The sequence below is a fragment of the Myzus persicae genome, unplaced genomic scaffold, assembly GCF_001856785.1.
Source record: "Myzus persicae strain clone G006 unplaced genomic scaffold, MPER_G0061.0, whole genome shotgun sequence".
Taxonomy (NCBI): domain Eukaryota; kingdom Metazoa; phylum Arthropoda; class Insecta; order Hemiptera; family Aphididae; genus Myzus; species Myzus persicae.
Genome location: NW_019103937.1, coordinates 154893 through 217884, shown reverse-complemented (window position 1 = coordinate 217884; position 62992 = coordinate 154893). Strand labels below are relative to the sequence as shown.

At 31.6% G+C, this 62992-nt stretch overlaps 3 protein-coding genes across 5 annotated transcripts; all 3 read right to left on the bottom strand.

Annotated features, from left to right (window-relative positions):
• Positions 1 to 17: 17 nt before the first annotated feature.
• Positions 18 to 1136, bottom strand: LOC111036655 (the record flags this gene model as incomplete). The annotated part of the gene is made up of 3 exons (XM_022318768.1): positions 936 to 1136; positions 362 to 581; positions 18 to 182 (listed from the first exon to the last, which is right to left on the bottom strand). Coding segments are annotated over exons 1-3 (586 nt in total), but the record flags the coding sequence as incomplete, so codon positions are not given.
• Positions 1137 to 2877: 1741 nt separating this feature from the next.
• LOC111036642 (hillarin) lies at positions 2878 to 42416 on the bottom strand. The gene is made up of 12 exons (XM_022318744.1): positions 42068 to 42416; positions 34494 to 35281; positions 26605 to 26721; positions 26281 to 26477; positions 11035 to 11302; positions 8531 to 8613; positions 8036 to 8179; positions 7516 to 7734; positions 6694 to 6902; positions 5113 to 5243; positions 4376 to 4633; positions 2878 to 3321 (listed from the first exon to the last, which is right to left on the bottom strand). Exons 2-12 carry the CDS (start codon positions 35055 to 35057, stop codon positions 2965 to 2967), a joined length of 2547 nt encoding a protein of 848 aa, XP_022174436.1. The 5' UTR covers positions 35058 to 35281; positions 42068 to 42416; the 3' UTR covers positions 2878 to 2964.
• Positions 42417 to 57178: 14762 nt separating this feature from the next.
• On the bottom strand, positions 57179 to 62015 carry LOC111036652 (polyadenylate-binding protein 2). Of its 3 annotated transcripts, none has more exons than XM_022318764.1 (7): positions 61487 to 62015; positions 60581 to 60743; positions 60377 to 60509; positions 58255 to 58322; positions 57976 to 58170; positions 57762 to 57913; positions 57179 to 57684 (listed from the first exon to the last, which is right to left on the bottom strand). In XM_022318764.1, the coding sequence occupies exons 2-7, from the start codon at positions 60731 to 60733 to the stop codon at positions 57660 to 57662; spliced, it is 726 nt and encodes a 241-aa protein (XP_022174456.1). In that variant the 5' UTR covers positions 60734 to 60743; positions 61487 to 62015; the 3' UTR covers positions 57179 to 57659. The 3 variants fall into 3 exon arrangements, with proteins under 3 accessions (XP_022174456.1, XP_022174454.1, XP_022174455.1); XM_022318762.1 differs by having other exon boundaries at positions 57179 to 57699; positions 61487 to 62001; XM_022318763.1 differs by lacking the exon at positions 61487 to 62015 and adding an exon at positions 61125 to 61388 and having other exon boundaries at positions 57179 to 57699.
• Between the last annotated feature and the right edge of the window lie 977 nt (positions 62016 to 62992).

Here is a 62992-nt window from a genome sequence, read left to right as displayed (position 1 = left end):
TATTTGGAAGTTTTTACTTGGTTTATGAGCACTTGTAGTTGTTGTTAATGGTTCAAAAGTTGAAGGCTCGTAATAATTTTCATTCACAGCTTTAATGTTTAATGGGGGTTCATTATTTTCTTTCTCAGAATTACTGTAAGTGATTGTCTCTACCAACTCTTCAATACATAATTCATTAGCATCTAAAAACAATATAATACTATAGTTGAACATTACTTAACAAAATGTGAAATACATACAATAAAACATGAATTGGTAGGACTTATACAAATAAAAATATATTTAATTCAAAGACTATACTGTGTAATTATTTATGTACGATTGAATATTACTAGAATAAATGAAATATATATAAATTTACCAGTTAACACATCTTTAGTTGTATCATCAAAGTCAAACTCAACCACTGACTCTTCAGAATTAAAGTGACCGCTAACAGATGCTTGGCTAAATAAAGGTAAAATTTCCTTTTGAACTTCATTTAGTTCAATTTCGCATTTTGATCCACCACCTGTACCTCCTATGTGCCTTTTAATAGCTGCCGCTTTAGATTTTGTTATGTTTCTAGTATCTTGCCATGTCTTAATTATTACAATACAATTAATTTAAAGATAACTACTTTTTAAAAATTAAAAAGATTAATTTATAGGCTATTACTCTACTAAAAATGTAATACCTAATCAACTTAAATTAGTTTGGAGTCTCAACTTCAAATAATATTTATTTAAACATGTAAGATAACTCATTAAGAGTTTTTTAAGATAGATAACAACATTTAAGATAGTATGTAGTGGCCCTTAATTTCTTTTAATACAAGATTTAAGTTTGGTTACAGTATTTTTACTCATTTTTAGCAGAGCAGAGATTTTTAGTTCAGAAAAAAATAATTATAAATACTTATAAAATTAATATCTCCACCAAACAAATTAACTTACTTTCTTCCACTTATTCCAACTCTTCTCCGCACCTGGTAATGCATTTAATTGAATAGAGATGCTTTCCCATCTTTGTTGAGCAATTTTATGTGTAAAACTTTTAGTAAACTTGCCCGAACACAATTGTTGATCATTGGCCATTAGATCAACCAAATACCTCATCTGGGTTTGAGTTGGTCTCACTTTAGTGTCTTTAGACATTATAATATTAAAAATGGTAGTATGGTACTTATAACAAAATAAACAAAAAAAAAATATAACAAATACTTAACTGTAAGGTTGTAAAGTTAATCACGGTTTAGACTGTTTAGAGACTAGTCTAGTACTATCTAGTACTATCTAGTACTTCTTATCTAGAACTAGTAAATATTATGTAGAATTCCGGATTATTTGAGGTTAAAATCTAGATTTTGTGTTGTTACCACAGTGGTTCATTCGGAATACTTTATCGCATACGACAAGTGATAAAATCTTATCGATTTAGTTCAAGAATACCAATTTTAAGTCGCATGCGATTAAAATTAGTCACCTTCGATAAAATCTGTGACTTTTATCGCATGTGAGAATTAGTCGCATAATTTCAAGAATTGGCCCCCAGGTCAAACGAATCTATTAATAATGACTTTCTCAATTTATTCGAGCGCTTGCTGACCAAAAAACAGACAAGACCACTTTTTGATTTATTTCAGGATGAGTGATGACCAATGAATAATTATTTTTATTTTTTAAATAATAAACAATCTGTATCCTTAATAGTAGACACAATAAGAATATGTGATAAAAGTTAACATGTCGTGAAGTTTTGTCGAAAGAGGCCACCCATTGATAACACTTTCTGTAAGCTTGATAATAATTTATTTTAATTTAATTTAGTTTAAGAGATGATTATTCAATCATATATTTTCTCAAACATTTGTAATTTATATTATACCAGGTGATTTATAACCAGTACCTACGTTCATTAGTTTGAAAAATGTTAACTTATTTAAAAATATTCTTTTTATATAGATCAATCATTTTAAAACAACATTTCTGAAAAAAAAATATTTTTTTTGTATTTTTTATCGTTATAATTTCATAAGTTTTTACTTTTTTAACGGGACACAGTAAATTTTTTATTTCATATTACGAATAAAATTCAAATTTCGGACGAGTAGTTCTTTAGTTAGGTTTCTTTAGTTGACTCGCTTAAAGTTTGATGAGCGGAATAGAGTGGTTGGTTACCTCTTACCTATACCCCTCAAAATATTGTCCACTGTACTTCATTAATCTAAACTTTAAATACTTAGAACTAATGAACTAGTTGTCTAAAATTTGATTTTGATGGACTAAAACACTCAAAGTTTGTTTCGGAATATGAATACAATTTTGAATAATTAAAAATGTACACTGTGCCATTCAAAAACCTGGTTTAGAAAAATAAAAAAACCTTGCATAGTGGTAGGTACTTGATTTGTTTTTAAACTTGTTATTATTATAACTCAACAATAATCATTAAGTATCTATGTATAATAAATATATATACATATATATATATATTTATATATTTTCAGTATTTAACATTAATACAATTACATAGTTGGCTAGAATCGCATATATTATTATGTTACGTTTTTTTTTATGTCCAGCGTTAAAAATATGTATACGGCATGCATAGGTGTACAATATAAATATAATACATAATATTATAGACAACGTTTTACAACAAACAATTTTAATTTTAAAATTCGTTAAATATATTTTGTACCCTATATGCGTATATATGTATATTATTGTATATCCCATATATATATATATATATTATAATGTACTATATACATAGTTATATGTACATCAAACTGTATCATAAATATATATATATATATATATATATATATGTATGTACATTATATTACTAAATACATATACGAATAAACAATTGTATACTGAAATACATTATCCGTATATACTATTATGCTTATGTATATAGAAACGACGATATTTATATTTATATATATATTATTATGTAGCGTGTTATCAATATGTAATATTAATTTCGTTTCGAGCTGTTTATCAAGTATTTGCAACAGTGGGTGAGCAGGTGTTTTTCGCCGTGGATGCCGTTACCGTTGGCGAGCCGGTGCTGGTGCTGGTGATGGTTGTGGTGGCCGTTCTCGTCCGACTTGTGTGACGATATCTCGCGCGTGTACACGTCCAGACCGTACTGGCCCTCTTCCGGGAACCCGATCAGGAACGTGATGAAATCGTCCACGATCGTGTGCGATATGTACTTGGACAGCCGTTTCTCCTCCACGCCGTTTTTGTGCAACGTGGCCATGAAATCCGTCAGCGGCTTCGACATTCGGAACTGGATTTCCAGCTCCCGGCCGGCGAACACCAGTGGATCCTGGGCAGAGACGGCGATGAGATTATGCATGACACAAATAAACGCATTTTCATAAGACAAGCATAGGAACTATTTTAAAGCAGTTGTGTGTTGATTATTCGAGAAGTCAGTGTAATATATATAGGGCCCGAGTGTTGCTTAGGCAACACCTTAAATATGGCTCGGTGGGTATTGATAGCAGAAAAATAGGACATTTTATAGGTCGGTATAGCAATATTATGAAGGGTAGGTTACCTAAAATTATTTGAGCAACACTTTTTGTAGTATGCGTCTTAAGGGTACAATTTTCAATTATTTAGATTTTTTATACCATTTAAAGAGTACAGAGGAATAACGATACATGTAGCGGCATGTACTTTGTTACAGACTTTTTTGAAAATGTAGATGTATCTAAATTGAAATTCGAAGGTGTCACTTTTAAGTAATTTAACTTCGTGTACTTTCTTATAGGATAATAGGCCCATGATATTACAATAGATATGAGGAGTATAAATTATAATGATACATGAACACCATAGTTAAAACAATAAAAAATTAAGTTTTTAATAGATTTTTAGACGTTTTACATGTTTTAAGAACATCCTATATACTATCTATACAAAACACCTAGATATGTATTGATTTTAAATTTCTTAATTGTAAACAGAACCCTTTTCTGAATGCATGTCGAATATTAGCATTTTGTAAGTAAGCATTTAAATTATCTGTGTACCTATATAGTAGATAGTGAATCAAAAGATTTGCGACGTAGCCATCATTTTATTTCGCTCGTAAAAACCTTAGAATAATACGATGGTTATTATGAAAAAATAATATTTATTCAATATCTGGCATTATATGAAAAGCATTATTATGCTTCTGATTTGGAAATTCAGGAAAAATATAAATACATGGTCGTTTTATAAAATTAGAAAAAAATATACCTATATTAAGCCATAGCACGCCACATAGATAAGCATAATATGCAAATTTACTAAATAATGTATACTTTGTTCCCCTTACCAAACAATTATTTAACTTAAGCATAATATAATTTGGGTGCTGCGCTGCGTACCTGATGTGATATGGGTATAAGGCCAAAGAGTCGCGTGGCTTTTGTAGGACCCCATTCGCCGCTGGCGCAGTCCGGCAACGGCACCATGACGGTTTGCAATTCTTCACAGATGATTTTGAACTTGCAAACGCTCTTAAACTTCATCGGCTCTCCGGTCAGATACTCTTTGGGCGTCACCGAATTGGCGAATATGTCCAACAGGAAAGCGCCGCTGTTGGGAGCGTGCACTCGGAACGACACGATATTGCCCAGGACAGACTAGAACCATACACACACACACACACACACACACACACACACACACAGACGTACGTTAAAATGGATAATAAACGAACAATAATCATTATACTATCATAATATTATGTCGTACGATATATTCTACTCGTTCATTTAAATATCCATATATTTAAGGAAACGAGTATAGGATGCATTTCGCATACCATTAAACAACAGACGTATTTTAGAAATTCACGGTCGTTACATATTGCGAGTCGTGACCTAAATCACCTAATACCTATATTGTAATTACAATAAAATTGCAAGCTCAGATTTTCAAAATAAAAATATAGAACAAAATATATCAACACAATTTTATGCAACAATGTTGAGCCCTCTTGAAGTCTTAAATACAAATAAATTGTTCACTATTTGATATTCATCGTCTTAACTTTTGGTCATCAATTCTTTAAAATATTTAAATTTTTTAAATAATATATATAAAACGTTTTATGTTCTACCTGCATGACGAAACGCTTCAAGCTCACTCCGTCGTACGTGTCCCCTTCGCTTTCGTAGAATTTCAAATTGTAGTGGAATATCAGGTTGGATTGCATGTTGGTCGGTATCGCTATTCTCACCGTAGCGGCTCCTGGAATCGTACATTTATGAATATCGGGTGCACCACGAGCGAAAGTTTTGAATAATATTTTCACGCCCTCCTGGTTTTGCACGGAGGCAAATGTAACGCGATTATAATTATTAAGGACATCGCAATATCGCATACGCCGGAAGAAGTCCGTGCCATCATTACAAAACCGGTGCACCGGATAGAATATCATTATTACTTTACTTAGTTATTAGAACTTGACTCGCCAAATAATTATCTCGATCCTCGGCGCACTAATTGACCACCGCAAGTGCTCGACGATACCAATAACGATATTATTATTAGGTATTATTATTATTATTATTATTATTATTATTATTATTATTAATATAATGCATAAAATAATATATCGTCATATTATAAAATGTGCTTGGTGAGTTTGGGTCCAAATAAATCTGTATATAACACCATGAGATTTTTTTATCTCTTTTATCACATAACACCTTAAAAATATGCGTAATTTGTATTTTAATTTATGGCACGCCAACGTATTGTCGAAAAAAAGGAATTAATTTTAAATCGTCCACACGTGGGTTGTATTGAAAATACAACAAAAATATTTGAAAAGAACCAAATATATTAGACGCGCGAGTTTAGTTGGTTTACAAATTAATGTTTCCGCCTTTCCGGTACATAAATCGATGGAATACTGCAAATCTATGCCACGCAAAAAATACTGTATCGTAGGTATATTATATATATAAGCTGCCGTTATAGAAATCCACTTTTGGTGGTCTTATAATATGTATATATATATTCTTTTGTCGATTTGCCACGCTTTTTATTGTAGAAATCGCTGGATTGACGAAAGTCATTTTATAATTGCGTGGCATTCGACTGGATTTAGTGTAGCGTGTTGCGAGACGACATCGATTTGCATAATTTATAATATTTCAGGTATAGGTCTTATCATAAATACTTTGTTATATAGAATGCACAATGTCATTACACTAAACTACCAATATATAGCTTAAAGTAACCATTTGTCATTAAAGTTATGTTGGGAATTTTATTTCATAACTTTTATTTTACTGTATATTTCCAGATGTTCTAACTAAACGACTCAATGAGTTATTTTTTACTACATAGAAGTTACTCAGGAAAGTCGGTTCCTTTTAAATAAAAAATATTGTCAACATTGTCAAAATTGTTCATAAATATTAATGTAATTTAATATATAATAAAACGCATTTTCTATTATTTGTTTCGTGATCTTACATTGAACATTCAGTAATAATAAATTTTAATTAAATTTTTTCAGCCAATTGAACTTGAGCAAGTAAAGTTACTTTCTCATTAGTTTGTAATTTATTAATTTATAATAAGCAATAGGTATAGTACCCATACATCACCTACATTGTCATTAATTATCATATTCCAAATTATATTCATAAGTAATCAAGTCATAATATATATATATATAATATATTACCTGTTGCGTCCGTATACATGACAGCTTTTGTGTTGGAATCTGGGAAGTAGAGGCCGTATCTAAAGAACAGAGACCGGACGAATGGTAAATCCTCAAAATCTCGTTGAGTGATAGGGTTTTTGAGTAACTGCCATTCGGGTTGCAGTGGGAAAAACTCATAGATGAACTCGCGTGGATCCGTTAGGAAGTAATGGTCGTCGTATTCATACCTACAAAGTACCGTATTGGTATTAAATATTAATCATTAATATATTATATTGTATACAATCGAAAAAATTAAACAAAAATATGTATACTATAAATAATAATAGGCATTTTATTTTTTTTTAAAGTAGGTTTATAGTAAAAAAAGTTTGAATAAATAATAACTACAGTTATGATTTAAATAAAACATTTTACACCTTAATTCAAATATAATAATATCGACATGAATGAGCAGTAATGGTGAGTATGAATCTTCTCAATTTAGGTGTTTTAAAATCATTAATTATAACTTAAAGGTTATAATAAAAATCGTTTTCGCAATACATGTATTATATATGCTCCATATTTAATTTACAGGATTGAAAGCCGGTATAGTACAGTCTACTGACTTGGAAATTATTTCACGGTTCAAGGCTTGAGACGTTAATGCGAGTTAACACGTTAAAACTGTTATGCGAGTTATTACTTATTACTTATTACTTATTAAGTATAGGTAGGTACCAACTCGTATGCCTACTCACACACCGGAAATTGCAATGTCAAACAAGTAACGTTGTTTGTTTGATGAAAACGTAAAAAACCCTAACATAGCTAGTCAAATTAATTTAATTGTCCAACCTTAGACTGTCGGATTTCCCTTTGGCTCCCACTTTGGGCACTTCTTTGGCGTTGACTAGATGCCGTGCACCCCAATTGCATTGCACGAACCGCCATGCGCCGGCTACGTAGACGGCATTCCACGAGTTTCGGAATCGACTGTCTTCGAAATGAACACCTGGTTGGTATCCGGCTGACTTCGAGTAACCCTTGATGACGACGCAGTGTAAACCAGCATAGCTGCGCATTCAATATGTTGTGAATTTTAGGTAGGTTCACGGTTTCAAAGTATATCAACGAGAGCTGATTGGTATTGTAATAGAGCATTATTTATATAGATACGTTACGTCAATTACGTTTAAAGCACAACTACGAAGTAAGATAAACGTTAAATACTGTTGATGCTAAAATATAAAGAGACCCAATAAAATGTTTTGGACGGTCTTCGAAAATAAATTTAACATTCAATAACAGTATCGAACCTAACGTAAGACGTGTAAAGCGTAAAGACCAGAGTGTTATGATCGTCTTGTAAACGTACCTGCATAATCGTTTGAATAGTACGTGGTAACTTTCAGTTCCGTGTTTAATACCTCTGAGTAGGCCCATTGGCGTGTCACCCCTCAGATTGTCATCGAAATTCATTGTATTCAAGTTTTTGACAGTAATCCATCGGAAAATCGTCCTAGAAAACAAAAGTTATGACACAACTTGTAAAATATTATTTGATGTTTAATTTGAATGGTTAATACTGAGTTTGAATACAAATATAGAATAGATACATTTGTGTACAAATCGCATAAATTAGACATATTCTGCAGTATTTAATAAAATACATCGAATCCAGTAATAATATATTATCAAAACCTAAAATTATTCATTATCTATTACAAGACATTATATATATTAAGGACTACCATTGATTAAATATATATAGGTGTATAATTAGTCAATAGTGCTACAACTACTAAATGCTTCTAAATAAATTAACTTTTTTTTCTATTTCGTCAATTTATTGATATTTTATGTTATGTACCTGGCTTTTTCAATGTCCGAACCGCATTTTCCCACCAACATCCTTACTAAATCTGTAAAGGTTTTTTGGTCTTCTTGTGCTACCTGTGAAAATCATGGAGCACAATATAAATATATAATGTATAATATATTACTTACACGTTAAAGTTAAAAAAATTAAATTTATATTGTTGTTTATTACACTTTATATTACATTATTTATTACAATTTATTTTGTTCTATTCTATAAATGCAGATGAGTTTTTAGTTACGCAGTTTATTGATATTCGAATTTATTAAAATTTTATAACACTCATATAAAATTATGTTATTGTGTAGGTGCATATTATGGTCATTCTTCGTATACACGATAGGATATGGGGGGTGGATTCTCCTCATAACCTTTTTTTTAATATATAATATTAGTGCGGGGGTACTACCCTACGATTTATCTGAGACATAATGAATATATTATATATATATCCCCCCTCAATGAAAATTCCTGTCTACGCCACTGTCTGTATATATAGACAATGGATTCACAGTTAGTTTTGACAGCAGATAATCGTTATAACTTATAATATAAAATGATGCTCATAAATCGTAATACCTAGTGGATAAAATACGATTTATAAACACATCAAAACTGCTGTAAAATATGTTCGTTTTAATATTTCCCAAGAAACTTATAAATGTAGCGCTAAACGTTATTGTATGTTTTCTTGTCATTGTAAACTATACCAGAACGAATCGAAAATAAAAACGGTTTTAATAACGGAAACTATATAGTTTGAAAAGGATCATCAAAGTCTATACCTAACCAGTGTTTAGTCACATTTTGCCGTGTTAAATAAGGTCTACCTAGGTTATATTATATCTACTTCAGTCATCGTACCGAGCAAGCTTTTTTTCAAACGAGTTAAAAAAAATCACCATGTAATATTCGAAACGGATAAGCCGTCATCTGTTAAATAGGTATTATTACCTACTTTGCAGGTACCTCGTTGTCATACATTTTTCAATTACTATAGGGTTTATAATAATAATATATCATAGTAAGAGGTACCTATTACAAAAAAAAAAAATGATGACCGTTAAAAAGTATTAGTTATTAGTAGTTACTTTAATATAACGTTACTTTATAGTTTCTTTTTGGAGCTCTTCGACTAACTTAGGTCTTATCACTTCCTATATAACTCTTACTATTACGCTTAGGTGTTAGGTACTGACCTGCGTAACATTATTTTAAAATTGAGTTAATTTAATATGGTTATTGCATAAATTTCGAACAAAGCACTAAATTGTGCAGTATTGTATACATTTTATAGTTCCGACTAACTATGGATTATCTTCTATGGAAGTACGAAGTATGCCTAATAGTATTCAAACATGTTTTAAGCCGTTGACCGACGACAATAGATCGACAGCTGTAATATAATCATTAAAATGGCATGTTCATTGTTCGTACAACAAGTGCTAAAATGATGGTATTCTATATACAGATAGGTAACTGTCAATAGTTAATAGTATATTGTAATTTATAGAGAAAAGATTTTTAGTATTTACAGCATTAACCTTAAAATACTTTTTTTACGTTGATTACAATTACGTGTCGTGATTAATTATCGTGCTGGAAATCATTGGGGTCCAATAGGTCCTTACTTGACGTATACACGATTAAGTACTGTATAATAATATGTATGGGTAGGTATATTAAAGTTCAGAACTACACACAACCTCTACACCTACAGCGATCAAACAAACATACCTTACCAAATAGCAGTTACCATATAAATTATAAATGTATTAATAATTATAGCCTAAGCTATAATATACAAAGGTACATATATTATATTATATATTGTATATACTACCATAGGGATAGCGTGTGTCATAAAAATTCATTTTTAATCCAACAACAAGAAGAATTGATAATATGATATAATTGCAGTAATCGCGTTTAATTAGATTTGTTTTGTTATTATTTTTTTTCTATTGTTCAGCATCTCAGCACAATCATCACCACTAAGCACAATAATATAGGTAGTATAAATGACGATTGCAGTATGAGTGTTGACCGATTAAATATAAACATGTCCGACGGTGATATTTGATTATGATAGCGTACTTGAGTGGCCTATAGCATTAGGAATATAAGATAAACGACCAGTGGTTGACGGGCAAAAAGAGCATGGCTTTTATATATAACTACGACTCGCTAGTATAGACTTACGGGTGGTCGCCCATACGCGCTCTCAAATTTTGTTCGAAACACGGCTGTTTGAAGTTGACTTAACAATCTACAGTGCTGGAAAATATGTATTGGGCTCTTCGACCGGTTCGAACCCAATATCCGTTTATAGTCAATAAAATACCTATACCTACCTACGATGGCCTTGTCTTTGGATTCGCGATGTTTTATTAAGTGTCTGTGCTGACTTTGCCCGTCGCTAAAATATCGCTCGGCAATCGCAGCTTCGATGCACATAATACCTATTTAACATCGATCGTATCTTATTGTCTTACCGAAATGGCGATCTGGTCGATGTGCGCAAACTCCAGCGGGTCCGAGTACAGCTGGAACTTTGCTTGGGCCACGCCGTGCGGCGACGGCGGCAGCGGCGCCTTGCCCGGATACGGTTGCACGTTGTCGTTGAGCGCCTCGGCCGTCTCGTCCGGTATCGTCGAGTCGTCCAGATACAGCGATTCGGCCATCATGTACTCGCTGCGCTTCTCGTTGATCAGCTCCAACATTTCGCTGCTCTGCTTCTCCACCAGAGCCGCGGTGGCAGCCCTGCAAACGACAACGATCAATATAGTTATTAATAGGGCTGGGATTTCGATGCACTTTGCATTGTTTTTCAAAGCTTACTGTGCAATGCTCGACTTGTCACAAATTTGTTTTACGTACATTTGAATGAGAATAAGAAAGTGTATTTTGCATTTTTTGGCATTTTTTGGTTTTTAGGTCATTTTCTTAATTTTTAGGGCATTTAAGAGTTTTTGGAGCATTTTTTGAGTTTTTGGAAACCAAGTGTATATGAATTTGAAATTTTATTTTAAGATTTTAAGATTTTTACACCAATATGGTTTTTAAATAAAAATAACAGATTATAAGTAGATACTCGTAATTCGTATTAAATTATCGGACATCAACTTTTTTTTTTAGATTTATACTAAAACTATGTATTTACAGTTTACATTTGTAATAGATTTTTATAATGCATATTTTTTTAAAACTTTTTATTGTAATTTATACTAAAATTATTAAAAATAAAAAAAATTTGTAGATCATAAAAGCATTTTTTAGGACATTTTTCGGGTTTTTTTAGGGCATTAAAATCCCAGTCTTAGTTATTAATAATTATTATCCGTTTACACTGTATACGTATTATAACAGTGATATTATCGCCATAGTCGGTCCTCCGTTCGTATAGTATTCCAAATTGTATTTTAATCTACACTAAACTGACATCGACTACTAAACTCCAGAGACGCTTTTGATGGAAGGCATCATGGAGGAGGGATATTTTTTGGCTACGCCTTCAACAACTATATTGTTTTGAACTTAGGTTTTCTAGGACTCCATAGCCCCTGTAACCTATTAGATCCTAGTCACACCCACTAGAAGAGAAACCCTGCACAAAGCTGCAGGTGGCCGGTTATAATTGGTAAGATTGTTATGTTTCTTCTTTCTTTAGCAAGCCTTATCAGCTCACCCGAGATTCATCAAGAGACTGCATTTCAGATTAAGCAAACTATACTTGCAGCACGAGTCAGCTAGTATTAATGCGGAGAACACAGTATTATTATTATTATAGACGAGACGTCATATAGCAACAAACGAATGAAAACATTAAATATGCGAGATATGGTTATGGTAAGTGTATGTATATAAGTATAGAGGCTGATACTTCAAAAAGCTCCTAAAAAATAGTTATAAAATGTACCCTGCAGTTGCGACAACGATTCGTCCGAGCAAAGTCGAACTACTTATTATACATTGTTTTGACAAGATGACAAACATATTTGTTGGTATTTCTATTTATTTAAACGTAACCGTGTAATATCGTAATTCTAACTACAGACACTCGTCCTATATATTTATAAATATTTTTAACGCGTAAAGCCGAGGAAATCAATAAGCCATTAAACCTTTTTTTTTTTTTTACTTTTTATCATCAATAATTTATTTTATAAACACCATAAAGTGTAATATTATGGATCGCGCATGCGCGTAAAGGATTTCAAGTGTTCAGAATAAATTATACGTAATGTCACTGTATAGAAGTTAGCCTTACGCCTTTACCCGCGTAGTCCATATTATTGTAGATAAATGGGTTTACTTTCAACAGATAAAATTGTGACATCAGAAATAGCCATCTCGTATACGCGCACTGCAACCAGGCACGCCGTCGGAAATAATACATTAATAATGAGCCGTTAAAACGTGACGAAAACGAACTAAACCCGTTAAAATACACATGCGCAGAGCACACAATATTATATATACGCATATACCCAATAATAATATAATATAATTACACACACGAACGCGCGCTAGATGTCGTTACGTATATGCCTAGGCCGTATCTTAGCAGATCTGTTAGAAAACTAGTTTTTTTTCCTATCTAGTTTCGCTTTATGTCGTTGGCGACCGTCTAGCGAAATATTTTAATCCCCACAGACCGTCAACCCGACGGCGAACCGATTCAACGTAATAGGTTACGTCTATTGTGTAACGACGATGCTGTGGCGATTTATTTCACGTGCGCATCATTGTCACTGCAGTGTCACGCCACATCGAATAAAAATCTATACGCGTATACTATGTCTGTACATAAGCTGTAAATGGCTTTCGATGTGACATGCAGTTAATAGGTAGTGTGCGACGTGAGCAGAGTGATGTGTTAAACTGCGGGCTACACTAATTTTCCAAGTCCATTTTAGTGTTTTTTAAATGTGTTAATATATTATATGATATTGTACCTACGTCACATAGATATGGTCAGAAGTATTTGTAACACTATACATTTTTGACTAAAAATCTAGTTGTCCTACGACTTTTTACTTTGCATTTCGATTGTCGTATCGATCATAAGAGCCGTGTCAAATTAAAAAAAAAAATGGCGACATTTTAATGAACGAATGGTCTGCTATATGTGCCTACCAAATGTAGAATAATTAATATTGACGATTAATGGCGTAATGTTTAAAAATAAATGATTATTTAACAATTAGTTAGAAAGTAAAAAAACAAATTGTATACTAGGAGCGTGGTCTTATTGAGTGTTGATGTGGTCCAGCCCACGCCGCTGTAGGGACGACGATCACAACTGCTCCGTAGTCCGTTAAGTCTTCTGCAGGGGCGTGCTCTGCGCGGGGAGGATGAGGGTCTCATATCAGCCTTTTGCTCATTTGTGTCATGACGAAGCGATGGAAGGATATCTACTGCTATATACTTCAACTGCGCGGTCTGAGAATAGTGCGAAATGCACACCCCGTACCCTTCCGACAAAGCTGATCACGCCACTGTGCGTCTATGCGGACTGCGACAGATGTGGTAGGTAACGGCGTGGTAGTAGAGGAATGGTCGGGAAAAACGTCAGCGGTTCTCTGCGGGCTATGGCGGTTCCGATCGACGCGGAATCACGCGATTACCGGAAACATGCACGGCGAAACGCCGAAAATTCCGCGGAAATATAGTCGCCAAAACTATAGCGACCGGAAGTGAAAAACCGAAGTCCGCCGTTGGTCCTCGCCTGCGACTACGCCCCCAGCCAGGTCTGTTAATCGAACGGTTTGAGGTCGCCGTATATGAATCGGTAGATTAGTATATACCTATTATTGGCTATTGTTGTAATAACGGTGGCGTGTGGTAACGTATACGTAATAACCACAGAATAGATTAAATCTGTTCTGTGCCTAAACCGTTCATATCATACATATAGTAATTATTCGATATAGATTGAGAAATAATATAAATAAATAAATAAATGTAAAATACACAGCTGGTATATTGTAAATAATGCTGCGTAAAATATATCGTTTCAGAGACGAACGAGAAAAATGACTGTATGATAATTAAAAAAAAAAATTGTCACCCCTTCCCGGACAAGTCGTCGGGACAGCACGTACGAGTACAACGATTAACGCTCGGATGATTAGTATATTCATATGATTTTCTTCCTACCCTGCCGATAATTTCTGCTCTAGCGTCATATTATTATGTACCTAGTAATAGTCTTGCGATCGCGGGATCTCCGACATTCCATATCTGCAATATAACAGTCTTCCGACAGCTCCAATGATATCAACACGTTGTTATTAATGAAAAATAAAAAATCACATATAATTGCCGTGTTCTGTCATTATATTTCGATTGCAATCTGTGCCTATAAAATCGTACTACGTGTATATATTCGATGTTAACATTCTAATTCGATTTGAAACCGTAGGTACTGTGTAATACGGCGATGTGACATCGATTAATCAAACAGCGTCCTACCCATAACACAGCTATATGACGTATGTATAACCACATTATTGTAAAGAACTATATAATAGTTACGTCGTACGCACGCGTTGGCCTCCAAAAGCAACAATTGGTTCTAGGCGACTTGCAACCGCGCGCGGGTCGTACCTATATAGGCATAATATCATCGTTTATGTCGATGAATAGCACTACAAAAGTGTACTACATACCTATAAGGCCTACGTATCTATATATATATAATATATTTTATTATTATTATTATTGTTATTAATTATTATTGTTACTAAATTATCGCCTTGCTATTCAATATTCAATATTCACATCATTATAATATTATTGTGTTGGACGCGTATTGTATTATTGTCTATAGGATATTTATCGGATATTATGAGATACTATCATATATTGTAGACACGACTACACCAGTGTATAATATATTATATATAGGTATACACTGCGGTGTTAAATTAATGGCAAAGTATATATATATATATATATATATATATACTATTACTATCGAGATGGAGATACAGATGTCGCCGCACAGGCATTTTTTTTTTTTGACTACACCTATATTATATCCCGTTAAATTTTTTACACGACATTAAATCCTGTATACATACATCGTCCTCCACTATTTTTTATTTACAATAACCGACAACGACACAACGTAAACCAGAGAGTTCAAACTACAGAAACATTAGACATTTAAAACTACACAAACTACTATTATTATTTAAAACATAGAAAACGTATGTTCACTTTGACTCAAGGGCTGTATTGTCCAAGCAGATTTTATATATTATATATAATAAGACTGTATTCTGCATCATCCCACTCCGTTCGGGTCAAAATCAATCTATATCTATCTATCGTTTTTCGTTTTTAAGTTGTATGATATATTATGAGTTCGTGACCTACAATAGCACAGTGAAATTTCCGTCAAAATCGGATCGCCGGTTTTGAAGACTTTCCCGGAAAACAGATAAACAGACAGTCAGACGGTCAGAAAGTCAAACAAACATTTTTTATGTATGCGTGTTTCGTGCTATATCACATTTAATCGTTTAGGTTTAAAAATCCAGGGCATACAATTTGAGGACTCAACATTAATTGTGGTATACAAGATAAATAAGAATAATAATACAAACAAGACTTTAAATAATTGCAAAAGAGTCAGTTTTCCAAAGTCTGTTTTTTCGTCATGTTGTTAGTACGTACACAATTTGTATGTGTGCCTACTAAAGAACAGGCAACAGTGGCGACTTATAATTTAATCATAATAAGTAATAACTATTTTATTGTATTTAACCAATGCCCATTTTAAAATATTTAAACAAAAACATTTTCAATTATTGTGAGCTGGACATGTGTGAGCCAACATTTGGTGGTTGAATTCCGGGATAAAAAGTTACGATTAATTATACTACGAAAAGGTCGAAAAACCTGAAATAACAACTATATGGTAAACAAAGAATTTTCAACAGTTTTAAGAAAACGTCGACGTATAAATTGCAACTATTGAAACAATTGTGTTGAAAATAAGTGATAATACCCGAGTCATTATAAACCACGAATTTAAACATTAATCGCGAATTTGGTACGCTGCAGGATTACATCGATCGAAACAAAAGTATTCGTTCAAAATCCAATAAAACGGGATTTTTTCCCATTTCGATTGAAGTAACAAGACTACGAGCGCTGTTAAGGCGGCCACCCTCGCCGTGTGCAAACTTCAAAAAATTCCTTCAAACATCGATCATAATATCATGCACAGCGTCTGCCTATATATTTACACAGCGCTGATCCTCTGTAACGTGTATATATGTTTCACGGGTTCGCGATACCGTTTATAGTTATTTACGTTATTTATTATATTTAATATTGTATGTGATTCCGTGCATACGTAATATTTGTATTGCGATATATACATACTCGTGTGTATATTATACATATATATATATATAAAAACCTGTTGTATCAATGCGAACCGATATATACGGCCGTTTCCCACGCGTGTTTTTACACACTCTGTGCGCACCGACCGCGATGCGTGTTCGACTATATAAAACGACCAAAACGAGTGTGCTAGGTATTATTGTGTGCTACGAGCAGTTTCGGTTTTAAAAATCTTTTCGTTTTTTTTTTTTGCTATTACTCGATTTCGGAGGATTAAAAAACGATTTTCCACCGCACGAGACTGACCGCGGGGGATTCGCGACGGCGACGAACGCCGCGTACACATACACACGGGTGTAGGTACATAATACGTGTGTGCAGGTACTTCGCGGTGCGCGAAAACAATGACAAAGACGATGATATTATGTGTATTATAATATAATATCGTAATGGGAAAATAAACGATCATCCGACCCGTAGAAAGTGCGCACACGCACGTACGCGGCGGCGTATATATTTAACACAATAATATATATATATATATATATATATATATACAAAGTACGCGTATGTATAAGCGCGGCGGAATGCGCGCGCGCGACTTTAGCCTATTTGCCAAGAGGCGTGACACGCACGCACGCAAGTCGGTCGGTGCCAATACATAATATTATGTTATAAAGTAGATGTACCTGTACCACTATATATATTGCATACACACAGATGTGTATAATATTATCGTCCGATAATGGTGCATTTATCTCCACAGCATCCAAACATATACAATCCGTAGAAAATAATATTAGGTTAAAAGTTTGTACATATTATACGGGACGTGTGTGTGGGTACTTGCACTGCCGCTATAATAGGTAAAACGCAAAATTATGATAGTGTCTGAAGTCTGCAATGCAGGTAATAGCCTCGAAATCGTGAAGTGTTTGAATTTTTGTTCGTTTAAATCTATCGTTCGTTTTCCCGAGACGATATACCTATGCGTATACGTATATGGTTACGATGAGTAGCAATAACTCGTGGGAATGATGGCGAGATTTTATGTTTTTTTCTGCAAATCGTCCGTTCGACTTTGCTCTCTGCGGGTATATGCGTGGACTCAAAGGCCGGAACAGAAACAAGACTATACAAACGCTTCCTGTATTGCTAAAGTATAGTATAGGCGCCTACTTATTGAATATTCCAAAAATCTGAATTTTAATGAAATTAAACGTACCTACATATTGTGATCACGCTCAAAAACTTAACTATATAATAAAAAAACTCTATAATATGTAATATTGTGGTATAAATCACTGCAACAGCGCAGCAAACAATAATGTAATTTAACATATTATTATGACGTTGCGTATTGGGGAGTTGCAGTTATTATAAACGAGTCGCTGTGTGGTCACTAAAAACAACAAAAAAAAAGCTTTTTGCATAACATGTACTAGACTATAATGTCGAAACGAAATCGTCGAACATACAATCGATAAATATTGAAAAACACATATATTTACTTATGTTGTAGTTATAAGTTGTATATATATACTTACACATGGAAGGAGGTTTTATTATATTTGTATGTACCCATGTGTATACTAGCTGTTAATGATCGTATTAGTCGATTGCAAAACTAACGCGACCCGTTTCCGTCTCGTAATAATACAACCCAATAAGTAGTCAATAATTTAATAATATATTTAGTCACATATTATATACACAATAAATACAATGATAATAATTTTGGCATCGACGTCCTGACCGGTAGCATATATTATTTTGGAGACAACTGGTTAGCTCAGGTTTTCGGACGTCAGGGGATACAGCCAATACATAATAACTGATAACATACGCTTTTTAGTGTATTACGTATACCAGCAGTATAGATATCTTTATGCCCAATGATTTCGAATTTACATTAAATGTTTTAAATCGCCAACGCAAAACGTTAATACACAAAGTCGATACATCGTTGGCACATGTAACATTGCAGCAGTTATTCCACTCAATCGGCATGGTTCTTGTCACCGATAAAACTGTGTTTATTTAATATTATTATACGTAAGTATATACGAGTTGATCTCGTCGACCAATACTCCAATGCATCGCACGCATTTCGTATTGTATAATACTATATACCCATCATGGTATCGTGGAATTGTTGTTTTATGGTATTATATATTATGGTCGATGAAGGATCATCGATAGCCAAACTATGTATAATATTATGCATACGTATTGCGTATATGACTAGTGTAAATTGCAGTTAGTATACAGTACGTATTTTGATTAAGTTTTGTCGAAATCGTTAAATGTTTTTTTTTCTGTAAATTATATCTCAATTATCATCTGATCACTTCAACTTCGTCAATACGACAATAAATATGTGATGCATTTAAAGAATGAAGTACCCAAAAATCAAAACTCATCACCGACGATCTTAATAATTTAAAGACATTTACGTAATACTAGAATAGTGATATAATACATACATATAGCTATAATACTAGCTATTTATTGGCTGGGTTCATATACGCGATTGCATCGTTCGTAATGCATTTACGAAGATTTTAAATCTATTCTGTAATATGAAAAGAATTGTACCGGAATTATCAAGCAACAGTATAATAGCGGTTATAAGGCGAATTGTATATCAAAAAAAATTAATTTAAACATTATTAAAAATCAATGTTTTAACCCCTATTATGGTTTATAATTTATATAATTTTAATCGAGCATGGAATTAAATAAATAGTTTTGTACAACCAATTATATATATACTATAGCAGCTTATGTTTTTATTTATTATACAGAAGGTACCTATATACATGCCCACTGTTTTATAGTTTTTATTTTGTGGGAATTTTCAATGCATTTTCTATTAGCAACAGCTTCACGCGTTCTATTATATACTAATGTTTTAATTGAATGCAATTATGTTATTTAGGCCAAGACTAGAAGTTTTTTATTTTTAATTCAGAACTTTTCCTCTGACTGCGCGTATTGCCATTCTAACTGATCCGAAACTAATTGACGTTCCTGTTTGCTTCAAGTAAAAAAAAATGTATCATTCTTTCTTTTACCCTCAGTCGTAGATAAATTCGTTTGTCACGACACAAGATTTAAGTTTATGGATTTCAACTGTAACGTGGTGTAACGCGATGAATTAATATGGAAATATAACGTCGAAACACAAAGATGAGAACAAAAATATAGATGACAGTGTAAATAATACACTGATATACCTGATTACAATATTTTTGTGCATTTTAAAAATATTCATGACAAAAAGTATACAAAATATAATAATATTGTACTAATGTTCTATGTATTATGTAATATTATCACGGATGTCCGGTAAATAGAGATGTTTAGTAGATGTTTTAAACTCCGTTTTATACATGCGATGGCCGGGAATAAACGAGATAATATTTATAATTTATCATATAATAGAAATCATGTCTGTGAGACTGTGACCATTGTGTGTGACAAACATTTTTATTCACAACTTTCAATCGTCTGAGTCTGCACCCATCGTGTCCTAAAATACAGGACTGTTCTGTTCAATTATTTATAAAAATACATAGGTACGAATATTAATGGCACTGTTTTTAAAATCGTAATCGAGTCCACACATTACAACAATGGTCGATTCAATTAATCACAATAGTGATTCTTATCTAACACATATAGTTTATGAACAGTTATTTTTTATGTTCATACTTCTCGACAACTTTCAATAAAAATAGTATAATTGTTATTAAATGATATATCCTTAGAGGCAACAGCTTTTATCAACTATAAATAATAATTACCACCATTGAAAAGCTCGTGAATTTTGATCACATCGCTCTTATAAGTTTGTTTGTATAAATGGGTACTTAACTTTAAGTAACTATGTTTATTGAAAAATACCTATAGTTAAATCCAAAATAGTATCAACATCATTATAATACCAGCGGTGATACTTACTAATGCCTGAACCATATATGGTATATAATACATATGTGTATACACATTATTATTATACCAGCTAGGTATATCGTGTTCGTCTATTTATATTATTATATACATTTGTTGTCTTACGGCGAACGCTTATTCACACGAATTGTGTATAAACCATAATATCTAAGGTCGATGTTTAGAAAAAAAGTAATATTAAAAAAAAATATTCCAATAGATAGAGAGGAGATAGTCAAGGTCCGGTGCGCAAAAAATACACTGTGCGGTGCGTTTACCGCTACGTGCCGGTGTTTACCGTTCGGGTCGATCAAATGTGTTCCGTCACTGGATTGGAACACATGCGGAAACCGTATGGTGTATATATATGTAGCTATGTACTTACCAGCTAGTGGTGCAATTAGAAAATATTTTTAGGGTGGGGCGGGGTGTGGGTGGGGTGTCGCATTAACGGCTCGTTACAGTATGACACTCCCCTGGTGCCATAACATGTTAATAATAGATACATTTGCATAGATTTAAAATATCTCAATACGATTTTGAGGTATAATGTAAAAGTCCACGTGATTTTATTTGTCCAAACATTTTAGTATACAGCATGTGAATCGATTCAATTAAGATAATGACGTATTAAATATGTGTGAGAAAACATTTTTTTTTTTATGTTTGTTACATCTTCTGACTGAACATCATAATCTTCAAACCCCCTCCTCACAAAAGACCACTCTATTCTATCAGTATATATATAAACCTAATGCCTTTTTTTTATTGAATTATCATTTTATTATATTTTGCAACTATTTATCTTAATTTGAGGAAGGTACCTTCCAAAAATCTGAAAAAGGTGAAAGGATGATTATAGTCTATAGATAAGGAACTTTAGGAACTGAATGAATTAATATAAAATATAAAATTGATTTTATGACTATGACTGCCAGGAATGGATCCAGAGCAAAGATCTGGGGAGGGAGGAGCCACAATTTTTTGTTAATGTAAAATTACAATATTGGAATCCACTGTCCACTATGAACTAAGATAGTACTATCTTAGTTTGTGCTCCCCAGAATGATACGTATAATAATATATTATATTATCAGACATACATGTAATTTGAAATACAGTAATATCAGGATCTGTAGAATTATTAAAAAAATGTGGGAAATAATATCCATCCCTAATGTGATTAAATGTATAATAATTAATTAGAATTATTTTCCAATTTTCCTTTCCGTAAAAACGTTATTCGGACTATTACGAACATTAAAAATAAATAATAATAAGCGAAATCGGTTACTGATGAACATCATTTAATTTTTATTTATATAGATACATGTACATTGTACATTGTAATCTATAATTACACCACTGGAGAAAAGTCAACCCTTTTTTCCCGACTCGAACGATGACAATGACTTTCCCCTTGCTCAACTCGCTCGTGAATTATATTAGGTAGGTATACAATTTATATATATATATATATACACCCACATATATATACTTATATATTTTAAGTATTATTTATATATAAGTATATTTATGTATGTGTGTGTGCACTTACTTATAATATCTATATAGAGTGTCATGGTTATCGTCGATCTCGTTTTTTTACCTTCTCCGCCGGTTTAGCCAGCGTCATAATTTCGTGCACGAAAACCAATATTGACGCGGTTATTAATTATTATTATTTTATTATCGCTAATATTCTTTTTCCCTAAATATACCAGTACAGCGTAGAATAATAATAATAATATAAAAAAAAACGGGGTATATATATTTAGCGATTGTTCGATTTCTCTGAATTACAGGAATTTTCTAGAAATTTTCGAATATTATATTACATTAAAATAATATATAGAACCACGACAGACTGAGGACGGTATCGCACGATCCTAACATTCGTTCCGATTCTTATATATGATATATCACACAGTTCGTGCGTAATTTTTTTTTAAAAGTGAAATCTCATGTAATATGTTTGAGTGCCTATATTGAAAATTGAAGTAGGTATAGGTAAAGGGTATTCATGGTATATTTAGAATAGTGGTGTACAAGTACGCGTTGACCGTATAGATTTAAATTATTATCTATTGATCGAAAAAATATATAATTGTTCCAAGTAGTATTTGAGGGAAATAATCCAAATAATTTGAAGCTTGATAAAAATTATAAATTAAATAAGAGAAAGAATTATTGCCTGTTTATACAGATAATATAAGATGCATGAACATATACATTTTTCACAAAATACAAATAATCAACCAGTTTTCATAATTTTGATCGACGAAAGTGGATTTTGTGTCCACGATTTAAAATCGAAAGTAGTTCATATATACACGATCAAGTCGAACACACAAGACTTAATATGTAAATTTTATATCCCACCTATAATTTACAATTATATAATTAAAATATTTCTTGTATTAGAAATGTACATGCTAATTTTTATCCGAGTTCACTTAATTAATGAAGTGTGTGAACTTCAGCTTAAATATTATACATATTCTAACAGAATATATTATATTAATTAAAGTTTAATTATTTGCGAATAAATTGTTTTAACGTAATTGTTTGCATGAAAAATTATTATCTTACCGATTCAGTTAAGACACGAGAAAACAAAAACGATCATAATATTACAGAATTACATTTGGTACATATTTTTATGATAGTTGATATTTTATTTATTTTTGTAATGTCTTTCAAACATTAAAAACCAGATTCTCTATCATTAATAGCTAAACAATATTAAAAATCGTTAAGTCGAAAACGCAAACTCGACATTAATGATAAACGATAATCGATAGTATTTAGAAACTCTCGACAGCAATAACGCATGACTCACAATATAGTCACTACTCACTATACTCTTATATACCAGCTGACACCTCGTGTTTTCGTTAGCTTAACCGCGAACCTCGGGGGATATTCGCATGTCTTCAGAATTTCTCCCGCGTACGTGATTTAATAATATTATTATTCAGTCATACCTACGGATATACGACGCGATGCCGGTAAACCGCCGTAAACATATGCCCATATATTACGGCTATATACGTATATACGAGTACCTACGGCTGCAACTATAAATCGTTCCGTCCGTACGCGGGTCCGAGCTTTCCTGAGCCACCGGGGTGAAGGGGGGCGTAGCTGAAATGTTATTATTGTTTTGTATAATATAATATGATGGTAGGTCGTAAGTACGCCTACGAATACCGCAATCATCACTACATATACGATACCGCGGTATAATACATACGAGACCGACTATACCTCGCGTTATATCTACGGCACGAATCGGCAATCACCGATCGAGAACCATGCAGAGAGAACGAAAATGAAAATTACGCGATCGATATTGCAGACACGGCCGCGGTGGTGGAAACTGCTGCGGTGCTTTTAAACCCGCGGCGTCCGACGACGACGTCGCGGTGCATAATATTCACGAAACGCGCGGCGATACCGCCCGACGACGAGGCTCCTCGCCGAGCTGCATTCCATTGAAGTGAACAAACCCGTCCGGGATTCAGTTTCATTACATCCATAGGGGGCATCATTTTGTACACACACACACACACACACACATATACATATAATATAAATATAAAATATGTAATATATGTTTAATGCGTTTGCCGACGGTTCTCGTCGGATGTGTGTGTGTGTGTAGTAGCCGGTACACCGTGTGCACTCGTACCGCCGACGAATATTACTATACATTACATTATTATGTGCGCACTCTATTATAATATGTATAGCAGTATAATCTGGTTTGGAAATAATACACATTATAATCAGGTATCATAATGTAATATACGCGTATTATATCTGTATGTATACCTACCATACATTCCGTTAATCCACCCATCCCCCCCCACACCGCTGCAACCCATCCGTCAGGGCGACCCGTTCACGGCTCTTTCCGTGCATACAGAAAGTTGTGATTTTATTCTATTACATTTCTTTTGAAATTCTCCATCGTATTTAAGTATTCGTTACATGAATAATATGTACACAGTGAATTGCAACCCCTTTATCCTTTAAGAATGCATCTTTCAATAAATTATGATTTTTTTCAAGAAAAAGTGAAGGTGCTATATAATAAATATTATTACCTATATAATAATGTTAATCTTCATGTTTTCCCTTATTCAACTATTATTTACATATTATTTAAATATATACATTTATAATTTTTTACTAGGAATGCATTACCTATGTAATTCATCAACAAATTATTTAGCCGTACAGAAAGTAGAAACGAATTATACTTCGTTAGAAGTTCTAGTCTTCTTTCTATACCTAGCTGATACTGAATGATACCTGTATTTATACACATGAGCTACCAAGCTAAGTATAATAACAGAAGGAAAAACAAATGAATACCTGGTCATTCCCATCAATTACGGCTTTATTAACAATCAATTAAAAAACGAATATTTTAAGAATTTGTAAACTGGCTAAACACTAACTTTAATATTTTACAATATTATTTATATTTGCCCACTAATACTGATAACATCAACTATGTATATAGGACATAGGTATAAAATATATACAATGTAACTATGATGCCATAAACGTCATGGCTTCATGAGGAATATCGTGTTATATAGTAGGTCATTTTACTTTTTATACAACGTCCATCCTATCCCAATGGTTTGCGGTTTTGAACGTAACATAAATAACATTTTTGTTCCTACAGGTATGATTTTTATTGGAGTTTTTATTATTATAATACATTTTTGCATTAAAAACATAAGCTAATTGCGCTTATGTAATCAACATAATTTATGTATATTTTTGGACTTCGAAGTAGAAAACTTCAACTTAATGAGTTCCTATGATACTATGATATTGTTTGCTTTCCTCTTTTTAAAAGACACTTAACAGCCTTAACGTATTAAGTACAATTGGAATCCTCGATCATACACTTGTTAAAAATAGACAATAAATATGGTACTAATTCAGTAATTGTTGAACGTGCCATGAAAAGAATATAACTCTATTCTTATTAAATCTTACGAGAGGCTATGATGTACTATCACCATGTAGGCTATGCTATGGTATATACATAAGCTGATTACACTGATACATACAGATTTATTTTTTTAGGCCTGTAGCATCGTTGCCACTGCTGGCCTCTAATTTCAAGAGGTAAGTTTTGTTTTATGCAATATATTACTATATTATATTTTGGTGTTAATTGTTATTTACGTATAATATAATATGATATGTAGTCATACTCGCGGCTACACAAAATTTGAATTTAAATAATTACTACCTATTAAAATAAATTTGTAGTATTGTGTAACACACTTTAAAAGAATAATATTTTTTTAAAGATATTCCGTAAAATATGTAATAAATTGTATTATATACTATCAAGTAGGTATATAGGTATTTTATCCACAAATGGCTCTTACCTCTCATGTTCCAAGAGTTTTTTAGTTAAGGACTCTTTCTTTTTGTCCCTCCTTAGTGTCATATTCTTTTCAAGATTGTCTCGTTCTTGTTGTAACTTTAACGTGAGAACTTTTTGTTCATCCGGCCGTTTTCTTTTCGTTTGAAGTTCCTTCTCAAAGCGGATGGTTAGCCTTTCCAATTCTTTTTCCCATTCGTTCTACACATCATAATACCAAAGTGTTAAGAAAACATGCATTTAAATAAGAATATTTTTTTTCACTTTGACAAATTCTAAATTTGAGTTAAAACGAATTAAAAATGTTTATAATAATTATTATTCTCACGTTTATCTCTTCCTTTATACGATTGTCTTCGGCTTCCCGTTGCTTCGCGAACTTCCTGTACAAATCGTCTTCTTCTTTGCGATGTTTCATTTCTAACCTAGTCTGTACGTCTTTATCCTATGAATACATAAAATATAAAACAATTATTAATAAAATATAATTGTAAACTTAAGTCGTAAAAATAATCAACTTAAAGTTATAACATTATGAATAAACATTAAGTTTAGAATCAATATTCTATGAACGAAAATGTTTGGGCTTAAATAAAGTATTGGTGAAGTGCAGACAAAACTACTTTTATAGGTTTAAAATTATAAATTTTTTTAATGAACGAAGGTAGTAAACTTAAATACATTTTAATAGTTGATGTAAAATATTTAATATATATATATGTGTATATATTATATATGTAATTAAATATAATACCCCTAAACTTTTGACCTACAATCGCTGAAAAAGAATTATTAAAAAATTCACTACACTATAGTTTTTGTTTAAAATCAATACGCAGTGAATATTATAATCTCTGCTTTACAGACAAGATCCGTAAAAATGGATACCTACGGCTATTGCCTTATATAGTATCGATGTCGGAGGATTATTTATTTGAAGCACATTAATATACGCACATCCGTTTCTCGTATAACACGACTTAGGTGAATTCCACACAGATAGATGTTGAAGATGCGATTGCCAGCCGAAAATGCTTATCGAAAAAAAGAAAGAGAGGGGTTGGAAAAAAGACGTTCCCTCGGACACTGCCCTGGTACGTATTCGAAAACGTTGTAATAGTGATGACTCGTACTTTACGACCGTTAAATTTATATAACACAGGTACTCGTATAATACTGCTGGTCTCAAAAATACCGCTGCACCCAGTTGTAATCGCACCTATTTATACCATACACGGTTACCACTTACTGACTTATCAAATTAAACTGTATGTAGGTACCATATGTACGCATACCGCGTGTCCGGTCGTACTAATATATTATTATTGTAAACGCGTATACCTACGCGTCTGTCAACGTACAGCGTAGGTATACCGTATACCGTATTACCGTATTCCTGCCTGGTTGCGGCTACCTTACGATCATAATATACGAGTACGGCATAATACGTAAACTTGTGTGCGCCGTGTGTACCTACCATACTAGCCATATACATCGCTTTACAATAACAATAATAATAATAATCTACCTCCTAATAATAATAATAATAATAATAATAATAATAATAAAATGTGTGTATATATAAATAGGTGTGTGACCGGCTGACCTTAATATCGCAGTGCCTTGGTATTGACATTGTATAAACAAGTAAATTTCGTGCCGATTTTTCACGCCTGTAAATCACCCAACTCTATACAATACATCAGTATTCGCCCGGCGTGCCACATAATATTATTATCATCAGCATACTCTATGTATATATATGATACTATATATAATATGATAGGTATATCATATCATATATACATACTTATAATATTCGCACACCGGGCCACTGACGCCACTCGTCCAAGTTGTATATGTAGCCATGTAGGTATATAGGTGTGTAATGTGTACTTAGTAATTAGGTGTGGGATAGAAAATAATATATTATATATGTGCAAATGTGCAATCTACATCAAGTCCAACAATTCGTATAGCAATATTTAATTTTCTAATTTTCTTGATCGTATGTTTCGTTTTTTTATCGCCATCCCCAACTAGATCAATATTCCGCAATGACATTATAAAGTTATTTACTACCAAAAAAAAAAAAAATAATAATAAAATAAAAATCTAAATCAATAATATTGTTCATTACATTATTAGAAACCTCACCCTATGTATTCAGCCTCTTAAAAAACAAAACAATTTTTATCGAATTGAAAGAAAAAATGCCAACAATAAAATAAACTGGACAAAGTAGTTTTATTTGATTAACGCGTGTAAGGTGAAAGAAATTTCACTAACCGTTTTGGCCCGCGGGGTCTAAATGCCTGAAAAGTCCAAAATGAAAAAGAAAATAACATTACTCCCAAGAAGGGGGAGGGGATTATACAATTCGTAGACGTACGTTTAAATAAAACCGGTTCACGGCGTGGTTGGACGAAGAAAGTAATACACATAATGTATATATATAGAATATAGATGTACCCACATTGTGAGTTTATAATAATATATATATATGTATACAAAATTATTGTATATCTATAGGGAGGTGATGATTGAAGCATGACGTCATGGATACACAATACGTTTCGGGGTAAGTTCGGCAACATCGCATTTTAATATACATTTACCGTGTTGAGTCATTGTATACCTAGTTTTCATTTGAATTTTTAATTGAGTAAAACAGGAAACCGTATTGCCCGACGTCCAATAACAGCTAGTGGTGATATAATAAGTTTGATGTTATATTCAGCAGTATTATTGTATTCGACAATTAATTAAGAATGATCTCGTGTGATTTGGAGTTTATTATATTATTATTTAGTATTAATTACTAATTAGTCGTGTATTGAATTAAAATCACTCGGCACGAAATGCCAAGCATTCGCTGTATCGGACGTTTTATAAGAATATATTATATGGCGCTCGTAATTCGTGCGATTTATACGTTCATCAGCCCCGGTTACTGCACAACGATCACGCGGGATAGAGTTACCTATATTCTTACTCTATGCGTTACGCCGTTTTCGGTATTAATGTATTATAATGCATACGTACAATGGCATGCCATACGTTTTTTTCTGGGTTAGAATAAAAAATACGAAAATCATGAAATATTGTGCTCCATGCGCAATCGCATCGTTTAAAATAATAATAATATGGGTACCTATACATACACCTATACGTAAATTATGTATGGTTTATCATTTATTTTTTGCAAAAATACATGTTTTTTAATCGTGTAGTCTTGGAATTCAACGGTTGCGTGACAGTCGACTTTGACTACTATATAATACTATAAAATCCTTGGAATGCTTCACATATTATACGCATATACCTACCTCGAATAGAGGACACATGTTCAAATCGTGTTTTACACGATTCATTTAATGTCTCTAAATTCTTATTTCTTATTGTTTAAAGTTTTCGAATAGGTACCGCAAAAAAAAAAAATACAATACATTTGTATTTAGTGTGACCCACGTGATGTTAAATATTTCATATTATAATAATATATGTTAGTGACACATCAATGATTAAGGCACCAATGAACTTAATGTGTTATATTTAATTTATAATTTGTTTTCTCGAAAACCTCTTGTGTTTCTTTTGAAAACAGTATTGTTCAGTAAATAAGTACACCTTATCATATATAATTATTATTTATAATTACACAAACAAATTTCCAATTTAAAATTGTTCAGACAACCCAACAACTAAAAAAATAGTATTTTTTTTACCAAAATTGCTGTTTTATAATTAATTAAAAAAAATATTTTCAAAAGCGTAATTACTTTTTGAGATAATGTGTGTTATATAAGTTAAAAGAATCGCCCACTATATAATATGGGACAGTGCGTGGAAGAGGTTATAGCCTTATATTTCACCGTACTGCAGGAAATATCTAGTGCCTCAAGGACACAACTAATCTAATTTGTTCAATATAGCTATGGTTTTGTGCAAAAAGCATCTAAACGAACACGGTTAAACTTAACCTAACCTTACTCGCATATGTTTATCGTTCTTGCGTATGATAATGATAAACCTGTAAATTGTAAAACTGCATGTATATAACATTGCTATCGTCATCGGTGATACGATGAAGATGGTTTTTGTTTTCTGTTAACCACGGTAATAATCTTTTTGCATATGTCCTTGTGATGTTGTGCGAGGTTTCTAGTACTTGTAGGCCGAAAAGACCTAACCCATATCCCCGCTGCGAAAACGCGTACCTATATATATGCGATGGAATGTGTCACACACATGATATTTTATTGTTAGGTATACATATAGGTGGGTACGTCTACAACGAATTCGTGATGGTTGTTAAAGTCACCGCGGTGTCGCTCGCAGTCAAATTATTATTATACCCATATTATTGTTTTAACGTTTACATGCGGACGTCGCACTAAAAAATAATATGTTAAATCAACTCTCATTACCGCATTTTTTTTTTAATTCCAAAAAAATCGAATAGACTCAATACACTTTTTATTTTTTTCGTCCACCACGTCTTCTTTTTCGTTTATTATTATTATTATTAATACTATTCGTATTGTAATTCCGTTTCAATATTTGCCGTATCTAATACACTGTGTGTGTGTGTATATATACATTATATGAGCCAAATAAAGCGTGAACTAGAAAAATAAATTGCAATAGGTCTGCACACCGCAGCCAGAGAGAACCGCAAAATTCTAAAAGAACACTGTCATTGCACTTCATTCCCTGAATCGACATTCCATTCACCGCGCGTAACGATCGGTACGCTACCTGTACCACCGCCACCGATGTATTTTTATAGTCGTTGTCGTCGGCTATTATTTACTATTATACTGTGTATATGTATGTATACACGAGAGAGAGAGAGAGACTACCAAAATAATACCTATGTATTAATACGTGTGAGGTGCGTTTATAATGAAAACGTTGGGTCTTCGCTTTTCAACCGAATTTATAAGCTCGTAATAAAATTAATTAATTTTTATGATTTTCGAGGCGGCGGCGTTTTATACTTTTAAGCAATATATGTAATGCGAATTTTCTTAATTTTATTCTGGTGATCTGACCTGCACGGGTTTGAGTACTTATTCTTATTTTTTTTTTTGTGATGTTCGTATATGGCGTGTAACACAATTGGGATGGCGCCCAGTCGTTTCCGACCGATTACAACAGCCGAACGATTTTGTTTTCACTTAGAAAACTTCCTACTTCCTGAACCATTTGAAAATTAAATTCACCTTAATCGCAATGACATCGTGATTTTTCTGAGTAAAATAAAATTATTTTCAAAAACCAATTGTTTTATATAACTTTAAAAGTCTTTATTATAAAATATAGGGAGAAATTGTTCAATACATTATAGGTATACGAGAAAAAAATAGATAGATTTTACTGCTGACCAATATATCATGTAAAATAAAAACAATAATAATATTAATACTGTTTTATTAACAGGTATTGAATTTATATATTAATATTATTTAATCATTTTAATCAATATATTTGCTTTATTAAAATCGATAACACAAAAGAAAACTTGTAGATGTCCTAAATGCTATATCAGGCTTCTATATTAATTTTTTTTAGTTTGACAGGAATAAAATAATTGTTTATGTTTCTATTCTATTGATTATTTCATAGAGATATTAAATAAAATAAGAAAATTGTATTGAAGTATTTAAGAGCAGTACCTACTACTTTCCATCCGAGAGTAGCAAATTAACTACAGAGTTCTAAGAATCCAGTATTAAGTGAAATACGCACACACACACACACACACACACATACATTCGCATGATAGTTAACTGATAGCTGACGGAGCATTTAAGTATTTAATTATTGGGTAAATGTTTTTCTTTTAGTTTTCTTTTAATTGAATCAATGTGTTGAAAAAAAGTATTAGCGAATGACAAATAATGATAAAAACCAAGTATATCTTATACGTATATTTTGAAAAAAATTTTTGAAAAAAAATGTGGTTTAGGATATGAACATTTTAATTTCGGGATTATCTAATTATTTATTAATCGATGAATTATACCCAAACCTTAATATATTATTATATATAAATATATAATATCTAATCCAAAATCATATTATCCTAGCATTATTTAAATTTTATATTTAACACATATTATACAAGACGAGTAAACAATATGACAGAAACAATAGGCATTTGTAGCTTAAAATAATATTTATGACTGCTTTGTTAAGTCGTCAAAAACAATTGGTAATAAATTCGATAACAAATCCATTTCTGAACATAAATTGCATTGACGATGCTATACAACACAAGTTTTTTCTACTTTTAACACATGGGTATAGTAGATACTGTAGGTACTATACACTCAAATTTCGACATATTTCAATTATGGGAAAAACGATTGACGAATGACGTACATATAATAGAAAGAGGTTTGGGTGTTAATATTCTAAGCATTCCTGCAAACGTGTGCAACGCGTAACTCGAGTGTATATTATTACGTAAAATAATCTAAAAAGACCTTTCGCCGATTCTTAATTGTTTTAACCACAAATGGTTCGCACACATGATGAGTATACACGTAAGTATAATAATGTATTCGTTGTATTGTTTCGAGTTATGCAAATGATGTAAGTACACGCGTATACATACAGACTAAACATTCGAAAATAAATCAAATAGACCGAAAAAAACATAGTACCTATACATCAAAAACTATTAAGCGTTTCAATTTTCTATGCATACCTTCTATTTATCTATCTAGTTGTCCATCTATATAAATAAAACGACAGAGGTCTGTCATTGTTCACGCCTCACGCCCTCACGCATAAACTACTGGATAACTGGATAGATTTCGGCAAAAAAATTTTAGTTTTACTTCTTAGTCACTTCGTCTTTATCTAAAAAAAAAAATCATCACGAAATTTAACACCTAAAGGGGTTAAATAAAAATAGGTTGTCAGAATACCAATGTGGCGCCATCTGATCAGTATTACAATTTTTAAGCATTTGCTTAAAAATCGTATTAACTTGAAGTTTTGAATCGTCTATGCTCCATAGATGTGCTTGGAAATCGAAAAAGAGTAGTCAACTCGGTGATTATACTGATTGAAGGGTAATGTATAAATATGTTTACATTGGGGATCTTTCTCCCTGATAAGCGTAGTTGGCATGAATTGCTGACATTTTCCCCGATGAATTTTTTGATGCAGACATTTTCTCCCATTTTTTAAAATAGTTTATTAATTATTGATTGCACAATTTTATTTATTGGACAAAGAAGTTTGATAAATTATCTCTATTGAATTCTATAAAATGTACAGTATGTTTAATATACATGCGCTTTTATAATAAAAAAGGCTTACGAAAACTTCCTTGCTGTTTCTTTAAAATTATACACAATCACGAAGTACCAAGACAGTAATAGTTATACCATTAATATTTATATATATTCTCTTGTGGTTGTTGAATGAGGAATGGGTATAACTTGCAGTAGATTCATAATTTATACGTACATGTAAAAAAAACACTGATATCTCAATTCTCAGTACCTCACAGTGGTTGACTCCATGGATAAATTTGTTTCAATTAAAACTGTATGTATAAATAGGTGTTCAACTGTATCGTTTATTCTAATTTGAAATATTATTTGATTACTATAATCATACTCAATGTGTTGGTATTTCGTAAATCCCTAATTCAAAATTTCAAAAATCAATTATTTTTTTAAAATTTTTTGATTTCAATATCTTCCCCGGGAAATTATTTTCTTGCAAATCACTTTACAGTCATTGCGGATTACGTTCTGATGTAAATACCTGCGCTGAGACGCGCTTAAAGAGGTCCATACTAAGGTTGATGCCACTATAGTGAGATTCACAAAATTAATAATAATTGGTAATAATTAATAAGTAGTTAGTAGGAAGGTACATATACTTAAAATAATTAATGATATACCTATTAGGTATCATTTATAATTTGTAGGTATACCGCAAGTTGTTTTTTATAAGGAACAACAATTATTTAATAATTAATAACTAAAATACCTACATTATACCTACACACCACGATACAGGCGTAACTCTGTAATAACATTTATAGTAAAGCTAGCCCCTACATTTTGGGAACTGCTGGCGCCCAGCGGAAAAAAAGACATTTGTTTGCGGCCAAAGGCGCGTACGACGCCCAAAAACAAAATATTATAATTAATAATTATTAACTATACACAAGATCGGAGCACTCACCAAATAACAGTGTATGGGTTTCTCCCGGACGCCATTCTTGTTCGGGTACGATTTGTGGAGTTCGGTGGCGCGGAGCGCGTGGGCAATGTGCAACGCCGAAGCGTCGAACCGGCCGTACTGGTAACCGGTGTCCGGGGTGGATGAGCCGATGTACGGCGTCGGTAGCGGTGACTGCGCGCGGTTGTTGGGCGTCGAGCCGTTGAGGTGCTGCTTGATGTTGAGCGCCTCGGCGTCGAACGTGCCTTTGCCGCTGCCGCGTATCTGGTCGTTGACGTACGTCGTCGACTTGGGCACGTTGAGTGCGCTCCTGATGCCCACCGACGTGCCGTCTAGGTGGCCCGGCCCGATTTTCGGCACGTGGCTGGAACAGTACACCTCCTTGTCCTCCTGCCGGTGCTGATTGTTGTAGTACGTCTTCAGCGTCAGCTTCGTACCGCACACAACGCACTTGAAGCATCCGCTGTGGAAGAACGTGAAATCCTTGAGCGGGCCCACCCGGTCCACCTGGTACACCGTCTGGTAGCATCGCAGGCACGTGCTCTCGTAAAAGTTCGACCGGTACATCGTGCTGCAGCGCGGGCCCCTGCAATAATGCAGTCGGGGCGACGGCAGCGAGATCGTGCTTGTTATATTATATGGTCGACGGCCCCTCGCATCATCATATTATTACCATATCAGAAATCATATTCCTAGGTAGCGTATAATTTAGAATGATAAATGATCAATGAACTGCAGCAGTGATCGAACGCCGGTCGGTAGCGGGTGAACGTAGTCGTCGTCGACGACGCCTGCAAAACATAATAATAATATTATAATTTATAATTTACATTAGAGAAAATTATGACCAACAGCTGATATATATGCGGTGAAAAGTACTCTGTACTGTTGTACAAGTATAATATATCTTATAATGTATAATGACAAAACAGTACGACTGGTAACATGGAATTGGTTCTCGTTTAAAAAGGTATTTTTATTAAGACGTGCTGAATTAGGGCCCATTCCTGTTCAGTTCTATTACCAAAACAATATCAATAGAAATAATTTTAAAATATTTTTAGCAATATAAAATTATATTCGAAAAACTGTGTATGAAGAAACTGCCTATGTGAAGAAGGTTTGCTTCAAACGATCACTCTGATAATCTTAAATTTTAAATGCAATTTATTAATTTTAAATTATTATTATAATTTTTACCTACTTCTAAGTTGACAGTCCTAAGCCAGTAAAAATGAAAAGGGAAATGTGCGTACTTGCAGTCCGTTTTACTGCGAAAAGCGGAAACCGACTCGATCAGTAATGGCAGTGATAGGCGATGAGCGATGGCACATCACAAATTTAAACAAAAACCAATTCGGCCAAATGGAAACCAATTCAGTTGCAATGGTCAGCAAGTACCTAATTAAAATTTTTATAAACGAGTACCTGCAGGTATGTATGGATGTAGGTAAATATTATGAGAAATTCACAATTTTTAAAAATCAATGTTTGCAGTATTGTCATTTAATGTTGCTATATGCAAGTATATAAACAAGCATTATGTCGTTATTCGTCTATAGTCTATACCCACAAAAATATTGACCAACGCACGTATTAATATCTACTTCACGTTGATACAAACATACACGTACCTACTTTTTAAAATTATTTTTCATCTCTAATAATATAATTATTAGTTGGAATAAGGTAAAAAAAAATATTAAAGGATGAAAGCAGTTCCCAGCATCTATACTGTTAAATATATAGTTTCTTGTGTAATGTTTATATAGGTTCTATCGATGTACCTAAATATAAAAGGTTTTGTGGTCTAGGAAACTCTCTCATAAAAATTTTAATAGCGTATATACTTAAATAATATAACAACTAAACAACCACAACCGTGAGTATTTAATAATAACACAGCGTCTAAAATACAACTAAAAACGTACATATAGGTACTTACATAGGTACTACATAATATATTTAAAAGGTAATTTATATTCTATTTCTCTGAGTACTCCTCTTTACTCTTATAATATTATTCTTTGCATATGGCTCATGATCTTAAATACCTGACATAAATATATACATATATATATTATTTGTAAGTATATATTTTTAATACATTTTGATAATTTGTATAATATGCCAATTTTAAGCTTAGTAAAACTACCGACCAAAAGTGTTAATTTTCAATATTAACTAAGACCAAAAATATAAATATAGTGGTATGTTCATGACATATCAAATAAACATTTACACACTTAACAGTTAACAGATAACAGTATCATAAGCTCTACTTATACAATTTAAATATTATAATTCGATATCAACACGAGTCTATATAGTCGAATGAACTATTGACAAGATTAATAATACAATATGCCATCTGACATATCATATTATAATATATTTATACTGCATGTGTACTAAATTGAAGTAACATTGATAAATGGTTAACATTAAAGATTCTATACAAGCTATTGAATGAAAAAATTTAATATATATTAGGTTAATATGTTACATGGATAGTATATTCTATATTTATTTGTTTTATAGTTATTTAAGGTTAACTGTTTTCAGTATTTTACTAGGTACGCGACCAAAGGTAAGCGATTACTAAATTATCAATTAATTAATTGTTAATTATTTTAAAACCATTGGTTTTTTTGATTACCCTAAAACATGTTAATTAAGCTATTGTAGTATTAAAGTCTCCAAACCCCTGTTTGTTCCAAAGTTTATTTCACGAAGTCGTGTTATTAGATACATTTTTGCTACACACAATAATGTTATTGTTTTTTTTTTTCTATAATTCTGAATTTTTATAATATTAAAATTCGGTACCTATTACTACTTATTTGTAATAACTTATCATATCTAAAGCCCAACAAATTAATAAAGATTTCAGAGAGCACCCAAAATTGTTTTTTTTACTGTTGATTTTTTTTTTGTGGGGGGGGGGGTTAATTAATTAATTTTTCAATAGTAATAGTATTTATTTTTAAATATGTACTGAAATTCGAAAGCCCGCCCGAGGATGATCTTAAATAGTTAAATAGTTGATAATTTTTTTATATCATTATATTTAAAGTTGATATATCTAATAAAATTAACAAAAAATGTTTCCAAATGTTAGGTGTCAATAATTGCTAAAGAGATTTTTGCTTGAGTGCGTCCTTGAAAGATTTAATGAAACAAACGGTGCACTGAAAGGCACTCGCTTTTTAAGAAATTTAAATTACTCAAGATCGGCATTGGTAGATCAAAACAGTAGAGACTGAAAACAAGAAAAATAGAAATACTGTAGGGATATCAAGTTATTTTACACTGTGTAATTACACACATATATATGTGGTAGATAGGTAATTGTTTTCAAAACGAACGAAAAGTATCTATTGTTATTTGACAGTTTCGAATCCTTGAAAATTAATATGATATTTAATATTATTATTAAATAAATATGAAATGCTGTATTATGTCGTTATATATAGTTATATATACTTTTTATTAACATAAATTAATCGTTATGGGAACATATAATAAATTATAGTAACAAGGCGTTTAAGCGTTAATTATAAGTTTTTTAAGAGCCATAGAATGTCTATTCAAACCAGCATAATATTTTAGCTGATGAATTTTTTACAGTTATAACTTTTCGTACATGCATATTATCAATGTAATATAAACGTATACACTGTACAGTGCAGTCTGTAGTAAAAATGTAAGCCCCACAAAATATTTTGATTAAATATTAAATATATCGAGTCTAAGACATTTAAATACTAGTATAGGCCATATTCCATTAATAGATTCAAGAAAATGTACATCAAATATTTAAATCATACATAGGTACTTACAAAAATAGATTAGCACTTTTCGTATAGGTATATCTTATTTGTTTTTTATTTTACATGTATTTTATAAAAATAATAATTATCTTAATTTTGCTGTTACCTAATGTATTGGATTTTATTTCCGTAATAAATAAATTATGTAACAAATGGCGCTATATTAAATAGAAATTAATGTAAATCATTAATTTTTAGCGAAGCGAGAGAAATATTGGCTTAGAAATTATACTTGCCATTTTTAAATGACTTTTCCCTAATTTATTTCGAGGCAGTAAAATAACTAAAAGTTACAAAAAAATTGTGGTAATTGGTTGGAGACAGAGTATAAAATATATTTAAATGAGCTGGAAAATGTTTGAATTTTCCAGTATTTTTCCGAAATGTCCTAACAATAATTACGTTTCCCATAACAGTTAACATATAAACAGTTTATTTACTTTGTAACACTTAATAATCGATGAAATTTTTAAAAATGCATCAGATACTGAGATTTGGGTTTGTCGTTGTTATTAGAAAAGGTATTTCTTAAATGTATAATAGTTTTGTGTGGATTTCACGAAAACTGTTTGCTCAGTGTAAAAAATAAATTGTCATGAATACACATGTTTATATATTATAAATTATAATATATTATATTTTAAGTGAACACTTAATTTACTATTATTTATAGATAGGTATACTCCATGGAGCTTATTGATTTTTGCTCTAAAAAGGGCTTTCCGAGTGCTAACCGAAATAAATTCATAAAACATTGCATTGTGAAACCAATGCATTCTTTGTTTTTTGTTTTTAGTATCTAATTAGTATATAATTAAAATACATCTCTTAAAAATTTCCACAACGTGATATTAAAAACATTACTAAATATCTAAATATAATTTAATTATTATAGTATTTCATATGTAATATGTTATTTTATTACTTATTAAAAATTCAATATTTTAAGATAACTGTCAAACGAATTGTATTGTATTAATCAAATTCGTAATCATTTTGAATGTAATACTTTACATTTGTACTTTTTTAATATTCAAATTTTTAAGTGTTTATTTAGTAGTGGAACAATGTTTTAAAGAAAAATCATTTATGAAAAAAAATACTAATTTGGATGTGTTATTATAATAATTATCCTTGTAACGATTAAAATACATATTATATCGTATAAATGAATCTTCGCTTTTCAGGTGCAAATACATGTCCAATCATCTGATGATTGCTTTATACATATTATTATAGTGGAATTCGTGTAATATTTTATAAGCTTAGATTGATGATATGAATAAATTAAAGTTCAATAAGAAAGTCTATAAATATGCATTGAAATATACACCTACATATAAAAATAATAGGTATACCTACCTATTTATAATTACCTATCATTAACTGTCAACATTTTTTGTCGTTAAAGTTTTAAGCATATTTATTGGAATCTAAGTTCTTAATGCGATTTACATCTTGAATTACTTAAATTTTAATGTAGTTTTAAGACAACAAATAGGAAATCGGTCATTGATAGAAATGCTAGGGCAGTTTAATTGCAACTGGTCTTAAAATGTTCGATTCATTATTGAAACTTCTTCTTCTAGTGGCATTTATTACTCTTGAAGAGTTTTTCCCTTCAAGTTTTTTTTTTTTTATTGAAACTTACTTATTTTAAATAATAAATTCAAATAATTCAAATAAAATAACAACTATTTTTATACAATATATTATAAAGTTAAATCTATGATGTAATACTAAAGCCAACACATTTTACAAGAGCAAAAAAAGAAAACAATTGAGGTAGAAATGACAAATCGTACCTAATTTTTTCTTATTATTTTATCATATTATTTTATAAACTGATAACACCAAAAATTGTAGTACCTATTTTATTTAGGTATCTATTCCGTATAAGTCAATATTATACTTATGAATAACTATCGTATTATATATTATGTATACTTATATTTAAACATATTTTTTTTTCTTAACACACAATTTAATTTCTCTCTTTGATCCACACGCAACATAGAACATTGAGTTCAGGAAAACCAACCTTGTATTGTTAGCTTTAATATTAGAGTAAATTGAATTATTAAACTTAAAGTAAATAATAATATCTATGTTTTCACATTACATTTTTACGGTATTTCAATTTGTATGCAGTGGAGTCATTTTAGTTTTTAATAGAGATTAGAGGGGGTAAAAGTTTTGAGCAGTCCAAATGAGTAACTTAAAAAAAACAAATTGCTTGGCTCTAAAGCACATATTAATATGTTTCTTTTCCTTCATACAACACAAACATAGGTACATAGCTACTAACTTTCATATACGCATATTCTAAATATTATGTGGCGAGCCTTCCTCCAACTATTCATTAGTAATTACCAATTTATCATTATGACAATAATTTCTTAGTACCCACACAACATAATATGTTCTCAAAAGATGATAAAAATAGGCATGTTTTGGGCTAATAAAACATAATATAGTGGCTAAACAGAAACGACCGGGTACCGACCCATCGGGCTACTTTTAAAATCAGACAGGGACAATTAATGCCCACCTCGCTTCCCCCAAATGACTCCACTGTTTGTAATGTTCCTAATTTGTAATGTATACCTTTATATGAGCATTTCAGGCCATTGCTAAATTGTAATACTATACATAGGTACTCATAACTTGTATACAAATTAAAATATCGTAAAAAAGCAGATATACAAATTACAAACATTGATAGCCTTTTTAACTTTAAATTTGATAATACGTCAACTAACTCTGATATGTAAACTATACACATCAACAATGAAACTGATGAACATAGATTTGATATGTTACCTGTGGGTTAGAGAGATAGAACAAATAATACACCTTACATCATCTTTAACCTTAAACACATTAAATATTTCGATCTTAAAAATTACATAAATTTAAACAATCTTTAAACCGAAATGTAAATGATAAATGTTCCTAAATTAATGAATTCAGTAACTGGTATAGATTTAATAACTGTTAAAAAAACCTTTCTTTTTATCAAAAGTTGCCAGTGTTGTAAACATTAAAAAATACAGTTTATTGTATTTGTTTATATTTTATACATAGACGTTTGAGTGATTACACTACGATATCACAGATTAAATAAAACATTAATTAGAAGAATTTTAAATACAACTATGTGAATTAACTGTATAGAAACATTATTGTGTGAGTTTATACACCTACCTACATTGCATGTATAGGTACTCTAACTTTCAACCATTCCACTCTTTACAGTTACGAATAGATAACTTATTAGATTGGATCTTAGATTATTTATCAAAAAAAATATAATAACCTATAATATATTTAAACATACAGACGATTTTGACGAATAATTTTCGTAATACATATTAAAATGTAAAGTTTAGCCATGAATCGATGTGTATCAAGGTATCGTATTCATAGCTGTAATATTTGCAATTAATTGTTTTATAATAAATAATTTAGAGACTTTAACGACAGATCAAATAGCAAAACTACTGCCTATACTCGTATGTTAGATAATATATTAAACAACAATATAAACAATAAATATATATATAATATATAAACAACAATTGTTAAAATATAATATATAAATTATATAATTATTTCTAGAACTACATTTTTACAAAGCATAGTCCGATTGTTTTAAAAATGTATTATCTAACTTACATTAATTACAATGTTTAAGGCTATTAAATATTTAAATCTATAATTTTTAAGGTAAAAAGTACCTACCTTTGCTTATTTTAAGAATTTGGTATGCACATAAAGGCATTCGCAATTTTGACGAACTCTTATAATCCACTGGTACACACACACACCGCACACTGAAAGAACCACGACTGCAGCATTATAACTCAGCCATTTTAGTTATTTTAACGTTTAGTTTTTATTTAAGCGTCAATAAACATAAACCTAATGTACAAAGTCACTCAAAAAACAAACGAGGTGGCACAAAATCACGAGTTCCCGATTTGTATTTATTTTGTTTTAAAAATATTTTTTTATTATTTTTTATTACCGACGTCGAGCGCGACACCTTTACCACGATCCAATGTATTCTCGATACTAACCGTGTTGCCGGAGCCGCGAACGACCTTACCATCGGTTTTCTGGTTATACGGTTTCACCTGTGCTCCTCTCTACCTGTACCTATATGCTCGTTGTGTACGAGATCCCCCACCATTCACGTTAGTCTTGTATTCATGCTCGCAGATACTGCAGTACCTGTATTGAAGATAAAAAAATAAGTGTAGCTAATAACACAATAGTTTATTTTATTTTTCCAGCAGATCATCTTTAATTGTTCAAGTTTTAGTTGTTCTATATGTAAACATACGAAATGGAAAAACCTAAAAGTGATCAATTTTCTGCTGGAAAAATGTATATGCATTAAATGTAGCCAAGTATATATTATGGTCACTTTGCCGAGTGTAGTAAAATGAAAATTAAGGAGCTAGTTATAATTTATATACAATCGACATATTTTACGAATTCTTCTAAGTAATTTCAATAGATAAAGCAAATTACTTATTATTTTTATTCATTATAACACGTCGGGACTATATAGAACCGTAATCAGTTTTAATTATACATAGAATCCTATACCCGACTATACATATACTAAATCTGATATAGAATAACATTAAGATTCTGATAGGAGCAATAAATGTATTGATTTTACAATCTAGTGTGTTTTTTTATAACAGAAGACCCATTTTACAGTAAAAATGGAAAATTTCATGGAAATTAAAACTACGTTTATTAAAATATCATGAAAATGCACGGCCATACAGTATTATTATGACCATAGCTATAATAAATTTAAAAAACTAGAAATCTGAGACCTGAGTATTCGACAAAAGATGTGGATATAATTTAGAAACTCAGAATAAACATTATTAACCTAATACACTTTTATATCTTTTTTTTTCTGTCAGTAATGAATTATTTAAAAAAAGTAATGATTGACCATCATTTTTTAGCCATAAGCCATAAACGATAAAGAAAAGGTGATTTATAGTATTAAAAATAGTCAGGTTGGACACATTGTAGTTTTTGTTTTGTTTTTGTTTTTGTTTTTAAAAACATTTAGATCGATTGAGATGTTTGCAAAAGTTGAGTTTATGTTTTGTTTTATTTTCTTGTTCTGTGTGGACCCGGCATTAGAAGTTATTAATAATAACTAGTATGGTAATATGTAATACGTGTAAGTTGTAAGTATGATGATAATATAGGGAAATAACAAATAAAACCCCAATTTACCGAACTAAAGCACAATACTATTATAATTTATAACATATGTAAAAGTCAATCAGCAGTAAATATATTATTTGCTCAAAGGGGATCACCCGCTCCCGCTATGGATACTTGACAAATATTTACGAACTTACATAATATAATTATGATTATTATGTTTCTCAATTCGCGGGATGCTACATAATTTTAGGGAAAATAGCAAAACATTTTGGGGAAAATGTCAAAAAATATAATTTATAAGATATTACAATATTACATTTTGTTTTAGTAAAATATTAAAAATATGTTCAAAACGTAAATAAGTACCAAGTTTATATGGATTTATAAGTGTACAAACTTTATTTTATTCGTATAAAATGAAAGTAAAAATGATCATATACCTAAATCAAATAATTAATACTTTGTATTATGTATATATTATGTAACTTAACGTCTTAAGTCTACTGAATATATGTACACGAATATAGAACATTTATACAGATTGTGGAAAATATATTATATACCTAATAAATAATACAATTTTTTATTCTACTCAAGCCAACAAATAAGCAACTATAGTTTATATAGGTAGTGGAACTTTAAGCACGCCTATTTTTTAATTGTAAATTTTCGATATGTATAGGTATCTCAATTTAATTACATATTTGTGAATTGATCTAGTCATTATTGGTATTATATTGATATCAAATATATTAGTATTTTGCACTTTAGTTCCCTAATATTATGGTAATTTTGCATTCTTCTATTAAAAAATATGGTTTCGATGAATCACGATTCACGACTTATTTCATTATAAATACTGTCGAAAATCTTTAAAAAAAAATGTTCATTCATACCTATATGGCTATTTCGTTTACTGTATAATCTAATTAATCGATTTATATAAATTACTGAAATATGATATAATTTTTAGTCAACTGGTAAAAGGCAAAAGTTTCCAAGTGACATTTATATAAGCAAGCTGTTGTTTTTTACGGGATGACCGCCAGTTTGAGCTTTTGAAAATATGAAAATTGCATGCACTAATGTTCCACTAAACGTAATGAAACTTTACATTTTATTATTTTCTGGATAAGCAATACATTTACCAACATGAAAATTTAGATTTTGCTTTCCTTTAAAGTATTAAAACTGTCATACAGCTCCTTTTGCCTTTTAACAGTGGAATTGTATCTATAAGTAATCTACATTGTGTTAAATTTAAGATCCAAAAAAACGTGTGCAATTTCATTTGTCTGGCATCATCATTGTTATTAAATGCACATAAAATATGTGTATAGGTAAGTAGGTACGCTATAAACTGCATGTCAGTTCATATTACATGTATCTTATTTACATACATATAGGACTTAATTTTTTTAACTATTGATGACTGTCAAAAACCGGATATACAAACTGCGTGAAATATTTAAATCGTTAACTAAATCGGATGTAGGCTGCGCAATGCATAGTGCAGGTATATTCAATAACTATACATGTAAATAAATAACAATAAAATATCTTTTATATTTTATGCACTAGACATAGTTTATTCCAAATGTAGGTACATGATTAATGATTATGGATGCATAATGCATAGACGTATAGTCATATATTCGTATAGATACTGTTGCGTGACATTCAATTCACATGAACCGTGAAAACAAAACATAGCCATGAAAATGTTAGTGCGGTTAGTTATATCCGGTCAGCTATATTGCTACATTTAAATATAAACAAACACCCAACTTTCCCAACTACAAATTGTAAAATCGTTATAGATGAAAAAAGATATGGATAGGTAGTATTTTTGTGTTTTAGTTTTTCAATAAAAATAAAACTATTTACCTAATTCTGAAATCATTACTAATAAGTAATAACTATCATAATACAATACAAATAATTAGAAAATGTATAAGAAACCTCATACCCCATTCAATTTTAGAAATATTGTACACTGTTACTGTAGCAGCCTGCCCTCTGCAATGCTGTTAATGAATATTAACAATATGGGAATTAATACCCAAATAATATTTTCTAAAATACATTTTGATTCATTATTAATAAAATAGTCAATACTACTATCGTTATAACGCACTGCGAAAAAGCTAAGACTGCATGTCTTCATTTGCACTTTGTACAGTGGTAAAAAAAGCTATTAACAAATAATGTGAGCAAACTACAACATCAATTTTTTTTCTGTGTGATTTAAGAAAATTACTTTTTTAATTGACATTTAATTTATGTTCTGCCTATTTCGTCTTTCATCCTATACAAAATTAAGAGACAGATCACAAATGCAAATTCATCAATAAGACATTTACAATACATCTAAAAGAAATATCAAATATCTATACAAGTTTAGTATGGTAGATAATCCTTTAAAATTTAAAATTTTTAAACATATCTTACATAAATCCTATACTAAAACTAGAAAGTATATTGTTTAAGATCAAGAATCAAGTTCAAAACACTACATAAAATGTCAGAAATGGGTTAATAATGTGCACTTACCTAATTACTTAACCTTCCGGAACCCTTACTTTTTTAATCTTATCATATACCTTAATGCATTAGTACCTACCTATAGGCAATTATAGTAATCATACTAGCTAGCTATATAGTATGGAAATTAAACAAACTTTAACAATTAGGGTGTTCGTTTATTCCACTTATGCACTATATTACTATAATATGTTATATATATCCAACATCGTAAAAATTTGAACTTCGATGCCCATAAAAAAAAATTTAATGTATGAGGACTTACATAAAATACTTTTTTTTCAATTTACAGTCATAAATACTAATAAGTAATCTTATATTACATTTTAAGGTTTAAACTATAGGTGGTAAAATTAAAACATTGTTAATTTTTACCTACAAAATAATTTGCTAGTTTTCGTGATTTAAGTCAATTTTGTTAAAAAGTTATTATGATAACCCTTTTAAAAAATAAATTTTGGCTATGTTTTATTAATTTATATTTTTAAATGATTTACAAGCAACTTATAAGGAACTTGTTTATACCAAATGTAGAACATTTTTATTGCACATAGGTAAATTGAAAAAACTAAAAAAATCAACATTTTTGTTATTATGTCCTGTAAATGCTCATGGATATTTGGTGAAAAAATTTAAGTTTTTCATTTTTGAAAGTATTGGGAAATTTAGTCTTAGGAAATTATTCACTTAAAATTTAGTAATAATAATAATAATACATGAAGTGTATGTGTGCAGTGCACACGACAGAAGTGAATACTTAAATTAGTTAAATTAATTATTAACCTTTGGTTGGAATTTAAAAAAATAAAACCAAACTTGACTGCGGGTGGCTGTTAACTTACAAATAGTGCTAACATTTAATAATAGAGCGATAATAATTTAGAAAAACAATCATTAGGTAACCAAGAAACGACATATAAATATACGTATATTTTTCACTCAAACAGATAACTATAATTCCAACAATACGTCGTAACGATTACCTCGATTTGCATTCTAATAAAATATTCTAATTATTGTTCATAACATGTTCGAGGGATCGATCTACTCACATTTTTATAATTTCATCTAGTTGATTTAAGTTGAAATTTAAAAAAATGCATTAAACGGTCCACTGTCGCCTATGAAGTATATTCACTTCAAAAACCGCTCAGAATCTGAAACGTATTATTAATTTATAGGTACTTACCTATATATTATATTATTGTAATATCGCTAAATTAGGGTACATACCTTTCAAACAAATAAATATATTAAGAATTATTGACTCCTTTATAATTGGATACTATAATAATAATAGTACATATTAAATATAATAACTAATAAGTCTTAAATAAATAATATATATTGAATACAGATATAATATGCACACATAATCAAATAAAATAATTTAAATAATAATTTCTATATCTAGGTAGTTAATGTAAAAAAAACAATGTTAAATGTTTTTTTGTAATTTATAAAATATGTTTTATCTAATTGATCCTTTCAAGAAAAAAAGGAATATCAATACAATAATACATTATGGTAATTCAAGTGGCTTAGAAAATGCATAGGTTAGAAGATCTAAGATTAGCAGACGTACGCACAATATAATACCTATGTGTAAAACGAATTTAACTATGGCAAATATGTAATACATATCAATTATTATTTTACAAACGCATTTATCTGGTACCTACCTATGTAAATAGGGACACGAGGTCACCCATTCATTATAATTATACCAAAATAAAAATAGTATAGAAAATAAATGTATATTATCTATATAGTATGATACGATCTATATACGTAGATATATTATACTTATTATTTAACACAATGCAACCATTTTAAAAACGGGTTCACGTACCTATCTATGTATGTATACTTATGTACACATATAATGTGATTGTATGTTTACTTGCATTTTACAAATCACCTTAAGTAGGAAACAAATTATTACTATTATTATTAGGTACCACTATTCTTACTAATTCATGTGCCTATACTACAACAGATAAAATGGATATAATGTCCATATAGTAGGCATGTATAAGACTAGATACGTTTATACATTATGCAACAATGGGAACAAACACACTATATATGTGAAATAAGATCGCCGCGCCACACGCATTGACCAACAATAAAAATAATATACAACTTTAATGCACGCCATTATTGAAGTTTTGTAATCGTCAACGCAGTTGCGTATACATTATATTGTGATCGGGCGTCCCCCACCCATGTCTTTTTTTCATTATATCATTATGTGAAAACTTCTTTATAGGACATAAATACATAATATTATATTTATACATATTTGTTGTTTAATATAGGGATCCAAAATGGCAACATCAATGAAAATGTAGGTAATATGCTGCCGAGGTACAAATAAAAACTATAAATATTGTAATAATAATTTGAATAAGATGACTCTCTGTAGGTAGTTATATTTTTGTAATATTTTTAATTTCGAGAAAATCTAAGAACATAATAAAGGTTTTTACAATAATGGCTTTTTAGATTCTCAGTACAGGTTTCACTTGATTTTTTTTTACTAGCCTTCTATGTTTTCATGTGAACAATTTTTTGGGTAGAATGAATGCTAAAAAATTTTAATTGAACACATCTCCCAATTGGAAATAAAATACAGTCGGAACTCCAAAATAGGTAAGTAGTAGTCAATTTAAAATTTTTCCAATAGGATTTTTTAAGTATTAATGTGGAACTTGCTCGCCAATGTGCAGTAATAAGAAAAAATATACCGATACATTTTTAAATGTCACCAAGCAAAGTTTAACCAAAATCCACTTAGAATTAATGAAAGGAAATTAAATAGCCAATAATATTTTACTCGCAGTCCCTATAGAACATTTTATTTTTAAATTTGTATCCGAAAAATATAAATGGGACAAAACGCATAGGTAAGTACAACAGTATTTTACAAAAACGCAGCCAAATTTAACAAGAATATAAAATATATATTTCTTCGTGCATGTAGTTAAAATTAAATTCAAATATCCTATTTACTATTTAGTATGTATTATAAAATAGTAAAATATGTTCAGTACCTAGGTACTATAGGTACACGGTGTTGATTTCTATAAGTACAGAAGCATTATGTTTAATTTTGTATATTATATAGGTATTTAGATAAGCTATAATATGACAGACCTCCGCGACTGGACATTTAAATAACTAATAAGTAATTATTATACATATTATACATGTGACTATACGAGTTACCTTAAAAATAAGTAATTTTATTGTACAATTTTACGTGGCAATGCTGCCGGAGGCCAACATTAAAACGCGTAGGACTCGTACGCAAATGTTAAAATCACATCCGCTATTCAGCTATTGCACATATATCGTATACCATACAAATGACTTGTGGTATTCGATAATATTATGGGTAAGTCTACCAAAAAGTAAACTAACGAATGGCTTTCATAGTTTCATCATACTATTATAATACATCGCCGTGCCCCAGTGTAATTAAAAAAACATATCATTAAAATGTAATCATGTGTAACTGTGTAAGTATGTATAGGTACCTACTTACAAGTTACAATTGTTGATCCACTTTTCCAACTTCATGATTTCAGATATTTTGTGTATCATTTCGGTAGATTAAAATTTATAATAACAGAAAATTAATATTAAATTAGTAGTCACTAACTTCTTTGATTATACTTGGACAGTTATACATCCTACTTATTTTGGGTACTTTACTCTGCAGTCTGCAGTAGATACTCACGTACGTCACATCTAAGTGCAGATACATAAAACATTTTATTTGTCTACACTCTACAATATTCTATACTGTCTGTCCAAAATAAGAACAGACATAATTTTGAGTCATTTTGTTACCAGGGGTTTGATAACTTTATATATAATGTCTAAAAACTACAATCTTCGTTTTTCCAAGAATTTAGTCGATTTAGATACCTATACATGTATAGCTAATAAAATATACCTGTATACCTATAAGTGTATAAGAAACAGTTTATATGTTATATGTATTATGTATGTGTTATGTGTAACTAAAAAAACATTTATGACTTAATTAAATCACAAAACTTTTACTTCTGTCAATAAAAAAACAGTTAAATAATTGTATGTCAGTAAACACCATGTTATTACTGTTAGAATTTAATATTTAAGTAACTTTTAAAAATTATAAAATTTTATTTAATGTGAAATTTAAGTAATTTAAGTAATATTTAAACGAGTATTATTTTTCAATTATGATGAGCAGTAGAAAATTTGGCCACAACGATTTCCATAACTAAGCTTTTTAACTAGTTTTTCAATTGAAAAAATTGCTATATCTGATAGTCTATTGTAGATCATTTTATTTTTAAAATAAGTTTTAATTATTGTAGATAGCTCTTGGTTAAAAAAGTTCTCTCCAGAGCACTTGAAAAAGGTATGATAATTGCTATAGTATCTATCTACTTAATAAAAAAAGTTATTGATATAAGCATATAGGTTGCCAATTTGTCAACTGTATAAAATCAAGTACCTATATATAGTGTTAATTTGATGTCTCTTTATAAGTTTGGGTGTTAACTAACTTCAGATTCCGAGCTCTCGGTATCAACTTCATAGACAATCATGGTGCTTGTTAAAAAGTAATAAATTCCCATAATTACTCATTCAAAATTCTTTTGTAACCTCGAAATTCTGAAAAAAATATTCTGCTACGGAATAGCAGTGTTTATTGATAAAAGAATCAGCTTGTATACAAATAGTATGTACCTACTGTATAAATATATAGTTGAGAGGTACCTTATTATAATGTACCATATAGCACACAATAATATGCACACTGCACTGAATCGTATTTTATATGCTATGTAAAGATACCCAGAGTCCTAGCTGTATAATATATATAATATTGTGTGTTCCACTACGGTCGTTAACAATGCAGTAGGCGTCCATGTGGACGTTGGCAGTGACCTTAATTGGTATTGTGGAATGGTTCGCTCTAAACGCCTCTTTAAATTTGAAAACAATTTAAACGGCTATAGTTGATTATATTCGTCGCGCAAACACGTGTAACCTACACGACGTATATTTAATAGTCGTATATAATATGTACCAGCAATTCGGGTAGGTATATATAAATTAACTAATGTAGGCATACTTATTAGTTATTATACATAAAATATAAATAATTATAACATACATTTCCGTTCAACTAAAATATAATATAAACAAATAGGTATAATATGCTACATTACTATTTATATAATATTATGTTGTATACAGAGGCGTTATCGGGAGGAGTAGGTGAGTACCTCCCCCCCTCACTGTGATACTTTTTTATTCATTGTCAAAATATAATTAATATATATTAAAGTATATTGGAGCATATACCTACGAGTACCTACATGTATAATAATATGTTATATTGAGAATGCCCTCCCTACTAGGAATTAATCGGTCTACAGGCGGTCGCCACTCGCCACTAATTATTCAAGTGGTATATAGGTATTCTAGTATTCATTGATATTTGTTCAAAAAGAGAACATATTTCATCTAGCAACGCTCTAGCGAACAATCATTTTGGGTCTAGATATGTGGACGTTTAACCTTAGACGCAATAGGGTGATTAAAGACGATAGATTGAATTAAATTAAAGACGTAAGGGAAGCAAATGATACGAGGAATTGTCGCTACAATTAGGTTGTAACGTGCTCACGTTGTAGCAATGCTTAAGTCATAACTCGCGCTGACAAACTATATCGTTAATGGCTCTAATGTGAAACTTATTATTAATATGTACCTTTCGGTGTCCTGTGGAATTTTTCGAGGTTCCGTACTTGGACCTGATCTTTGGAACCGATTGATCGCCGATCTCGTATCCAACAGAGTGATGACAGGAGTAGTTTTTACTCTTACTTGCAGCTTGAAGAGCAATTCCACGAGGCAATGATCACCGACATTAACTGGACGACTACCAATATCCATCACTATCCGCTAACAAATCCGAAGCTATTATGCTGACACAAAGGAAGAAAAATAACCAATTTTGTGAAATGGTGATAGGCTATTTGGACAGTTTAGAATTGAGTCCTAGGTGAGTTTGAAATACCTTGGAATCCAGTTGGAAACAAAAATGAATACGGGCACTCCGAAATAGTCGCATACATTCCGCCATATAAGTTACTTGATGTCCAATTTTGGATGCTTCAAACAGGTGGAATAGTAGCGTTGTTTAATCCAGACTGCTATACGCTGTCCAGGCGTTCAATGGACGCAAAATTGTGAACTTCAAAAGGTTATAACTTTTAAACTAAGTCTGATCGACACATTTCTCATTATATAACATTATTTTTTAATTCGCTGAAATACAATCGCTTACAAAAAAAATTTTCAACGATCACTCGGCAGAGTTAAACTGAACATTTATGTCCCGAAAAATATGCATTATTAATATCAAAAAAAATTTAGTACGATGTTAAATTGTGAAAATATGCTCCAAAAACTAGTTAATGTCGAAGTAAAGAAAAATCCATCGTTAACTATACCACGGTAGATTATAGTCGATAATCCACCGCTACCTTGGTAACTACTAACTAGATACCTAATAAAAAGTTTTACATTTTTGTTCACAATAGGTAGTAGGTACTTAGATACTTGTAGATATTCGGTTTGGTTTTTATTTACAATAGGGCCCGAGATCCAAAATTTCAATAAAGTAAGTACCTAACTAACCTTACACTTTCAAGAATTCTCGATTTCTTTAAATATTACCGCCATGATAATGAATCTTGCTTGTTTTGTGATAAATGTTCCTATCACCATGGTTGTAGATATGAGTTTCCATACCAACCACGGCCTAAAAGCTACAACGTGTGTCTCGACGCTTTTATAAAATCGCATTGTGATTGGACGTTAATTTGTTGGTGTCTTGTCATAACCAATTTGCAACCAAATATACCAAAAATTGACTACAACTCAACTTTTAAACCATATTGGTTACCAGTTATAACCATATACTCGGAGCTACCGCACCATCACACGACACGACCCATGACGTAGCTGTGAATCCGACTTAATAAGGGAGGTTCACAACTCACCGTGTGGTGCTGTGTTCCGTATATTTAATACATGGTTAACAAAATTTTGGTCACACATTACCTTCAGGTTGACTATACTCAACCCTACCGGACAAAGCGAGCATTAAGGCTTTAGCACTTAGGTACCTATGTAGGTATCTACTTCTAGTACAAAAATCCATGATTTCGAACAATATACAAGGAAGAGTATAAACCGCAGAGGCTTAAAACCTACGTTAAATTGTACACAAAAACTGAAAATTGAGTAGGCAGTTTGAAAAGCTCAAAGTTAAAAAATATGATTGGTAGATCTATAATCCATTTGTCGAACACGATTCGTGTGGTTTTCATGTTTACGTATAAAACAGTCCGAACTACCCGGCGAATACCTATCTAGTGTGTGACCAGCTTAGCTAAAGAAAACCCACAAAGATAATTGATAGAAAACGGAAAGGTCATTTTTGGCGGAAACCGGAGACACCCGTCGAGTCCTAGATAATATTTTACCTTTAAATTTAATCAATCAATCGAGTGTCATTAGTGGATGACTTCTCACGTCAAACGTATCATGTTGTAAATTACTCTAACCATATAAACTTATTGTGCCCCTAAGGTATAGATTGTTTATCTCAAATAAAGAAAAAAAAAAAAAAACCTTTAAATTTTATAACAAGTCTGCAATTCACTCAAAATTCTTTCAACATTAAAACATTTAAAACTAATAGTAGATTATTGAAACTAGTGAAAGAAAATTTGTAAATTTTTTTTTTAATGCCGTACGTGTTTAAATCGGTGACAACTCATGCGGATGTTGCATCCATTGAACTTGGAATTTACTAAAAAAAAATACAAGGACTGATAGGACCGGTTGAATACATTTTTTATGACTCAGATTAGGTTAACGTTTTTTTAAAAAAAAATAGGCTTTTGTAAACCAACCATTTATTAAAAATACTAAGTATTTAAAGAGTATTTAAGTATTTAGGTCTTAAGCTTATAATTTAACATTTTATTTTTATTTAATTATGTAGATGTTTTTTCAAATATATCCATAGTAGGTATCATGTATTTGGCAATTATTTTCTCATTAAAATCAAATATATTTTGTATTTTAATACAATTTCTAAAGTAAATTAGTAGATTTTTTCGATCCCCGATTTAGTCTTACACTCTTATTATTGTTTATGTTTTAAAATGCAGTTTTTGGCCGACGATCACTTTAGAAAACCAAACAAATCTTTGGGTAGAAACTCTGGTGTGAATCAGGGAATGTCCATTTTCACCTTACAGACATACTTCACGAAAGTCAACAAGAGGATTTGTAGACCAGGGCTGTCAGACCAGGACAGCGAGCCTTCAGGGGGGTCCCGTTGGGCAGCGACGACAGCTCAGTGTACCTACTAAAATGTACGACCGACCGCGGTTCAGCCGGCAGTAGGTACCCTCTCGACGGAACAAGAGGAAGAGCAGCCACAGCAGGAACAGGATCAGGAGCAGCTATAGAGGACAAGTTTGAAAATCAGACTTTTCCAAAGGACCACAACCGGCGGAAATGCTTCCGCGTTCACTAGTTAGGTCTGTGGGTATAGACAATCTGTGGCCGGGTGGTTTGAGCTAGAAAGCTTGGCCGCAGACCAAGGTATGCCCAGTGCATCGAACACGGAGATGGTGACTGCTGGAGGAACTCTGGACTTATATTACATTTTCAAGCTCTATTTCAAAAAAAAAAAATGTAATCGACCTTAGTTTAAAAAAAAACTAATAATAATTGAAAATTTCATAGCCTAACTTTACTTTTTACCTAATTCTCCCTAAAAGGTGACGACAGACACAAAAAAAGTTAATTAAAAAAACACATCATTTTAAAATCAATACATTCATCTCTCCGCCTATAGGTAGGTAATCAAAAATTTCATATTATGCCTATAAATAGCTCGACAGGAGTCAAAATATTTTTTAAATGTTATTGTGTTTAGGTAGGTAGGTATAGAAAATGCTATTTTGAACGGTCGGTGAAAATTTCGTGTATCTGCGGTAATTTTTTTGTAAGTTTATTGCAGTTTAGCTTCCACCCAAGTTTTTAAAAATTTTTTTTAAAACATGTATTTCAATGAATTTTTCAGTTCAATTTTCTTTACATGTCTATTTAATAGTTAATAAACTATGTATGGGGGGATGAGGTGACCGAGTGGTCTGACGCGTCCGCTGCGACGCAGCCGGTCGCTGTTCGATCCTCGGCTACCGGGCGGCATTTTTCTCCGGACAAGTCGCGGTGACCGGAGAACAAGTGCTGCCATCCCCCACCCCCGGGGCATGGCAGAAACCTACGGGTGCCCCATTCGAAATTCTGCCAAAAACAAACACACACGTGTTCCCCCCTACCGTCCCAAAATATACAATACAAACAAACCTACAATACAAATCCTACTACAGCTAATGGCCTCAGTTGAAGCTTAAGATCAATAATAAAAAAAAAAAAAACTATGTATGATGGTGAAATCATTGGACGATCATATGGTCGCGGGCGGGGTCTACTTTTCTTATTTTACTATGGTTAGATTTACCTGTTAAGTTAGCCGGCTGCAGCCTGCTTTTAAAAACTATTGGAAATTTTAAATTTTTACCTTTTATCAAAAAAATAACACCGAGTTGAAACATGCACTTTTCCCCATCATCCTAAATTTTAACACGATAATTTATGAAACCAGCGTTCTTAGTTCTGATGTTCATAATTTATATTACACTAGCTGATCCGGTACACTTTGTTGCCCGTTAAAAATGACAACTCTATATGAGATTCGATGGTGATAATGCGAGCAGGCTATTATGTTTACCTGCTGTGGATTGCGGACCCGGCTTGATGAGTACTTTATATAAATAATATGTTTTATTTTTATTTTTATTGTGGACACAAGTGCAACTCAGCCACCTTGGTAGGCAATGTGTGAAAATTCAATTGTATGCACTATGCAGGCAACCAATAAATAAAAAAAAATATCAATATTTCTACTAAATTTATTTATATTTCTCCTATAACCAATAGCAACCGTATATAAACAAATATTTCCTGCGTAAATCTTAAAATCCCTGTTTGAGCAACTCCACGGGTCGGACCTATCTGGTCCAATTGTGAATCTAAACCATCCAGGGCGCCACCCAAACGCAAGCAAAAAAATTCATTCAAATCGGTAAAGCCATTTAGTTCAGTGACATACACACATATAGTAGAATTAAATATTTATTAAGAGATAGATGATTATGATAGTTGACCCAGAAAAAAATCCAGGGGCAATAGCCCCCTACGCAAGTCCTAGGATATATTTAAATTATTCAGTTTAATTTAATCATTAAATAAACAGCTTTAACCTACAGCAGTTACAAAATCTTTCCATGCGAAAGCGTGGACATGGGCGATACTGATAGATCAAATTCCAACCCGCCGTAGTGTGAATAGACTGCTGCACCGTGGCAATGGCGTCAAATTTAAAAATATTTTTAATTTTTTGAAGGACATTTGCCACACAGCCCCTGATTTAAATTTTAAACAAAATGTTAGAAAGACGCAGGTCTTATTTTCATTTATTCGAAATATTGATTAATTCTTTTCCTTATATATATATATTTCGTTTCAATTGACTGTAAAGACCAATTTTCTAAAAGAAATTATTGTTCTTAACACTGGTATACCAAGCATACTTCACTGCATACTTTACCCATCTGTAAAGGAAGGTAGGAAATAAATAAAAAAACAAGGTTTTTAATTTGGGTATGTGTTTTATTTGTTTTTAATTTTTCGTTTTTTTTTTTGTTTAAATTGTTTTTGTCGATCATATTTTTATTGCTCAATTCTTTTTTATTGTTTTATTTTTTTAAACATGTTTTCACTTTTATTGCACGAATCTTTTCTTTGGTTATGTTCTTCTTATTTTTAAACAAATGTATTTTTCAGATTCACATTATCTTTTATACATATTTGACATTTTTTAAAGCTATAAATAAACCTACATAAAAATATGTAGTACAATATTTACATAAAAAACACAAGTCGTTTCAAATTTAGAAAAATAGTGAGTTAAAATAATTTAAAATTATCTAGGTATAATAAAACTTATAGCTAGGCACATATGAACTTTTCAAACCTTAAGATCTAATATAATGGATAGTATATTATTCTAGAATAGAACATTCAATATTAATTTGAAACATACAATGTATCTAGATAGAATAATATAAAATGAATAATTTCACAATTCATTGCACAGTCATATGAAGTACATAATATTTTTTTATTTCCAATTAGTTATTACAGGCTATAATTATAAATATTAAATCAATCCAATGTTCAATCAATAGTAAAAACTTAAGCTAATACATTCCCAATAGCCCATTAAAGGCTATGCAATTAATGTTGGGATGTATGTACAAAAGAAATCATTTTTCATTTTAAAAAGCCTTTTGTAAAACTTCTTAATTTTTTAAATATTGATTGTTCCCACCGATGAACTGTAGCGATGGATTTATAGTGAACGTCAGTAAGGATAATACATTGCTCTTCTGGAATAACCACCTCTGTAAACAATTTTATAATATTTAACATTTCACATTTGGATGTGAATTTTTAAAGTGTATACCTTGGTCTACGCGAAGGTCTGTAACCGCCATAAAATGATGATTGTGCACCACCACGTGACATTGGGCGACCTCGGAACATAGCTCTACCCCTAGACGCTACTGGACGATTTGTAGTGCTTATCCCAGGTTTATTAGTTCTTTTTGGATTAACCTGTAAAAGTCAAAGGATTTATGAAAATTACATCTCAATAAATTGAATTATGTTTATCTTACTTTAATTTGACGACCTCTAAATAAAGAATCATCCATCGCCATGGCTGTGTTAACAGAATCCATGTCGGCAAACTCAATATATGCAAATCCTTTTGGATGACCATCAAATTTGTTACACAATATGGTAACTCGATTTATTGAGCCACAGCCATGGAAATGAGTTTCCAATTCTTCTGCCGTTGCTGCATAATCGACCTACAATTTTAAAAAGAACCACATTTTGGTGTAAAATATTCAACTACTCTACCATTAAGGATAGCAAGGGATATAGGTACTTACATTACCAACATAAACAGATCTAGCATCAGCTTCAGCCTTTTCCTGTTCAGACAAATTATAAGTCGCACCTAAAAAATAAGTATTAATCTTTAAATATATACAATTTTAAATAAGAATATATATATATATGTATTATGTATTATTATTATGTATTATTTAATGATTTAATTTTAATGATATTATGTGAAGTATAAGTATTTAGTAAGATCATAATATATAACGACCATTTTCTATCCAAAAAAAATAGACGTCACCTATTTTTAACCATTACTGTTCTTAATATAGTGTCATGTAGATTTAGTAAGTGATAATTTTAACATTATTATTAGTATCACATGTGGAGATCTACTATATTCATGTTCCTCAAAGTTGTAAAATAAAACTGCCAAAAAGACTATTTTATAGAGCTAATGAGGTTAATTAATATTATCTTTACAAACATATTTTAACCCAACACATGGCATTGTACTTTAAAATTAATTTTAAATTTTTTAAACCAGGTGAAAAAATGTAGTTGAATAAATTATGACAAGAATTTATTTAGTATTTGTTAACTTAACATTTTAGGTGTAGGGTAGATTTAGTAAGTGATTGCTTAGAAATAATAACTTGCAGCACATGTGGAGATCTACTTTAATTTATTGTTCTCAAAATAGGTATAATAAAATAGCTACTTAACTATTTTAAAGAGCTTTTGAGGTAAATTAAGTTTTTTTAACTTAACGTCAATATTGCAAAGTTCTTGAAATACAATAACAAGAATCAAATACTTACTTTTAGTTTAGTTTTAACGAACATTTTTAGAAAAACTTTTTTTTACTAAATAACTTAAAATATGGAAAATAATTATTACATTTCTGCTCAATTAGCATAGGTACTTAGAATGAGATACAACCGAAATCAGAAATTGTACATTGATTCATATTATATCATAGGAACAAGACCGTTTATTCATCATGTTAGCATTAACTACACATATAACCATTTTATACAGTTTATTTAACATGACCAAAATCAGAAAGTGTACATTGATTCATATTACATCATAGGAACAAGACCATTAATTCATCACGTTGGCATTTAACAAAATTCATTAACATCCAAAGGTTATATATGTAGAATAATTTTGTTTAAATAAGATCAAGTTCAGATTATTAGTAGTAATCATAAATTATCATACGAACGAGACTAGAATTCATCATTAATTGATCATTAATAATTAATGTAACTATAAATATTAAAATGTACAACCTGCATTTTTATATACAAATATAAATTGTTGTTATGAAACAAATATAAAACATTTTTTTTGTTGAGTAAATTTAGTAAGTGTTTAATAAAACGTTTGATTATATACACATGTGGAGATTTACTACATTAATATTCCTCAAATAATTTGAATAAAATAGCTAACAAACTATTTTAAAGAGCTTTTGAGGTATTTTTAAATGTATGGAAAAAATATTTTTGCAATAATTAAGTGGATTAATGGTCATACACGTGGCCAATAACTTATGACACAGATGTAGAGATCTACACAAATTAAATTCTTTATAGCATATAAATATAAAAGTCTCACGTAACACCCATAAAGATACTATAAATTCGCAGTTAGGTACACTAAGCAAATTAATTCTCTGAAAAAGTAAATCGGTAGTAATAAAAATTGTGTCATGAATACAACTATACATTTATACTTGTAAATTGTTGAGCAGATTTAGTAAGTGTTAATAAAATGTATTATTTGTAAACACATGTGGAGATCTGCTCAGTTTTGTACCTCAAAATTAAAAAGCAAAACAGCTATTAAGCAATAGTGCAGAGCTTTTTGAGGATAAAATTGTTTATACGTTTTTCAAGTAAAAGAGGTTTACATTAATATCTTAGGATTGTGTATAACACTTAATAGCTAACACACTTGATCAACCAGTAAGATTAAAAGCTTAATACAATTCTGAATACCTAAAGACAGTTATTGATTGGCAGATTAATGCATAAATTGTAGACAAATTTTTTGTTGCTACACAATAACCATGGAAACAACTGCCTACTATTTGTTAAGGAATCATTTAATAACGAAATTGTCTGTAACGCAATAGAAATAAATAAAAATTCAACATACTTGTTTTTGAGCAATTTGGAGAAGACAGAACTGGAGTGTTTGACATTTCTTGATCTACTTGTGATTGCAATTTTTTTAACTTTTCAGCTTCTTCTTCCATTTCTCGTACGCGTGCTCTAATTACTTCTAAGTCCTAAAAGTACAATTATAATATGTTAGAATACAGTTAGAGTGAGATGCATTATGAAAGAAAACGAAACTTACAGAATCTGCTGACGCTTGAGAATCGACATTATTCGATTGACCGTTTTCAATCAAATCAAAAGACATGCTGTTTTCTATACTAATTTGTGTGTTATGTTCTTCAGACGATAAATCGATACCGCCTTCCAACAATTGGTCGTCTAAGTCTGCCATGGTTGATTGACTAAAAAAAAAAGACCATTGATCAGGTGTTATTTGTGAAAGGTACAAAAAAACAGCATCAAGTAAATAATCGTCGATGACATTATTACAAAAAACAATTACTGACGAGAAAAAACCTAAATAACCTAAAATTCTTAAATGGCCAAATGGGTAAGCCACGACCACCGGTAAAATTTTGAGTTTTCAGTGTTAAATGCAAACGAATTCCCCAGTGAACCGAACGGCAACAAACATGATATCGATTAGGTCGTCGTAATGGTTTCGATACTCATTAAGAGTGAGAAAAAAATGCAACACAAACTTGAGATAAGGATGTGTCGACCAAACGGAATTACCGTTAGAAAACCCAGAAACAAACGAAGGTTGACGGGCAAACACCTACCTAGGGGGCGGCAGATCGAGACGAGATCGTGTGTCGTATTTGCGCGTCCACGGGTCTTGACCAAAACTCAAAATTACGTGACGACTACAGAAAAACGTTCAATCGCCGTCGTCATCGTCGCCGTCGCGACAAGGGGAGGGGGCGCCGGGAAGGGCTCGAAAAAAAGGCTCGTAGAACCGTACCGCGGCACCCCACCGTACGGATCGGCGGTGGTCGAAAGCTGCAAATGGCCGCCGTCCCTGGTCACTGGTGGCGAGCGGCTCGCCAGTCATCCCGAGAACCGCGTCAAGTCGACCACCGTACCGGTGGACGGGCGGATGGGCGGACGGGTGCATGGTAATTAGGGTGGGCCGGGTACTTACGCGGCGTCCGGTCCGGATTGAAACGGATGAAAAATTCTACTCGGCGGTGCGGTCGTCTACGGGGCGAAACACTCGTCGTTACGGGACGCGGTGGACGTCTGCCGGCAAACAAATCCGGGGGGGAAAAAAAACTCAGTCACTATAGGCAGTAGGCACTAACGCACACACGCCACACACACACACAGGCAGACGAATCGTAACGTAACGACTATGTTGTACACTTGTAACGAGTGACGACGTCACGGCGAGTAAAATAACAGCTACGACACTATCAACCGCGACACCGGACGTAAAAAACAGTTGTGTGTACCGAAAACCGAAATATTGTGTACAGTCGTTGGGAATTGCAGAAGTTACACACACACAAACACACGAACGCGCGCGCACGTTTACGCTATAGCATTTATCACAGGTCCGCAGAGCAGTGGTTCTCAACCTTTTTTCGTTCGCGGCACACTTGGATGTCTTACAAGAATATCCCGGGGCACTCTACACCAAAATACAGTCCATGTCATTGAAGCGCACAAAAAAATAGATTACCCATTACTTCAGTCTGTGCTATGACTAGCGACTAGTGAATACTGAAAAGTGTGTCGCGGGACAGTTCATGACCCGGTTTAGTGCTTAAGAACCACTGCCGCAGTCCATAGAGTATACAACTACAACAATGCAGCAGCTGCAGCTGCAGCCGCCAGCCGTATCGGTTGTTGTTACTTTGTTAGTTGTATTAGCAGGACAGGACGTCTATGCCTCTATGGTTTATCGAATGTGTTTAGTTGTAGTTTCCAAAAGCCAGTACGACCAACTAAATACTCTTTCTGGTTGGATCATTCGATAAACTATTAATTATATAGTGACGACGTTTCGTTTTAATAAAAAAAGTAAATACTATAGTGTATGTCGCTCCGACAATATGGGCCACACAAATTATAAGCCATAACTTTTATAATTATGTCACGATAAGGTTGCCGCAGAACACCATGCGGTTAGTTATTGTCGCTGAGACGAATTTTGTTTCTCGAATTCAAACCACACGGCTATGGTACAAAATACGCACATACGGTAGCTGCTGATATCATGGCCAAATAGTAATTTTAGCCATGGCTGATATGACCATAAAATTGGACAAAATCGAAAACAGGTAGGTCATAAGTGTTTCCATGGGCAACTTTTTGATACCCCTCCCCCCCTCCCCCGGGACGACGTCTATTAGCTGGGTCGCCGGAGCTTCGGTCGGGTAATATTTAAGGTGTCGATCAAAATACGAGGCGACTTGTCGCGACCAGAGAACAGAAAAATGTTATACGAGTGAGACGAGTAGCCGGACCACTACTCGTATCGTTGAGGGACGGGTACAGATTTCCCGATTTTGATAAGCGAAAAATTTGTTATGATATCTCGATATACCACAACTCGTACCAGAATATACCAGAGATCCAGCAGTGACACCACCAATAAGAAATAATTGACAGTGATGCCTTGTTAGCGGCACTCGTCGCTACGCTC

Bases quoted from the DNA above. Each gene is read 5' to 3' on its own strand.
- LOC111036642 (XM_022318744.1), bottom strand. From the start codon at position 35,057: ATGTACCGGTCGAACTTTTACGAGAGCACGTGCCTGCGATGCTACCAG. The intron at 8,180-8,530 runs GTACATAACATA...TTTGTTTTCTAG, and splicing joins TCGGACATTGAAAAAGCCAG to GACGATTTTCCGATGGATTA. The intron at 4,634-5,112 runs GTAGAACATAAA...GTATGGTTCTAG, and splicing joins TGAAGCGTTTCGTCATGCAG to TCTGTCCTGGGCAATATCGT.
- LOC111036652 (XM_022318762.1), bottom strand. From the start codon at position 60,733: ATGGCAGACTTAGACGACCAATTGTTGGAAGGCGGTATCGATTTATCG. The intron at 60,510-60,580 runs GTAAGTTTCGTT...TTGTACTTTTAG, and splicing joins CTCAAGCGTCAGCAGATTCT to GACTTAGAAGTAATTAGAGC. The intron at 58,171-58,254 runs GTAAGTACCTAT...TTAAAATTGTAG, and splicing joins GATCTGTTTATGTTGGTAAT to GTCGATTATGCAGCAACGGC.